This window comes from Schistocerca nitens, chromosome 5 (assembly GCF_023898315.1).
Source record: "Schistocerca nitens isolate TAMUIC-IGC-003100 chromosome 5, iqSchNite1.1, whole genome shotgun sequence".
Taxonomy (NCBI): Eukaryota; Metazoa; Arthropoda; class Insecta; order Orthoptera; family Acrididae; genus Schistocerca; species Schistocerca nitens.
In genome coordinates, this window is record NC_064618.1 from 470322658 (window position 1) to 470394746 (window position 72089).

Genomic DNA, 72089 nt, shown 5'->3' on the forward strand with positions numbered 1-72089 from the left:
TGCAGAGGATCAATTTAGGTGTAGATATTGTCTGTGTGTTCCAGACACTATGTCCTTAGAAAGGATTTGTGCTTCAAACTTACATGTTTGAAACCTTCAGTTAAAAGGATATTGTATGACATCATGCATTCAGATCATGGAAGTATCTCCTGTTGTATAATTTCCAACAGTACACCAAATATCAGAAAGAAACATTTACAAGTTGCCTTTCTTCCTTTAAGGTTCTTAATTCTTCAAACTTTCTTTGTATAAATTGAGACTTTCGCCTCTGTTGCCCTGTCTCAACTGAGTGTTTCATTCAGTCCAGCACATTTTTCTGTAGAAATCATACAAGTTAAGAAGCATTTCTTCTGTACAAATAATTTTATTTAGTATCCATCTTTAACCGTATAAACACAACTGATGTCTTTTGTGTTGTTAACACGTACAGTATACATTATTCGTTTTTATTCACAATTGACTATTTATGAAACAGAATGGGCTTCATATCTTTTACATAATTACAGACACATGTAGTTATCAATATACAAAACTACTCATACATACACAATCAGACACTTAGTCATACATTTTGAATTTTAAACATATGTTCTATTATAACATTGGTTTTCAGCCAACCAGCTATACAATTTTCTTTGGAATGTAAGGGGCGTTCAAAAAGAAACGAGCTGGATGCATAATTACAGAAACCAGTACCTGTATGTTAGAAGTATTGACCCTTCCTGTTGAGGCACTTGTCCCACTGTGACACAAGGTGGTGAATGGCTGTCTCATAAAATTCTCGGGGCTGCGATGTTAACCAGTTCCTCATGTACAGCTGGACGTCGTCATCCAAGGTGAATCGTTTGCCCCTCAGAGCCTTTTTAAGGGGACCAAAAATGGTGTAATCACAGGGACAACAATGAACACCCAGCATTACTCGCTAACCTTGACCACCTCCGCCAAGCAACCAGATCAAAACAACCAGGCAATCTCATCCTTGGGGCCATTCTGCTCCACAACAATGCAAAACCTCATACAGCCAACACAGTCATGGCACTCCTGCAGAAATTCAAATGGGAGGTTCTCAGCCACCCTCTATACAGTTCGGACCTTTCTCCTTAGTTGATTTTGATAGTTTGTAGCACCTGTTACATCAGGAGCACTCATTGTCAGTTTGGGATTACACAGTCTTGTGTAATAATTTTTCTGTCCTCTTGGTGGATGGTCATGTATGTCTTTTTAGGAGGTCTCTCTCTCTCTCTCTCTCTCTCTCTCTCTCCTGACTTGTAAATATTCTTTTTAAATAGCTATCTTGTGCCATTCACCATATACGAATTGAGCAGGACAGATGTGGGAACACAAGTCCATAGTACAATGTCCTGAGAACTTTATCATTCACAACTTTTTCTGTTTTGCACATGAGAAAAATCTGTGTGTTTATCTTTTTACCTTGTGCATCAATGTGCCCCCCCACCCCCCACCCACTATCAAATGCTTACCTATAACAGTTCCTAAAAATGTTGCGCTGCTTACTTCTTTAATTTCCTTACTGTGTTATTTAATATGTACATTATATGTCTCACTCTGCTGTGTTTGGAACACTACTGCATTGTTTTAGACTAATTTATAAAAAGATTGTTTTGTAATAGATATTTGTATGCAGTTTCAATATTTAGGATTGCTTTCTTTTCAAGTTCTCCTTTTTCTTACTGACACACATAATTATAGTATCATTGGCATATACTCTAAATTTCTGTTTTATGTACTCTGGGAAATCATAAACAGTACTGGCCCAAGCACAGAGTCTTGTGTCAGACAGTTTGTAATTCAGATGTGGAATTATTTAAATTTCCCCTATTAGTTTGTTTGATTTCTGTGCACTGTTTCCTATTCATAATGTGTGATTTCACTATGTCATAACATTTCCCTTGAATCTCATACTCATACAGTTTCTTCCTTAGCCATGAAGATCCTACATGTCTTTTGTCACATGAACTCAGAATATGTTAACTAAATCTGTCAAGGCTGTTATTGATTATTTCTCTTCCCTGAATGATATTGTGATGAACGTAATGTTTTAAATTTATTTATACACCTTACAATTCTATTCTTTATCATAATTTCATACATATTTTGGCAAAAGTGGAGATCAGTTATAACGGCCTGTAATTTCCTAATTCACCTCTGTTTCCTTTATTAAGGGTTTTTCTCCACATTCCTTTATGAGATGTGATGTAACACCATCTAAGCCAGATGAATGTTTGACTTTTAGTTTGTTTTTTAGGTTTGAAACTTCTATATCGGTTGCTGGCATGAAGGAAATGGTGTGGTTTACATATGGGATTTTTGGTAGTGTTCATGTTTTATTTTGTTTAAACAGTTCCTCTTCTACAGTTATATAGTATCTGTTAACAATGTTTGCCCTTTCTAGACGATTTACTTCATTTTTGTCATCTTTCAGTGGGCAGATGTCCTCTGTCAGTTTTGTTACTTTTCCTCTCTCTTGATTTATGAAGTATCATGCCTTTTGAGTAGTTCTCTCCTCTATCTGTATTAATAAATAATGGCTTTGTTTCTCTCAGGAAATTACAGTACCCTTTCTTTTTATGTTGTGCAAAGTATTATATGCCTCAGTGTTCTTATGGAGTACATCTCCCATCACTCAGCTTTTCTTTCTTTGACACTTACTTACTACCCCTTTTGCTGACAGGACTTGTAAGATTGTAATGATATTACAAGATGGCGGCTAGTGTAAAAATTCGTTGTGCATCTCCGAGAAAAAGTGTGAATTTCGCCGTGAAAAAGAAAAATTGTGACAGTTGTAAGGATGAAATTACAAAGCTCAGCGAACGGGTGTCTAGTTTACAATTTATTATCAATTCCTTGAAGATGGATATCAAGAAACTTAAAGAAGAAAAAAAGTGAACGGAACATGAAAAACTCGCGCCATGAAAGTACGAATATGTCAGAGAATTGGACGGAAGTGAAGTACAAAAGACGCAAACAGATAATACAAGATACTGAAAACAGCGAAAGAAACATAAATGTAGTGAACGAAAATTACTTTCAAGCTCTTTCGACTACGGATTGTGAAAGTGAAGTTAAAAGTGCGAGTGTACCATGTGGAAAACCAAACGACTTTGTGAATAAGGTAAAACATGGAATATTTCAGCAGCAGTTAAGTAAAAGATCATATGCGAAAGTGCTCACGAAAAATCATCCACCGCTAAGCTGCTCTCCTGAGACAATATCGACATGTGTTAGCAAAAAAGACATAATAAATAGTGCCAAACAAGACTTCGCTTACTGCAAAGGTAGGCAGAAAACAGGTAATCTCGGAACAGCAAATACCGGTAAAATTGAACTGTATGCCGACAGCCAAGGACGAAATATAGCCACCGAATTTTGGCTTACAAGTAGTCAGAATTTTAATTTTAACTGTACAATAAAACCAGGAGCAAAATTCAATGCTGCTACGTCAATGAGTCAAGAAAAAATTTCCTCATTGAGCAAAAAGGACTTTTCCATCTTCCTGGCAGGATCAAATGATATAGCTAGGAACTAAAAAAACGATCTCTTAATCTCGCTAAAAAGAAAACTGTATGAGCTGAGAGGAACAAATGTTATTGTTTTTCAGTGCCACACCGTTACAACTTGATAGAATGGTCCTGTGTAAATAAAGAAATTGAAACTGCAAATAAAGAGATGCAAAATATTTGCAAGCGGTTTGAAAATGTAACATCTGTGGACATCAGCAATTTAGGGAAAAGATTTCACACAACACATGGTTCTCATCTAAATGTACTTGGAAAAAACGTAATAGTAACAAAAATTTTAGAACTTGTAAATAAAATTTCAAATGTGCAGTGTGATGATAGAAAAGTCATACCTCTCATAGACAGGAAGTGTGTTACCTATAGACTCCTATGTGAAATCTGCTGTCAGTGAAGCTACACCTCTCCAAGACAAACGTGAAATTTTAATGCAAGTGAACACTTGAAATGGTAATAATTCACAGAAAGGCACAGCAGTTGTTGGACAACAAACACCAGAAATAAGTGAAACAGCAGCAGCCCCATCATTATCAGCAGAAGCAGCAACAGCAGCAGAACCAACAACGACTAGAGCAGCAACACAGCAATGCTTAAGGAGGAGCCAAAGGAAAAATACATCTGTGTCATTCAGTGATAATTTTTTATGGTTTCAAGCCAAGAAGAAAATAAAAATGTGAAAAACCAGCCTGCTAACTCACAGATAAGTCACAATAACATCCTATTTTTAAACATTCAGGGTCTTGAAAATAAAGTTGAAATTCTGGAGGAGTCATTGCCACAGAATAAGTATTCTTTCTTATGTCTATCAGAACATTGGCTTAAACCGTAACAAATACAATACTATGTACCAGAAGGTTATAAACATGGAAACAGTTTTTGCAGATCTCAGTACCGTAATGGTGGTACTGTTATCTATGTTTCAAATGAAATAGAGTGTAGAGAACTAGATCTTAGTAGGGCATGTGTAGAGAAACACTTTGAAATTACCGGGATCATATGTGATATAATGAAACTTATCATAGTAAGTATCTACCATTCCCCTGACTCAGATGAGAAAACTTTTTTAGATAATTTAGACAGTGTACTCTGCTACATAACGAAATGGAAACAGTATGTAACTGTAATTGGGGGAGACTTTAATTCAAGCTTTGATGTAACATGTAACAAACCCAGTGTAAATAAGTTACTGAATATGCTAAGGCAGCACAACTTCCATCATGTAAATTCAGAACCAACAAGACTACAAGCGTGCTTGGATAATGCTTTTGTCAACTGTGCTCGTGATATGTACTCCACCAAGGTAAAGGAATTTGTTTTCTCAGACCACTCCACGTTATCAGTAGAGTTAAGACATTTTATAAAAGGGGATGAGAGCAAGGCTGCACAAAAGTTAACAAAATCTAATACCTTAATATTAACAAAACACAATCTCATAAAACTAACACACCAGCTGAGCATAACAAACTGGGACGAATTATTTCAAAACTGTGATTCCAGTGCCCAAACAGTTTATGAAACATTCCACAATTACTTAACAGGTATTTTAAAAGCCCATCTTGTTCAAAAGAAATACCATAAAACAAGAAAGGGTAAATTTTGGTACACAAAAGAACTGGAGAATCTAAAAAATAAGCTACTGCTGCTGAAGCGCCTTGCCAAAGTAAACAATTCTAATGAAATTAAGGATCTCCAAAAAAATCACTAAGAAACTGTATAAGAAAGAGTTGCAATTGGCGAAACAAAGGTACAACACAAATTTCATAAAAAATAGTAAAAACCAATGCAAAACAGCCTGGTCAGTAATTAATACTGTTAAAGGTGAAGTCAGAAACTTCGACAAGACAGTCCCAATACCAGCAGATACATTCAATAAATATTTTGTAAGCTGTGCTGATGATATCAAAAAGTTGATCAGTAAACCCAATGTAACATGTATAGATTATCTTAAGAGAGCAAACCTAAATCATAATAGGGCCAGATCATCATTGAAACACTTCAAAGAGGTACACCAACATGAAGTTCTTAAAATAGTCAAAGAAATGAAAAATTCATACAGTACAGATATTTTTAATATGTCAAACAATCTATTGAAAGAAATCACACATTACATTGCAGCATCATTAACATATTCTATAAACCTGTGTCTCATAGAAGGGTTTTTTCCTGATCCTCTCAAACTATCCAAGGTAACTCCAGTCTTTAAGAAGGGTGTCAAATCGGATCCTGCAAACTACAGACCAATTTCACTAATTCCAGTTTTAGGAAAAGTCTTTGAAGGCATAATATATAAGCAGATGTATGAGTACCTGGAACTAAATGGTATGTTAAATGCACCACAGTTTGGTTACAGAAAAGGAAGGTCAGCTATACATGCCATAGAGCTCTTAGTCAGAGACATTCTAGCAGCATTTGAGGACCATGTGCACACACAGGTAATCTTATGTGATCTGAGCAAAGCCTTTGACTGTGTTGACCACTCACTTCTGCTCTCTAAACTTGAGTACTATGGAATATGTGATAAAAGTTTAAAACTCATCAAATCATACCTCAATAAAAGGAAACAGGTGGTGAGTTCAGGAAGTCATCTCTCAAACATACTCGAGGTTCAACACGGAGTGCACAGGGGTCTAAATTGGGACCACTTCTTTTCCTTGTACACATAAATGACTTACCAGGAAATATAGATGTAAAGACATATATGTATGCAGATGACACAACTTCTCTATCTGTAAACCATGTACTTCATAACCTTGTAAGTGATATGAAATTGGCAAAAGAAAATGCAACATCATGGTTTAATGCCAATGGTCTGCTATTAAATGAGGAAAAGACCCAGAATATGTGGTTCAGTCTATCAAAGACTACAAAAATAGAAAAACAAAATGCAAAGTTTTTAGGTATTGTACTTGACAACAGTCTAACGTGGAACTCTCACGTTGATCACATAGTGGTTAGGTTGTCAAGAGTTATATATTTGTTGAAGAGACTGATGTGTTGTGTGACATTTGAGTACGCAAGGAAAGCGTACTTTGCCTTTTTTCAATCGGTTTAAAGTATGGGTGAATACTCTGGGGAAACAGCAGAAAAATAAATGAAATTATGGTGATCCAGAAGAAAGCAATCAGAGTAATGGCTAAGGTAGATAATAGAACAAATGGCTCTGAGCACTATGGGACTCAACATCTTAGGTCATAAGTCAGATAATAGAACACATTGTAAACCATTGTTCATTAAATATAGAATTTTAACATTAATTAATTTATATATTCTTGACAGTGTTAACTACATACTTGCTGAACTACCTAATTTAAGTGTATCAAATGAAAGGCATGACTACTATACAAGAATTTGTACTTGTCTGCTGTTCCCACAAAATAGATAAGCTAAAACTAACAATAGTCATAAGTATATGGCAATTAAAATATATAACAAATTGTCTAAAAATGGGTCAGTCAAGCCTGACAAATTATTTAAAGACAATGTTCATAACTTCTTGTTAGCTAATCCATTCTATTCATTAGAAGAATTTTTAGAAATGCCCAATATCAACTTAAATATGTAAAAATTCATTTTGTAAAATTAATAGGTTAAGTGAACTGACGAAGTCTATTGCATGTAATAATGCTGAATGACCAATAAAGAATCTGAATCAAAGTTAAAAACTGGTCACATTTAGTATTTGCATCATTGTCTGCATACACTGCTTCCCATTTTTATCCCTTAACATATTTTTAATTGAATTAAGTTTTGCAAGTTTATCTGCCATTTTTGCTTCAATATCATCTGCTCACTTGCAGAAATCTTTATATTAACACTTTCGCTGCTGCTGACGCTGATAAGCGTCAAAACAAGCCACGAGCCAGTGCACTGACGCTTATAAGCGTCTGCACTCAGTGTCAGATTACTCAGTCTAGTTGCAGCATCTAAGATAGTATCAAAGCGTGTAAATTTTTGTTTTGTGTGGTCAGTTATCGAATGTATATTGTTCGTAATGGCGGCTAATGAACCGACACCTGGACCTTCCGATGTGAAAAGGAGCAGGAAATGTGTTAAATTGACAGAGCAGCAGTTACTTAGTGTAATAGATGACAGTGATTTTCCGTGTAGTGAGGACGAGGCATATCACACAGATTGTCATTAAGAGGCTGCAGAACAATTGCAGAGTGATGATAGCGTGGAAGCACAGCTTTCGAATCTGTTTCGTGGCAGTTCCGAATCTGGCGATGTGGAATACGACAATTGTGTGGAAATCGACGACGAAAAAGAGCTCGACCTGTCACATGGAGATAATCCAGGTGAGTCCTGGCATATAGAACCACATAATATGTAGTATCGCCCATTTACGAAGGAAGAAGTTTTTCAAATTCATTCTGCTGGCAATTCTCCTATGGACTTCTTCAGATTATTGGTAACAGATGAATTGATGCAACTTGTAGTTGACGAAACGAACGACAACGCAATCAACATATTGCTGAGCGAAAACACAAAAGAGGGATCTAGGATGGGTAAATGGAAAACTCTAAGTATAGGCGAATTACTAGTTTTCCTGGGTGTTTCGTTACATATGGGTAACGTTAAATATCTGCGATTATAAGACTACTGGAAGAAAGAACCGCTTCCAGGAAACCCGAAACCAGATGATCGTTTATATAAGATACAACCTATATTGGATTATTTTAACACAAGAATGTCTCACGTGTATTACCCGGGAAGAGATTTATCAATAGATGAATCAATGATTCTTTGGAGGGGAAAATTGTCATTTAGACAATATATAAAAAGCAAACATAAGAAATATGGCATTAAGATGTACATGCTCAACAATCCAGGCGGTTTCATAAATAAGTGCGCTGTGTACACAGGAATTAGTGGAGATATGGGGGGAAAAGGTCACGCTGAAAAGGTCGTTTTGCATTTGATGGCATGAAAGCTGCATGTTGGTCATCACATTTACTTGGACAATTATTATAACAATGCTGAACCTAAAAACACTTTCCACACGTACTCTGAAATTAAATAGGAAATATACCCCCGAAGACATTGTATTCGCAAAACTTGAGAGAGGAGAGACAATTGTGCGGTATTCTAATGGAGTTATGATTGGAAAATGGAAGGATCGATGAGAGGTTTCCTACATTTCCACAGAACATCTAAATGTTATGGAGCAAGTGATGAGTGCGTGCCAGCAAATAGTCACGAAACCTTTGCCTATTATTAGGTACAATGTGTGTACGTCTGGGACTGATAAACAAGATCAGATGTTATCGTATTATTTATGTGAACGAAATACTATCTGCTGGCTGAAAAAACTAGTCTTTCATGTCATTGACATTCTAGTTTTCAATTCTCTATATCTGTAGAACAAATACTCAGGAAATAAAATCACATTGTACGATTACAGAATGGGCATTATAAAGGGCTTCCTTCCACCAATGGACGTTCCACAAAATGTGAGCTAGAAACATCAAACACAAACACAAGTCATGCAAAAGCGGAAAGCTACTGCAGGGAAGTAGCAAGTTATGAGGAAGCGGTGTAAGAAGTTCGCGGAACAAGACAAGCGCACTGATACACCATATGAGTGTACAACCTGCCCAGACAAACCTGGATACTGCTTGAACTGCTGTATAATTTCCCATAAGTACCAAAAACGCGATAATATCGGGGAAATTCTGATTATCAAAAACAACTTCTTTTATTTCTTTTGACATTGCATGGTTTCTTTTTATGACGTGAAAGGTTAGAATTTTTTTCACGAGTAGTCAGAAAATGGTTTTATTTTAAGTCGACATATTTTTTATTGCGTTGTAAAGCGTTCACTTCAGTTTTTTGCAAAAGAATTTGTTGTGCTAAATTTGTTTTAATAGCACTGCAATTGAAGTGATGGGGGACATGAGAGAAGCCTCCACGAAAGGTGTGTTTCACTTACTAATTTCTACACATCCGAGCGTCTATGATAAATGTAGGGTCGGCACTTGGATAGGTGACCATTCAGGCAGCCATGCGCTGTTGCCATTTTTCGGGGTGCACTCAGCCTCGTGAAGCCTATTGAGGAGCTACTCGACCAAATAGTAGCAGCTCCAGACAAAGAAAACCATCATAACGATCGGGAGAACGGTGTGCTGACCACACGCCCCTCCTATCGGCATCCTCTGCTGAGGATGACACAGCGGTCCGATGGTCCCGATGGATGGATAATGTAGACGGCTAATTCTCTCATACCAGGAGCAAACATGCTACTAAATTGACGACCCCTATCAGAGTCAATCTTAAAACTGCGCATTTAAAGTAAATATAATTTCAAATGAATCCAGTTTCCTTTTTTTCCTTCTTAAGAATTTGCGTTTTGGAATCCAAATTTTTCCAGATTGCAGTAGATTTGTTGCTTGTTTGAATTGTATTTTTTGTTACATTGTCAACAAATCACAAACATTTGAATGACACCTGTGACCCCTATAGGTGTGAGACAGCAAACATACTTTAAAACTTGACCACTATACGGTCGAAGCTTATTTGAAGCAATGCATCTAAGGTGTCATCATTAAGTCAGTATAGAACATGATCCTTGAGATCTTAGATCTTGACATCAGCCTGTAGCTCAGATGTGCTTGGGAGCGTCGGCTCCGAGCGGTACCTGCCGTTTCACAATGTTACTGGTCCGCACTGGAGAGTTGCGCGCCTGTACCGATGCCGCAGCGAAAGTGTTAATTTCTGTCATGATGGCATAATGGTCTCCTAGTGTGGAGTTTATCACCTGGGTGTGAAGGAATATTTGTTGTTATGTGATCAATAGTAGTTTCACTATGCTTAATCACACTGGTTTGTTTATCTATTTTTATTTTTAGATTGAAAGTATGTAGTTAAGTCCAGTAGAGTCTTACTGTTTTCTGTATATTTCCTAGTGTCTATGTTCAAATTCCCAATAATTATTTAATAAGCATATTATTTTGAAAGCTCTTGGACTGTGTCTTCTAGTTGTTCAAAATATTTTTATTTCATGATTTGCTAATCAGTATAGGCCCAATACACAGCATGACTGTCCTACAATTTTTATTTCCACTGCTGTAGCTTCATAGCTCATTTCTCTAGCATATTTTATGGTATTTCTTATAGCTTTAGTTGATTTATAGCTAGAGAAAATGGCAAGCATAGCACCTTTACGTAGTGTTTTGCAAAAACTGTTTACATTTGAATAATTTTTCAAGTTTTAACCCTCCATCTGATTTTGTTTCAGGCCCACTTCTGTGACTACTGGAATGTTTGGCTTCTATACCCGCAATATTACCTGTAATTCATCTGCTTTATTGTTTATGAACTGTGCATTCTGGTGATGTATTCTTACGGTTGTTTTTAATTTTAAGGATTCCCTTCTTGTGCGGCACTGCTCATTTCACTAACTTCCCATGCTTCAGTTACACTGCACTGATTTTTTTTACTAAAACTTTTACTAAAACTTTTCATTGCATTTGACTTCCTAGCAACATCTTTACACTGGTAACTGAGATGAGTATTAGCACTCACATATTTTTCCGGGGCCTTTTCTCTCCTTACACAATGGCATAAAAATCCTTACTAGGTTTCAGGCACCTACCTGACAGGATGCTTCCAATGCTGCTGCTGCAGATCATCTATGTTTCATTGACACTGGTGCTGTAGAACAATCCTTTTGTTGGACTTGTTTCTGTTGGTGATGAGGCTGTTGGTGTTGATTCCATTAATGCTGGTCCTGCTCATGTACATTCTGATGTTGCTTCTACCGATTCTGACATTGCTGCTGTTCCTGTTGTTGCTGATGACACTGCTGTTGTTGACAATGAAACTGATGTTACTGTTTCTGGTTTTAGATATGATACAACTGATGCAGATGTTTGCTGCACAGGTGGATTCCTCACAGCTGTCTGTGTGTATGTGTACGTAAAGACACACTTTTCTCCATGACCACACATCCATAGTTGTAATGGTAGACAGTCCTTGGTTTCCTGCTGTAAGTAAGGGAGTTTGGTCATGATCGATGGCAGTAAGGAAAAGTGGCAAAAATGTTTCCTCAGATACTGTGTTTATGAATAGCGGCTGCATTTATGAATGGAGGATGAACATATTGTGTGTTAAAATTACCTTTTTAAACACTAAATTCCAGTACGTGACAAAACAAAATCATCAGCACATGGAAAAATACTGAAACAGTGCAAGTCCATCACATGGGACAATAGCACAATGGCTGACAGAAGATCGCTGGAAGCACCGAATAAAATACTCCAGGACTTACACGATAACATGAGTTTATTGGAGGGTGTATTACTAATACCGTCAGGAGATTTTTGTCAAACACTTCCAGTCATTCGAAAATTAATGCCAGTATATGAAATATATGCCTGCTTGAAAAAGTCATTCACATGGCTGCACATAAAAATTGTCAAGTTAACAACAAATCTAAGGATGCACATCTCCGAAGATGAAATAGCACAAGAATCTGCTGAAAACCCTTTATAAATAGGAGAAGGCATCTATGCAATAGAGAGGTGTAGTGGTTAGCAACTGGACTCACATTTGGGAGGGCAATGGTTGAAACCCGCGTCCAGCCAACCGGATTTCGGTTTTCCATGACTTCCCTTAATTGCTCCAGTCAATGCTGGGATGGTTTCTTTGAAAGGGCACAGCCGATTTTCCTTCCTCATCCTTGACAAAATCTGAAATTGTGCTCCGACTCTTAATGACTTCGATGTCAGTGAAATATTAAACCCAATCTTCCTTACTTTACCTATCCAACAGACAAAAATTCTGGCTGAATCATGCTGAGAAATGAATTGTACAATATGGGCAAAACTCCTGAGGAACTCATGAATGAAATTCACCTGAATATCATCAAAATTTATACCAATCCAGAACGGTTACACACGGGAGCTATTCTAGTGACAAAAAATGAAATTGTCAGTAACATCAAGAAGACTGTTCAAGAAATGATGCCATGGGCAGAAAAAATTTCCGTGTCAGTTGCTACAACAGATGGGAGAAAAAACCCTATAAATTTTCCTACTTAATTTTTAAATTCATTGAATGTTCCAGGAATGCCGTTACACTGCCTCAAATTGAAGGGTGTCCTGCCCCCCCCCCCCCCCCCCCATCCCCTTTCCCAGTATTTGAAGAAACTGTGTAGTGGTGCAAGACTCTGCATCAAACAAGTAAACAAGTGCAAGATATCATTGTCAGAGCCAGTATAATGAGTGGCAAAGAAACAGGGCAGATGATTTTTATACCACAAATACCTTTAATATCATATGGATTGCTCTAAAGTTTAAGCCGATTGCAGTTTCCAGTAAAGTTGGCTAATAGCATGACCATCAACAAAGCACAGTACCAAACACACTGATATTGTGGTGAGAATTTAAAGGAATCATGCTTTTCACTTAGCGTATTGTATGCTGCGTGCTCAAGAAGTTGATTACCCCACAATCTGTTCACTTATAGTCCAAACAATAGAACTACAAATGTAGTGTGTAAGTAACTGTTAAGAAAAAATGAAAATTTAAATATGTATATACAATAAAAATTAAATTTCATACTAAATTCAGATACTTTTGATTCTGACCTGTTATATTTAAATAATAATATTTTATCACATCATTGATTAATTTATTTAGTATACACTATATAAACCACTCATTTAAAGGAATATATGTCTATATATTTGATACGGAGAATGGTCATCTTGCCATCAACTGTGCAATATATTCTGACTTGAGCAACACCAGGCATTGCAAGTGGTGTGGCTACATTTAAACAGTTTGCTCTTCCTCTTTCTGTTTAAATTTAAACCATTCTATGTGTAGTATATTCTGTGGAATAGAGCATTTACATCCATGGCACTTAGATGGAAGTATACACCTGCTATACACATTATTATACTGTTTTAGTAAATGCAGGAGGGTATGGGTCTATGAGTCATCAGCAGTTCAAACATACAGCAAATGATGGTACCCATCTGGGAAATGTCAGCAACGGAAAGGAAAGGACACCAAGTGCACTCAGTGTGTATGCCTGGGGGCCTCATTCAACATGTTGAAGAAGCTATTCTGGCAGCCTTTGAGGGAACAGGGCACAGTGACTTCAGTTCATGGTGCATGTTGAAGCAAACCATGTCTGTCATGTGGGCTCTCAGATCATTCCAGCAGCTGGCAGAGAAGATTTGAGAACAGCCTTGCACATGTTCCTACAAAGCTCACAATTCGCAGCATTGTTTCCAGGAATAATAGTGGCCCTCTAGTTCCGAGTTGAGTGGATGGACTAAACCAGATACTTCTAGAGTTCTGTGACAAGCTAGGGTGCGACTTTCTGGACTTGTGCCATGGGGGTTGAGAACTCTGGAGACCCCCTAAACAGGTTAGGTATGAACTACACATCAGAGGCTGCTTCCCAGATAGCTGACTGCACCCAAGTTTTTTTTATTGTTAGGTTATTAACCATACAATCCATATAACAACAGGTGTAGGAAACCTAGAAATATCAACGTAAGATTGAAAGAAAAGCCCATCACAGGTGAGTGTATTAAAATTCTAGTTGTTAACTGCTAAATGAAGTGCCAGAGTTCAAAGTGCTCATGAAAAACACTGAAGCATGCATATTAATAGGTACAGAAAGCTGATTGAAACCTGAAATTGATAGCAGTGAGATTTTTGGGAAAAACTGAAGTGTGTATTGAAAGGATAGGCTAATGGTAAATGGAGGTGGTGTATTTTTCACAGTACGCAAGCAACTCAAATCCACAGAGATAGAAATTGAAGTTGCATGTGGGATTGTCCAGGCAAGACTCACAAGGGGAGGCCGCCAATTGTGAAATTCAGATTCGATTCATACTGCGCATAATAAAAGCTCATGGCCAGAGGTGTAATGTGGCAAAGAACCAAAATGCACTTCTCAGCCGTTGTCGAGAAAATCAACAGTTAAAATAAATCGTTGCGGTGAAATACTCTCTACGATTAATAGTTTTCTACAGCGTCGTGGCGCAACGGTAAGTGCTCGGGTTCGTAATCCGAAGGTCGCCGGATCGAATCTCGCACCATACAATTTTTTTTATTATTAGTTTTTTGTAATTCATATATATATATATATATATATATATATATATATATATATATATATATATGGTTATAATAGAGGGAAACATTCCACGTAGGAAAAATATATCTAAAAACAAAGATGATGTGACTTACCAAATGAGAGTGCTGGCAGGTCGACAGACACACAAACAAACACAAACATACACACAAAATTCAAGCTTTCGCAACAAACTGTTGCCTCATCAGGAAAGAGGGAAGGAGAGGGAAAGACGAAAGGATGTGGGTTTTAAGGGAGAGGGTAAGGAGTCATACCAATCCCGGGAGCGGAAAGACTTACCTAAGGGGAAAAAAGGACAGGTATACATTCGCACACACACACATATCCATCCACCCATATACAGACACAAGCAGACATATTTCGTCTGCTTGTGTCTGTATATATAATTATAACAAATGAAAAGCACTAGTTTGCTTTTTTTTCTTCAGTATTACTTTTATTGTGCTAACCAGTTTTTGACGTACAAGGCCATCTTCAGACATTTACAAATATTGTCACCAAAGAAGTTAAATGTTTGAAACAACACTGGAAAAGAAGTACACATCTAGATTGAAGCAGCAACGTAGGATGAATAACATTTTTGACAGTGTGGTCATAATGCAATGTAAAAAGTGGAACAGAAAGTAAATATAAAGGGAATAAACAGGACTTTTTTTTAACACAGAACTGAATTGTGAGCCTACATAATAGTTTGTTTATAAATAAAACCTATAAAATAAATTGAGTACCTGATAAGGCTACTTCAGGAGGTATAAAACATGGAGAGTGATACACAAACCAATTAAAACAAAGAATTATTGATGTAACTACAGATATATGAGGATCTTAAGCAATATCCATAAGATGAATAAATACAGGAAAATGGATGAGCGTGCGGGAACATACAGTAAATGCCACCTTTCAGAGTGTGATGATACTGCATTTTAAAAAGTAAAAAGTGGAACAATATACAAATGTAAAAGGTACAACCAGGAAAAACAATAATATTGTACTCAAACTGTGCATATGTAACAGTTTGCTTTAAATAAATGAACCAAGTAAAATAAAAAACAGTACTTGATGAGACAACTTTAAGAAATATTAAACAGGGAAAGAAATATAAGTTCCAATTTCAAAAAAGTCTTCACAATTATAACTACAGTCTATACAGATTAAATACACAATTTTAATAAAATAAAAGAATACAGGAAACAGAGAACAGACAGTGTGGGAAGTAATGAAAAACAGAGGATTGTGTGAAGTTTAGGGAAGGGAAGTATTCAGCTTCACCTGGTCATTTAAGATTAGATTAGATCTAGACTGTGAACTAAATGATCGTTAGTTTCCAGGAGGTTGAGTTTTTGGCTCTTGTTTACTAAGTGAAGGACATGGGACTCTGGCTGGTAGTTGTGGCACTCGGTACACCCTCAGGAAGCATGGAGTCAGAATTCTGCAACCTCCCAGCTATGTTCATGTTCAGCCAGCTTACCTCTCTGCCTGACCAACCAATGTAAACCAAGTCACAATGACAACAGGTAATTTTGTATATTCCACTGTTGGCTAACAAATGGAACTTTTCTTTTTTATTGAAAATATACTGGGCTGCAGTGTTCTTAACATTGTAGGAAAGCTATATTTCCAAGATTTCAGCTTTTTGCTGCAATCTGTAATGCTTCTCCTGCATATGGTAATGTACACTACTTCTTGCAGACAGTGGAAATGGCAGTAGATGGGGCACAGAGGACGGTGTAATTATCAGTTTTTGCTTGCTATGCAGAATGTGGTCAGTCAGAACTGGATTGTTGCCATTGGTTGAGGCAATAAATTTTACTATATCTAGCTCTGATTTAAAGTCATCTGTGGACATGCGAATAGATATGAGACGGTGAACCACTGAGTGGAAAACTGCATGTTTGTGAGCTATGGGGTGTTGTGAGCAATGGATTTGTTGCCAGTCTCCATTGTGAACTGAATATTTTTATGTTGATTGTTTAGGTTTTGCGAAAATGTGATGGGCAGTCTTTGTGGTGCCAGTCCACATACACAGGATATCATCTACATATCTAAACAATATGTAATATTTATACTCAAAGGTTCTTTTTTCAGAAAGTGTTGGACAATTCCATAGTTACGGGTGTTACATGTACACCCCTTAAAATCAGGAAAAGTAATGTAAGGAAAAATATTTATTGAATTTAATATTGAAAACTTTTAAGGTTTACATTATATTTCATGTTAGAAATGTTGATACTGGAATTGTTTTATTGTTCTCCTGGTTATTAATTAAAAAAGTAGTGTTACGGGTGTTACCAAAAGTAGACCTGGCCCCTGTTATGAGTTATGGAATTCTCTGTGTGTGTCTAAGGTGATGTGACTTACCAAATGAAAGTGCTGGCAGGTCGACAGACACACAAACAAACACAAACATACACACAAAATTCAAGCTTTCGCAACAAACTGTTGCCTCATCAGGAAAGAGGGAAGGAGAGGGAAAGACGAAAGGATGTGGGTTTTAAGGGAGAGGGTAAGGAGTCATTCCAATCCTGGGAGCGGAAAGACTTACCTTAGGGGGAAAAAAGGATGGGTATACACTCGCACACACACACATATCCATCCACACATATACAGACACAAGCAGACATATTTAAAGACAAAGAGTTTGGGCAGAGATGTCAGTCAAGGCAGAAGTGCAGAGGCAAAGATGTTGTTGAATGACAGGTGAGGTATGAGTGGCGGCAACTTGAAATTAGTGGAGATTGAGGCCTGGTGGATAACGGGAAGAGAGGATATATTGAAGAGCAAGTTCCCATCTCCGGAGTTCGGATAAGTTGGTGTTAGTGGGAAGTATCCAGATAACCCGGACGGTGTAACACTGTGCCAAGATGTGCTGGCCGTGCACCAAGGCATGTTTAGCCACAGGGTGATCCTCATTACCAACAAACACTGTCTGCCTGTGTCCATTCATGCGAATGGACAGTTTGTTGCTGGTCATTCCCACATAGAATGCGTCACAGTGTAGGCAGGTCAGTTGGTAGATCACATGGGTGCTTTCACACGTGGCTCTGCCTTTGATCGTGTACACCTTCCGGGTTACAGGACTGGAGTAGGTGGTGGTGGGAGGGTGCATGGGACAGGTTTTACACCGGGGGCGGTTACAAGGGTAGGAGCCAGAGGGTAGGGAAGGTGGTTTGGGAATTTCATAGGGATGAACTAAGAGGTTACGAAGGTTAGGTGGACGGCGGAAAGACACTCTTGGTGGAGTGGGGAGGATTTCATGAAGGATGGATCTCATTTCAGGGCAGGATTTGAGGAAGTCGTATCCCTGCTGGAGAGCCACATTCAGAATCTGATCCAGTCCCGGAAAGTATCCTGTCACAAGTGGGGCACTTTTGTGGTTCTTCTGTGGGAGGTTCTGGGTTTCAGAGGATGAGGAAGTGGCTCTGGTTATTTGCTTCTGTACCAGGTCGGGAGGGTAGTTGCGGGATGCGAAAGCTGTTGTCAGGTTGTTGGTGTAATGCTTCAGGGATTCTGGACTGGAGCAGATTCGTTTGCCACGAAGACCTAGGCTGTAGGGAAGGGACCGTTTGATGTGGAATGGGTGGCAGCTGTCGTAATGGAGGTACTGTTGCTTGTTGGTGGGTTTGATGTGGACGGACGTGTGAAGCTGGCCATTGGACAGGTGGAGGTCAACATCAAGGAAAGTGGCATGGGATTTGGAGTAGGACCAGGTGAATCTGATGGAACCAAAGGAGTTGAGGTTGGAGAGGAAATTCTGGAGTTCTTCTTCACTGTGAGTCCAGATCATGAAGATGTCATCAATAAATCTGTACCAAACTTTGGGTTGGCAGGCCTGGGTAACCAAGAAGGCTTCCTCTAAGCGACCCATGAATAGGTTGGCATACAAAGAGGCCATCCTGGTACCTGTGGCTGTTCCCTTCAATTGTTGGTATGTCTGGTCTTCAAAAGTGAAGAAGTTGTGGGTCAGGATGAAGCTGGCTAAGGTAATGAGGAAAGAGGTTTTAGGTAGGGTGGCAGGTGATCGGCGTGAAAGGAAGTGCTCCATCGCAGCGAGGCCCTGGACGTGCGGGATATTTGTGTATAAGGAAGTGGCATCAATGGTTACAAGGATGGTTTCTGGGGGTAACGGATTGGGTAAGGATTCCAGGCATTCGAGAAAGTGGTTGGTGTCTTTGATGAAGGATGGGAGACTGCATGTAATGGGTTGAAGGTGTTGATCTACATAGGCAGAGATACGTTCTGTGGGGGCTTGGTAACCAGCTACAATGGGGCGGCCGGGATGATTGGGTTTGTGAATTTTAGGAAGAAGGTATAAGGTAGGGGTGCGGGGTGTCGGTGGGGTCAGGAGGTTGATGGAGTCAGGTGAAAGGTTTTGTAGGGGGCCTAAGGTTCTGAGGATTCCTTGAAGCTCCGCCTGGACATCAGGAATGGGATTACCTTGGCAAACTTTGTATGTGGTGTTGTCTGAAAGCTGACGCAGTCCCTCATCCACATACTCCCGATGATCAAGTACCACGGTCGTGGAACCCTTGTCTGCCGGAAGAATGACGATGGACCGATCAGCCTTCAGATCACGGATAGCCTGGGCTTCAGCAGTGGTTATGTTGGGAGTAGGATTAAGGTTTTTTAAGAAGGATTGAGAGGCAAGGCTGGAAGTCAGAAATTCCTGGAAGGTTTGGAGAGGGTGATTTTGAGGAAGAGGAGGTGGGTCCCACTGTGACGGAGGACGGAACTGTTCCAGGCAGGGTTCAATTTGGATAGTGTCTTGGGGAGTTGGATCATTAGGAGTAGGATTAGGATAATTTTTCTTCGTGGCAAAGTGATACTTCCAGCAGAGAGTACGAGTATAGGACAGTAAATCTTTGACGAAGGCTGTTTGGTTGAATCTGGGAGTGGGGCTGAAGGTGAGGCCTTTTGGATAGGACAGAGGTTTCGGATTGGGAGAGAGGTTTGGAGGAAAGGTTAACTACTGAATTAGGGTGTTGTGGTTCCAGATTGAGTTGATTGGAATTTTGAGGTTTTGGAGGGAGTGGAGCTGGAAGTGGGAGATTGAGTAGATGGGAGAGACTGGGTTTGTGTGCAATGAGGGGAGGTTGAGGTTTGCTGGAAAGGTTGTGAAGGGTGAGTGAGTTGCCTTTCCGGAGGTGGGAAACCAGGAGATTGGATAGTTTTTTGAGGTGGAGGGTGGCATGCTGTTCTAATTTGCAGTTGGCCTGTAGGAGGATGCACTGAACAGCCGTAAAAGTCCTCAATCTTTCCTCTCCCACATTCACACCATTGGTCTTTAAATATGTCTGCTTGTGTCTGTGTATGTGTGGATGGATATGTGTGTGTGTTCGAGTGTATACCCATCTTTTTTTCCCCCTAAGGTAAGTCTTTCCGCTCCCGGGATTGGAATGACTCCTTACCCTCTCCCTTAAAACCCACATCCTTTCGTCTTTCCCTCTCCTTCCCTCTTTCCTGATGAGGCAACAGTTTGTTGCGAAAGCTTGAATTTTGTGTGTATGTTTGTGTTTGTTTGTGTGTCTGTCGACCTGCCAGCACTTTCATTTGGTAAGTCACATCATCTTTGTTTTTAGATATATACACTCCTGGAAATGGAAAAAAGAACACATTGACACCGGTGTGTCAGACCCACCATACTTGCTCCGGACACTGCGAGAGGGCTGTACAAGCAATGATCACACGCACGGCACAGCGGACACACCACGAACCGCGGTGTTGGCCGTCGAATGGCGCTAGCTGCGCAGCATTTGTGCACCGCCGCCGTCAGTGTCAGCCAGTTTGCCGTGGCATACGGAGCTCCATCACAGTCTTTAACACTGGTAGCATGCCGCGACAGCGTGGACGTGAACCGTATGTGCAGTTGACGGACTTTGAGCGAGGGCGTATAGTGGGCATGCGGGAGGCCGGGTGGACGTACCGCCGAATTGCTCAACACGTGGGGCGTGAGGTCTCCACAGTACATCGATGTTGTCGCCAGTGGTCGGCGGAAGGTGCACGTGCCCGTCTACCTGGGACCGGACCGCAGCGACGCACGGATGCACGCCAAGACCGTAGGATCCTACGCAGTGCCGTAGGGGACCGCACCGCCACTTCCCAGCAAATTAGGGACACTGTTGCTCCTGGGGTATCGGCGAGGACCATTCGCAACCGTCTCCATGAAGCTGGGCTACGGTCCCGCACACCGTTAGGCCGTCTTCCGCTCACGCCCCAACATCGTGCAGCCCGCCTCCAGTGGTGTCGCGACAGGCGTGAATGGAGGGACGAATGGAGACGTGTCGTCTTCAGCGATGAGAGTCGCTTCTGCCTTGGTGCCAATGATGGTCGTATGCGTGTTTGGCACTGTGCAGGTGAGCGCCACAATCAGGACTGCATACGACCGAGGCACACAGGGCCAATACCCGGCATCATGGTGTGGGGAGCGATCTCCTACACTGGCCGTACACCACTGGTGATCGTCGAGGGGACACTGAATAGTGCACGGTACATCCAAACCGTCATCGAACCCATCGTTCTACCATTCCTAGACCGGCAAGGGAACTTGCTGTTCCAACAGGACAATGCACGTCCGCATGTATCCCGTGCCACCCAACGTGCTCTAGAAGGTGTAAGTCAACTACCCTGGCCAGCAAGATCTCCGGATCTGTCCCCCATTGAGCATGTTTGGGACTGGATGAAGCGTCGTCTCACGCGGTCTGCACGTCCAGCACGAACGCTGGTCCAACTGAGGCGCCAGGTGGAAATGGCATGGCAAGCCGTTCCACAGGACTACATCCAGCATCTCTACGATCGTCTCCATGGGAGAATAGCAGCCTGCATTGCTGCGAAAGGTGGATATACAGTGTACTAGTGCCGACATTGTGAATGCTCTGTTGCCTGTGTCTATGTGCCTGTGGTTCTGTCAGTGTGATCATGTGATGTATCTGACCCCAGGAATGTGTCAATAAAGTTTCCCCTTCCTGGGACAATGAATTCACGGTGTTCTTATTTCAATTTCCAGTAATATATATATATAAAGAAAGATGATGAGACTTACCAAACAAAAGCGCTGGCAGGTCGATAGACACACAAACAAACACAAATATACACACAAAATTCAAGCTTTCGCAACAAACTGTTGCCTCATCAGGAATGAGGGAAGGAGAGGGAAAGACAAAAGGATGTGGGTTTTAAGGGAGAGGGTAAGGAGTCATTCCAATCCCGGGAGCGGAAAGACTTACCTTAGGGGGAAAAAAGGACAGGTATACGCTCACACACACACACATATCCATCCACACATACAGACACAAGCAGACATATTTAACGACAAAGAGTTTGGGCAGAGATGTCAGTCGAGGTGGAAGAGTAGAGGCAAAGAAGTTGTTGAGAGACAGGTTAGGTATGAGTGGCAGCAACTTGAAATTAGCGGAGATTGAGGCCTGGCGGATAACGAGAAGAGAGGATATACTGAAGGGCAAGTTCCCATCTCCGGAGTTCGGATAGGTTGGTGTTGGTGGGAAGTATCCAGATAACCCGGACGGTGTAACACTGTGCCAAGATGTGCTGGCTGTGCACCAAGGCATGTTTAGCCACAGGGTGATCCTCATTACCAACAAACACTGTCTGCCTGTGTCCATTCATGCGAATGGACAGTTTGTTGCTGGTCATTCCCACAGAGAATGCATCACAGTGTAGGCAGGTCAGTTGGTAAATCACGTGGGTGCTTTCACACGTGGCTCTGCCTTTGATCGTGTACACCTTCCGGGTTACAGGACTGGAGTAGGTGGTGGTGGGAGGGTGCATGGGACAGGTTTTGCACTGGGGGCGGTTACAAGGATAGGAGCCAGAGGGAATGTTTCCCTCTGTTATATATATATATATATATATATATATATATATATATATATATATATATATATATATATATATATATACTCTGTTATGAGTTATGGAATTCTCTCTCTCTCTCTCTATATATATATATATATATATATATATATATATATATATATATATATATATATATATATATATCTAAAAAGAAAGATGATGAGACTTACCAAACAAAAGCGCTGGCAGGTCGATAGACACACAAACAAACACAAATATACACACAAAATTCAAGCTTTCGCAACAAACTGTTGCCTCATCAGGAAAGAGGGAAGGAGAGGGAAAGACGAAAGGATGTGGCTTTTAAGGGAGAGGGTAAGGAGTCATTCCAATCCCGGGAGCGGAAAGACTTACCTTAGGGGGAAAAAAGGACAGGTATACACTCGCACACACACACATATCCATCCACACATACAGACACAAGCAGACATATTTAAATATGTCATTTTAAATATGTCTGCTTGTGTCTGTATGTGTGGATGGATATGTGTGTGTGTGCGAGTGTATACCTGTCCTTTTTTCCCCCTAAGGTAAGTCTTTCCGCTCCCGGGATTGGAATGACTCCTTACCCTCTCCCTTAAAACCCACATACTTTCGTCTTTCCCTCTCCTTCCCTCTTTCCTGATGAGGCAACAGTTTGTTGCGAAAGCTTGAATTTTGTGTGTATATTTGTGTTTGTTTGTGTGTCTATCGACCTGCCAGCGCTTTTGTTTGGTAAGTCTCATCATCTTTCTTTTTAGATATATTTTTTCCACGTGGAATGTTTCCCTCTGTTATATATATATATATATATATATATATATATATATATATATATATATATATATATATATATATATACACAGAGTATTCCATAACTCATAACAGGGGCCAGGTCTACTTTTGGTAACACCCGTAACACTACTTTTTTAATTAATAAACAGGAGAACAATAAAACAATTCCAGTATCAACATTTCTAACATGAAATATAATGTAAACCTTAAAAGTTTTCAATATTAAATTCAATAAATATTTTTCCTTACATTACTTTTCCTGATTTTAAGGTGTGTACATGTAACACCCGTAACTATGGAACTGTCCAACACTTTCTGAAAAAAGAACCTTTGAGTATAAATATTACATATTGAACGAAAGCGCTGGCAGGTCGATAGACACACAAACAAACACAACACACACACAAAATTCAAGCTTTCACAACAAACTGTTGCCTCATCAGGAAAGAGGGAAGGAGAGGGAAAGACGAAAGGAAAAGGGGTTTAGGGGAGAGGGTAAGGAGTCATTCCAATCCCGGGAGCGGAAAGACTTACCTTAGGGGGAAAAAAGGACGGGTATACACTCGCACACACACACACACATATCCATCCACACATATACAGACACAAGCAGACATCTCACAAGCAGACATATTTAAACATGTTTTCGCAAAACCTAAACATTCAACATAAAAATATTCAGTTCACAGTGGAGACTGGCAACAAATCCATTGCTCACAACACCCCATAGCTCACAAACATGCAGTTTTCCACTCAGTGGTTCACTGTCTCATATCTATTCACATGTCCACAGATGACTTCAAATCAGAGCTAGATATAGTAAAATTTATTGCCTCAACCAATGGCAACAATCCAGTTATATATATATATATATATATATATATATATATATATATATATATATATATATATATATATATATATATAGGGAAACATTCCACGTAGGAAAAATATATCTAAAAACAAAGATGATGTGACTTACCAAATGAAAGTGCTGGCAGGTCGACACACACACAAACAAACACAAACATACACACAAAATTCAAGCTTTCGCAACAAACTGTTGCCTCATCAGGAAAGAGGGAAGGAGAGGGAAAGAGGGAATGACTCCTTACCCTCTCCCTTAAAACCCACATCCTTTCGTCTTTCCCTCTCCTTCCCTCTTTCCTGATGAGGCAACAGTTTGTTGCGAAAGCTCCCTTAAAACCCACATCCTTTCGTCTTTCCCTCTCCTTCCCTCTTTCCTGATGAGGCAACAGTTTGTTGCGAAAGCTTATATATATATATATATATATATATATATATATATATATATATATATATATATATATATATATATATATACTCCTGGAAATTGAAATAAGAACACCGTGAATTCATTGTCCCAGGAAGGGGAAACTTTATTGACACATTCCTGGGGTCAGATACATCACATGATCACACTGACAGAACCACAGGCACATAGACACAGGCAACAGAGCATGCACAATGTCGGCACTAGTACAGTGTATATCCACCTTTCGCAGCAATGCAGGCTGCTATTCTCCCATGGAGACGATCGTAGAGATGCTGGATGTAGTCCTGTGGAACGGCTTGCCATGCCATTTCCACCTGGCGCCTCAGTTGGACCAGCGTTCGTGCTGGACGTGCAGACCGCGTGAGACGACGCTTCATCCAGTCCCAAACATGCTCAATGGGGGACAGATCCGGAGATCTTGCTGGCCAGGGTAGTTGACTTACACCTTCTAGAGCACGTTGGGTGGCACGGGATACATGCGGATGTGCATTGTCCTGTTGGAACAGCAAGTTCCCTTGCCGGTCTAGGAATGGTAGAACGATGGGTTCGATGACGGTTTGGATGTACCGTGCACTATTCAGTGTCCCCTCGATGATCACCAGTGGTGTACGGCCAGTGTAGGAGATCGCTCCCCACACCATGATGCCGGGTGTTGGCCCTGTGTGCCTCGGTCGTATGCAGTCCTGATTGTGGCGCTCACCTGCACGGCGCCAAACACGCATACGACCATCATTGGCACCAAGGCAGAAGCGACTCTCATCGCTGAAGACGACACGTCTCCATTCGTCCCTCCATTCACGCCTGTCGCGACACCACTGGAGGCGGGCTGCACGATGTTGGGGCGTGAGCGGAAGATGGCCTAACGGTGTGCGGGACCGTAGCCCAGCTTCATGGAGACGGTTGCGAATGGTCCTCGCCGATACCCCAGGAGCAACAGTGTCCCTAATTTGCTGGGAAGTGGCGGTGCGGTCCCCTACGGCACTGCGTAGGATCCTACAGTCTTGGCGTGCATCCGTGCATTGCTGCGGTCCAGTCCCAGGTCGACGGGCACGTGCACCTTCCGCCGACCACTGGCGACAACATCGATGTACTGTGGAGACCTCACGCCCCACGTGTTGAGCAATTCGGCGGTACGTCCACCCGGCCTCCCGCATGCCCACTATATGTCCTCACTCAAAGTCCGTCAACTGCACATACGGTTCACGTCCACGCTGTCGCGGCATGCTACCAGTGTTAAAGACTGCGATGGAGCTCCGTATGCCACGGCAAACTGGCTGACACTGACGGCGGCGGTGCACAAATGCTGCGCAGCTAGCGCCATTCGACGGCCAACACCGCGGTTCCTGGTGTGTCCGCTGTGCCGTGCGTGTGATCATTGCTTGTACAGCCCTCTCGCAGTGTCCGGAGCAAGTATGGTGGGTCTGACTCACCGGTGTCATTGTGTTCTTTTTTCCATTTCCAGGAGTGTATATATATATTGCTGTTAAGGGTGTTACATAGATGCGTCAGATTTGATTCTTGAAGGAATAAATCTACCTCTTACAATTGCATAAAAAGAAAAGAAGTATTGTAGTTTATTTGGAATAAAAGTATGTACTTAAGAAAACAAATTTGAAGGATAAAGCTATTTGTTACACAAAAAATTTTGTTACAATTTTATAGTACAACTAGGCCAATATATCGTTACTTACTTAACATTTACCTCATTTTGTAGGCCTAATAAATTTATGACAAAAATGTTTCCTTATTATTGATAGGTTTAAAAACTTCATTTAATAATCTTTTTCAGCAACATCCAACTCAAAATTGAACTCATAGTACAAATGGTTACCTTGTTGTTTGATTTCTGATGTTTTTACCTTAGATAGTACTTGACTGTATTTCACAAAACAAACATCAGTTTCATCTAGTTTAAAAAGTGTTTTAGTTTTTCCTACTGACTTCAGAAACATTATTTTCACATCCTCCTCTTCATCAACCTCACTCTGGCAGATTCTCAAGTAACGGTATTGAATTTTGGATAGGGTTGGCTTCTTTTTGTCATTTGGAATGTCAACCAAGACAAATAACCCAAATTTTAAATCAGACTTTTCAATTTTATTAGTTAGGCTTAACTCACAAGCACTTCCAATATTGTCTTGTGATTCAGATAGTGAAACAGTCTCCTGATCAGAATCATCAGAACTGCACACTTCATAGAAGTTTATGCATCTTTTTGCATGTAATGTTTTGACTTTGGCCTCCTCAGTAATAAATACTGACACCCTTGTCATTAATGACTCTGCTGTTTTTGAAACCAGCAAATCAGTTGTGTTATAAGGCCGAAAGTGATGGCAGCCCTGGATTTGAGGAATCACTTGTAAATTTTTGCACCTTTCATCCAAAATAGGAATGTTATGCTCCACTATTATCTTATCAACCTGTAGTACCTTAATTTTAGAAAAATTCTTCAGAGTGTAGTCATAAAAGTCAACTGCATTGTTAATAATAACTTTCCTAGATCTAATGGCTGTCCACACACTCCTCTTCAGTGCACCTCCAATGCCATCGATGGCTCCTTTACCGTGTGAACTGGCAAAAAAATTCCACTCAACTGTCAATCCAAAGTCTCTCTCAAAATAACATAGATTGGACAAAGTATATTTATTTTCGAACTGCCCAGCACAGTTGTCAGAAAATATAAACTCTTTTAACTTTAGGAAACCTTTTTTTTAAATCTCCATTATAACAGTTTTAAGAAAAGTCCACATGGAATATTGTGTATGTGAAAGGTCGTTACTGATGACTGCATAGGACCTGACTTCATGGTTTGCAAACCAAATGCAGAAAGTGCAAATAGGTACTTGTGAATGGGCCCAGTGTGCACTCTGTACCCCATCTTGTGAAATTAGAGCATAATTCTGTGCAAAGTCCATTTGAAGAACACATTCTTCAACGTCAAGGCTGTTTTTCTTTCCTTGGAAGAAATCATTCTGCTTTATCTTCACGTAGCAATGTTTTTTAAACTGACGCAATTTGTAAACCAGTGATGCTAAAGCGTCATCGCAGCTCCCTGAATGTTCACTAAGACAAGGACGATGTCTCGCATCATTTTCCCATTGCCTCCAGACAATCTTTTTAGTTAAGTCAAAGCCTTCTGGGATAAATTTGTTCAATTTAATTTGACATTCCTGGCATGACCCAAAAACACAGTCTTTGTTCTGTGAATTACAACTTAATTCGTTCAATAATTCCTTGTGATTGCTTGGAAGAGATGAAACAGCTTTGCTCAAAGACTCAAGTATGCTTATGAAATTGTAGTGGTACTTACACACACATACATTATGTGGTGTATATGATAATAGGAGAACAAAAGGTGGTCGCAGTGAATAAAACGTGGACTTTCCTACAGAAATATCTGGAAAGAGGTTTTTGAATTCCTCATAAACCTCTCCTACAGTCAGAAGTAAGTGACGCTTTTGGAATTTCTGTTTACATTCTCCGTTTTTTCCATACGGTTACAACATCTTTACGCCCAGGAGCTTGGCGGCTAATGTCTTCCCTAGTGTTGAACTCTTGAATTTTTAGTTTTTCCTCTTCACTTAAGACTGGAGTTCTGGTATGTTTTGTATCACATATGAAAGTTTCAGAGCCAATTATATCGGAAACTATCTTTTTAATAACAGCAGATTTTTTACTGGGGCTTTCTGGAAATACCTTCAACACTTTCTTCACAGCTTTACCAAATGTCTGTTTACACTTATAAGTCCCAATAGGAGAAGATTCATTTGGAAATATTGATATTGCGAGTTCTAGTTTTTTCTTTTCTCTGAATGCTCTCTCTCTCTCTCATTTTTCTTCGATTCTTATCTCTAAGACGTTGATTATTTTTCAATTTTTCTTTAACCTGCAATCTTCTTAATTTGTCTTTTTCTCGTTCTTTCAATTAGCTTCTCTCTTTTCTAGGTTTTCTTTCATGTTTTCTCGATGCTTCTTCACTCTTTCCCTTGCTGGTACTGGTGCCATTGTCTGCGAAGACAGAAATCCTGAAAATGTAGGCCTATTTATGTATAAACATAACTCTGTGCAGAGAGATAAAAGTAAAAGACATTGTTAAACATAGACTCTTATGAATGACTATAATTTGCCTCAATAAGCAGTTTACTGGGCCTATATAAAATTTAAAACTGAGGTTAGTAATATTGTTGTTCTTGGAAAAGTTGGAATGGAAAACATAAACTATATGTAATCTAAAGAATTTTGGGCTTAGTTAATTTTTTAGGAGAATGTCAGTTGAGTCAGGTTAATGCCCTAATAAACTTTTATAATGTAGGTGTAGTGCTTAAACAAATGTATGCAGAGGAATAAAAATGTTAGTTTTCGTGCTTAAAACTGTTTTCATATGTAATAAACATAGTTTAAAAAAGTTTTTTCATTCATAATAATACCCTTTGGTTATAATTTAAATGTAGGGCCTAGGCCTACTAAAGATGAAGGTGGCATTAAACCCTCCAATTCAAATTACGGGTGTTACGCATGTGTTAAGTAACACCCGAAACAAAAATTAGTAACACCCGTAACAGCTCTAAGAGTGTTAAATAAGATTTCAAAATGCCATGTAATGGTATGATATTGTAAAACATGTGCATAACCTCACTTTTACAGAAAGGTATTGTACAGAACAAATTTACTAGATTACAAATTAAACTTTTGTAATGTTTTTGTTACGGGTGTTACAAGCTGCATATATATTATAAAACTAACAAAATAAGGAAATGCAATTAGCTTACCTCAACACAATGAATTATTATGAGCTATAACATTGTTGAATTCAATATTCTTTGCAACAACAGAACAATCAGCCATAGATAACACAACTAACACTCATCTGGAAATAGCATAAAACATACCTCTCTGTGGTGCCATAGAGTAGAGCACTTTTAAACACTTAGTGAAGGTAGAAATTTAATTTTTTCATATTCATAATTTTTTGCAATGAACAAATGTACTTTTAACTTTGCATTTTTAAGGTTATATTTGCAATATTGACATTTTAATTTTTTTGTCACAAAGTCTCTTGAACATGGAATGATCCTGTTGTTCAAAATGGTCCATGAATATTTCACCCAACAGCAGATAAAGAGGAGAACCCATTGCTAAGACATCTAATTTTTATATAGAGATTCTTGAAACTGGAAGTAGTTTTGTGCTAAGTTTATCTGAATAGCAGTCTCAAGTTATTCCAGAGGACTGACTTTAGACTTGTACATCACCTCTAGGAGAATATCGATGCATTCAGCTACTAGTGTGTTTGAAAATGAACTGCAGACATCAAACGATGTTGATTTAGCACTGTGTGAGACAGATACAACATTGATCTTATTTACAAGGTCCACAGAGTTTGAAATGCCATGCTTTGGTTTAAATTTAGTCTTGCTCTTAATTATGTCATTCAGTTTACTAGCTAGTTTGTGAGATGGATCAGTGAATGACTATACAACAGGGAGATTCCATGGTAACTCATTTTACATTTCGAAATCTGTGTTTTATTATGTTGACTTGTTATCAATCTATAAACCCATATTTTCTTTTGTAAATCATCACTATAAATCATGTTATTCAGGCAAAGATCTTGAAGTGTTATTTACACAGGGATGAGCATTAAAATTAAAGAACAAGAAGGTAATTTATGTTGTGACTCATGTTACAAATTTGGGACATCCCATTCCTAATGTGCAATTTCGGTCAAAAGTGTCCTCAAACTATTAGGAGTATGAATTTGGTTTTTATCACAGATAATGCATATTAGGTTGGCATTCAAATGACAGAGTTACAGACTTCTAAAAATATTTATACCATGTGAAATAATGTAATATATTGAAAAAGGCGCATGACTCAATGTTACGTGACTCTAGTTACTTGCTACTTCTTGTTGAAAAAACTTTTTTCCTGCAAGCAGAGAAGTGAAAACATGACACGATGTGCCAAATAAGATAAACTTAACATTAATGTTTCATTTTTCAAACACTATGAAAAATGATAAGAGCATACCATATGGGAAAATGGACTGAAAATTCAATTAAAAGTCAAAGAACTGAAAATATCCTCCTGCACTGACATCATCAAGGGGATTAATTTTCTTCATAATTTCATCACATTTTACAGGTCATCTCACCAGCACACTCAATTGCACTGATTAAGTAAGAATTTCCAAAAACTGAACGTACTTCTCCAGCATTGAAAATTTACTGTCATATTCTACTTTGTACCAGACTCCAATATTCACACTTTCTGTAGTTTCTTCAGTATGATAATCTGCAGCAACAAAATTCTTTTGAGACAACAGATATGCTTGAAGTCTCCTTTCTCATACTGAAAGCAGTGAATGTTTTTTGTGTTTGGTACTGATAGTGTTGAAGAAAATATTTGAGCCAGATTAAGTTTCACATAGAGCCCTCGAATTTCATCAATACACATATGAAAAACCTGCATAGTTGTGATACTGGCAGCTACCTGAGTGAAAGTTGATGCATCACCTACTATGAATTTTCGCTTTCTTACTGCATTCCCCACTAACCAATCCGCAACTGCACCAATTCCATCTACGGCTCCTTTACCATGGGATGCAGCAAGTAAGTTCCAATAGATTTCCACATTATTAAATGATTGAAATTGAGGTACAGCAGCAGTAATATATTTGTTTTTAAATTGTGCGGCAGGTCCGTCTGACCAGATTTAAACTACCTTCTCATTTTCAGGTGTAATTGACAGTACCTTGCTTACGTTGCCTATGTTTTCTAACACTCTCCCAATTTTTAGCTCTTCATCTAATAACAGTCCTTGCTTATGTTGACTCAACTGTAGAAACTTTTGTTTCTGCTTCTGCTGGTTTTATCGAGCTTCTTCCAAATGCTGCTTCTTAAATTCTTCATATTTTCCTTCACTCTTTTTCCTTCCCCTAGTCTTTCTGCTGCCCCTAAGGGCATCTGCCTCTTATAGTCTTAAAATAATACAACTGTGACTCAGATTACGTGACTCATGTTACACATTTAATTTTCTGTTTTTACGATATTGGTTGAAATTGGGAAATTTTTAGTAGTGATATTAATTACACATTCACACTAATAAGTAAATTAGTGAACAAGATAAGGTTATCTCTAATATCTCTCTAGGTATAAAAGTTAATTACATGTGAGTGACTCATGTTACATGAAAGTTCATGATGTATTATATTGTTTCCCATACCTATAATTTACCTATATGTTTTACACCCTTTTTACAACACATTATGGTATGTAACACCTATAAAATAATGATATGCTAAATCTTAACTGCCAATTAGTTGAAATGAAGGTCCAAAATCTCCAATAATTCACACACTCATCATGAGAAAAACATGTGGCATTATAAAAATGGCTACAAATTATGGGGGGAAAACAATAATGGGCCACAAATCATTGTTACCATACAGTAAAAAGTCCTGCATTTTCAAAAATTTTATAAAAAGTACTTCTAAATATCGTAAGTGTGTCCTACTTTCCATGGAAAATCCCAACAGGACAAATAGGAACGCCTTGTTTAAGAAGTCTAGGCGCCACTGAGTTGATGTTATTTAACAGTTTTGCTTCAAAATCTGAGAACATGCTTTGCACGAATTGATTGCACGGTTACCATCAACTTTCAACAATTTAGTAGTGTATTTAGGAAGGACTTGGAAGCACATGATACTCCACTCAAATCTGGTTTCTCTATTTAGTGCATTAGCCACTAAATACACGTATTTTGTATCTTTCATTAGAGCATAGTCAATACCTACATTCATTATAACCAGTTGTTTTCCTGGAGGAAGGGAAGGGCCATATTTAGAACCTTTCTCAAGCACTTTTTGTTCATATGGCGACAGAACATAAAGTTCCATAGGTTAATAACACGTTGGGAAAGCTTCTGTTTGCAATTTGGCGATAGAGGTGGTCACATTACAAATCGTAGATAACTTCTTGCTCTGGCGCAAAAATATTTCATGAATAGAACAACACACACTTTGACGAACTTAACGACCAAAAACATCAAACTCACATGGGTGTAACTTCGCGTACAACTTTTGGATGAGTACAGTTTGTCAAGAGGTTGAAGTCTATGATGTGCACATTTGAAGCTGAGTCAAAAAGTTGCGGCTATTCCTGATACACGGAGCGGTGGCGATCATTAAATAACATACCAAAATACATGAAGACAACTTTATTACGCGTTAACATTTACAAAGTCATACACAGTCGGCGGCACAAAACACTAAAACAGAATGAAAAGCAACATGTTGGCGCACATCGCCAATGTACTCTCTCCGAATTTGAATCCTGTACTGTTTATCAAATTTTGTCAAGAACAATGGGAAATAGGATTCCTATAGCAATGTCTCCAGCTATGCTGTCATCTTCTTGTGGTATCAAATTCAAATGATTTAAGTGTAGATTGTGTCCAAAATGAGTCAACACAAAATTAACAAGGCACTTTTCTTCCATAGAAAGGACTTTCATCTCTGCAGTCCGCCCCAGAGCATAGCAGTAGCATTACCGTGTACCATGCAAGGGGGCCTGGGCTCAATTCCCGGCAGGGGACTGGGTGTTGTACGTCATTCATCATCAGTTTCATCGTCATTGACACGCAAGTCGCCAAAGTGGCGTCAGCTAAAAAGACTTGCAATATGGCGGTCGAATCCTGAAGGGGATATCCGAGCCAATAAATGCCATATGATCATTTCATTTTTTTTCATCTCTGCAGGGCACTTTCCATCAGTTTTGTTACTAGCTGCCATTTTAAGGTGTCTCATACCTTCACCTTTGGAAAGAAACTGACATGAATGATGGCAAAGAAACTTACAGATTGAGCAATCATCAACAAACTTAATGCTACGGTGTTTCACGAATCTGGATTGTGTAGTATGTTCAATTTCTTCTTTCCACTAGAGAACTCTAGAACTTCAGATTTCACATGTATTTGATGAGTGGCATAAAAATGATCAATCCAACACTATTTCTCCACTGCTTCAAATGTGCACATCATACACTTCAACCTCTCTGCTGCTTCATTATGCCATGAACGTCTTGTTGATGGCGTTTTAAACTTCTTTTCCAAATAAAACTCTTCTCGCATATGTAGCACTGACAGGAACATGAAAGTTCATAATTTGTAGCATGAAGTACGATTTCGTTCAACTGCTGTTGGTGCACTCTGGAAATATGCTGTCTCAGAGTCTTCTGATAATTGTATTTGTTTCCACAAATTTCACACTTAAAAGCACTCATTGTAAATGTTTTAATTACACAGACTGCTAACAAGTACAAGGAGGCAGTCGCTCTATTTCCAAGTGGAACAGGAAAGTAAATGACAAGTGGTGGAGCAAGGTACCCTCTGTCATGGACCGTGCGGTGGTTTGTGGAGTACCTACGTAGATGTAGAATGACATTTTACCAGGAAAAACACAGGGAATTTCAGGAAAGTTATAAAATCCCAAGGAATTCTGCATTTTAATGTAGAGTTTAAATTGAATTTTATTAAGTTTTATAAATCGCAAATATTAAAATATCTAATATTTGAAAGTGTGTTACTTATATGAATATTATTCCATATAAATTAGTGATGTTTAAAAATTAGCTAAACTACTGCTTATGGCTGGTATATAGTACAGCTGAGAGAAAGGAAAAGTCGTTATTGTGGTATTCTGCCCCAGCCCCCCCCCTACCCCACCTTTCCTTCTTGCCATTACTTTGTCAGCAGCATATTGACGTATTCATCCTCCTTAAACCTGGAACTCTCAGGAAATTTTTTTCCATGTTTCAGTAGCCACACTGGAAATGGCTTAGCCTTATTGTTAGGCAAAAGACTTGAAATTGTAAATAGCACCAAATTTCTGAGCGTTTGGATTCAAGATGACCTAAGATGGCAGAATCAAACACAACACCAACGTAGTAAATTAAATACCATTTGTTATAGTATAAAAATTCTTGCTGGATGCACATAATTGCCAGTCATAAAAAATGTGTACTATGCCCAAGCCAAATCGCTACTAAGATATCGTTTAATTTGCTGGGGAAATTCCTCACACAGCAAAAGCTGTTTTATTGCACAAAAAAGAATTATAATAGCCATGAAAGGCACAGCACCTCGATCTTCATTTAAAAAGCTTCAAATTCTTCCATTACCATGCCTATATATCCTAGAAACAATAACGTTTATAATGAAAATCGTAGATGAAAATAGCAAGATTGCTCCAAAACACGAAAATGTCCCAGAATGAGATTTTCACTCTGCAGTGGAGTGTGCACTGATATGAAACTTCCTGGCAGATTAAAACTGTGTTCTGGACAGAGAGTCGAACTCGGGACCTTCGCCTTTCGTGGGGAAATGTTCAACAAACTGAGCTACCCAAGTACGACTCACGCCCCGTCCTCACAGCTTTACTTCTGCCAGTACCTCGTTTCCTACCTTCCAAACTTTACAGAAGCTCTCCTGCAAACCATGCAGAACTAGCACTCCCGAAAGAAAGGATATTGTAGAGACATGGCTTAGCCACAGCCTGGGGGATGTTTCCAGAATGAGATTTTCACTCTGCAGCGGAGTGTGCGCTGATATGAAACTTCCTGCAAGATTAAAACTGTGTGCCCGACCGAGACTCGAACTCGGGACCTTTGCCTTTTGCGTGCAAGTGCTCTACCAACTGAGCTACCCAAGCACAACTCACACCCGTCCTCACAGCTTTACTTCTGCCAGTACCTCCTTTCCTACCTTCCAAACTTTACACAATCTCTCCTGCGAACCAGTTCTGCATGTATGATTGACAGGACCAATAAATATACCATAGAATATTAAATTATTAACATTGCTGTTGTGTGTTATTTTCTTTGCAGTGAAGAAGTGATACTGTTACACCGAAGTACATTTGCAGGAGTTGCACTATTTCTCAATGTTATTCAAAATACAGCATGTGGAATAATGTTCTCCTTCAGATTTATTGAGGCAGTTGTCACTGTCCAAAAGAAATCATCTATGTATTTGTACTCTGCAGTAGTCTACATCTGTGAGGTTCTCCTCACTATATATGTATATATATGGAACTAAAACTATGTATCTACTCTGATCCTTGTGAGAGCTTAGAGTTTGTAATGTATGCGATTCAGTGCAAATAAATGAATTTTAATGTAATAACTTGCATATCATGTTTTAATCAAGGGTTTTTGCAGATCCTATTCCCAATTTACTATATTTTTGTTGTTCAGTATTTTGATTTGATTTACATAATGCCCATGTGATACCATAGCCCTATTCTAATTTATTACATTTTGACACCCAATGTAGGGCCTAATTTAATGTACAGAGTACATTCTTTTTTTATTTTTGTGTTTACCTGATACTATGTTGTTTTGTGTGACCTTTACGAAGCTAAGCAAATACTGCTTTTCAGTTTTAGATCATTTTAGCCATGAGTGTTGTAATATGTTTCAACCACACTATTATATTTGTTTCACCAACTAAATTACTTGGCTCCCTGAAACAGTAATCATACAGAATTGTCTTATTTGTTTTAAAGCTTTTGAGAAAGATTTAAATGTTGGATGCAATGGGGAAAAGTTTCTGTTTTCATGAAGTGTTTAGAGTTTAATATTTCATTTAGTAAGCACTGAAAGCCAGTTGATTGACTATTTTGAACTACAGATATCTCACAGCAGCTGACTTACAACTAATTCTCACATTTGTTTTATTCAGGTGTCTGTAATAGTTATAAGAATTTTACTGAGTCAATAAAAGGATATCCTTACAGAATTCGTTTCATATTGATTACCTTGCCCATTTTACATAATTAAAATTACTCATTGGTACCATTGAAAGCTCATCACTTGATAAGTATTTGTTAATGAAATGGTCATCCTCGCAATGTTATTTAGTGATATATACCTTACAAATGGTGCTGTTTTGCTTCTCAGTAAAAGTACACAATGCATGGTTCCAGCTCTCACCCATCACAAAAATCCGACTGTTTTGTAATGTGCTACCGATATTGTTCTCAGTACCTGTGGCTGCCTGAGTCATGAACTAGTGTTGACAACTGTCAGTGCTATCTTGTCATGTCTATGCTGTACATAGTTCTACACTGAACACCCAAGATGACTTCATCACAAGGGCTGACTCATGAACTACTGTTGACAACTGTCAGTGCTATCTCTTGATGTCTATGCTGTACATAGTTCTACACTGAACACCCAAGATGACTTCATCACAAGGACTCTTTCTGGCTAATCAAAAATGCACTACAGTGTGAAAGGACTCTCAAAATTGAAATTGAACAACAGATAATTCAGGATGGAAAACAGTTATATTAAGAAAAGGATAGATTGATACCATATAGATGAGTTGTTGAGTTCCAGACAGGCATAACAAAAATACTGCTATATATGTGAGTTTTCGGCCAAAGGGCCTTCTTCTGATGTAGAAAATACACACACACATTCATGCAACCACAACTCTCTCACAAATGAGCACTGTGTCTGACCATGAACAAGGCCTTTTGGACAAAAGCGCTCACATGTATAGCAATCTTTTTGTTGTACCTGTGTGCAATTCAGTATCTCCTCCATGTGGCGAGTTGAAATCTAGCCTTTTCAAAATTAAAATATTGGACCTCATGCAGCTAACGGTTTATAATATTTGAAAGTCTCATGGAGATATGTGAAAACTCATAGAATAATTTCCATCTTCACATGTCTTCAGCTTATATGTTCACACAAGATTTGGGATCTTTAAACTGTTATAGTGAACTTGATTTTTAATTACTATTAAACTGTTAGGAAACAAAACTAAAAGATTCTTTGCATGAGAGGGGTACCTTGCATTAATGAGATGGGTAAAGAGTCTGCCTGTTAGTATTTATTTTGCATAAAATTTCATTTAGAATCTGTGGAGATTTTATTGACATCTAGTGTGAACTTCTGCATCTGGCTTGTGGAAAGCCTTACAGCATACTGTTATTAAATAATCTTTTATACATGCTAAAGTCATCATACACACGCATTTGTAAAGCAGCTGAGACCTTAACATGGTTAAGTAAACAGTTTTCTCAAGATACATTGTGTATCCTAGTGCAGCCCTATGCCACTCCCATCATTTTGTAATGATGTGGGATGTGTCACTTTAAACTAAGTTTCCTTTACATAAAATAATTAATTTTTTTCAGTTACTACTTCATGTTTAAGAATTCATCTATTGAGTAGGAGTTGTCATTCAGAATTTTCTAAAATTTGCTTTTAAATGTTGATTGGCTATGTGTCAGACTTTTAATACTATTTGGAAAATGACCAAAGATTTTTGTGGCAGCATAATTCACCCTTTTCTGTGCCAAATTGAGATTTAATCCAGAATAGTGAAGATCACCCTTTCTTCTAGTGTTGTAGCTATGCCTTTCGCTGCTATTTTTGAATTGGGGTGGGTTATTAATGACAAATTTCATAAGTGAATATATGTATTGCGAAGGTACTGTGAATATCCCAAGTTGCTTAAATAAATGTCTGCAAATCACTTGCACTATCAGTTCTGCAGTATTGTCCTTGTGTTCGAATTACATACCAAGAAGGTACTGGAAAAAGAGAAATGATCGTAGAACATACACACCCAATCCTAAGGCTACACAGTTCTTCAATTAAAAATGGTGCAATGTTAAAGAACTATGGTTTCCAATATGTTAGTCACATGGAATGCAACACTATTAATACACCAATCCAGGAAACATTTTTCCACCACCTGATACTCATCCACCCTGCAGGTTTTTTATCCCACAGACTATAGTGGAAACCTTTTAGATGAGAAAACTACTACCTTCTACACCAAAGGAAAAATAAAACATAGATTCTTTGTGATACATGCACAGTATAGCTTTCCAGAGGTGTATAGCATTCACTGTTGATGTTCAATTACATTTCGAAAATTATGCTATGCTTGCATGAGTCCCATAAAATGATCGTCAGCAATGGAAAATGAATGAAACAACCATATCCTGTAAGAAAATAGGCAAATGTATAGCAGTGGTGTTTGACATGTGGAATTACACACTATGCTGCGCTAACTCCATGAACAGAACAAGTTCTCTTCCACACACAACATCTGTGAAGCAAATGTATACACAGGGATTGCAGTATCTCACAAGCCCCTGTAACTAGTTAGAATTGCTGCAGGTATGAAATTGAAGACTCGATTTATGTCCAAGATATGGTGGAGAAATGGAATACCTCATAGAAATCTACGTTCGTCTAGAGGAGGGTGTTGAAATAGGTTGTCCATCAGTTTGATGGACATGATTCATCACACATGCTGTTGCGGGTTGATATTTGTAATTATAGACACTCTGGAAATATTGATTATCCTTGAATTAATGTTTTATATTCCATGTTGTACGTTCCTTGGAGAGAAATAAATTAATGTTGTATTGGAATAAGGGTGTTGTGTGTCCATAATATTTTGGTGCCTAAATCCGGGATCAAACCAGGGACCCACAACACATGCGTTGGTAGTCCTCTGCTGACTGTGGTATGGGGAGGTTTGCTGTTAACGAGTGCACACAGTTAGCACTCTAAGTTTCACATAGAACTCGCAGCTGTATATGAATCGAAAGCAGGTTATACCACACAACAGATATAGGCCAAGAGAACAAAGGGAAAAAATGGTTAAATGTGCGATAAATCATCTGTCTCTATCTAGAATGCATCATCAGTCTACCTAATTACAACCTCTCTCCACTTATTACTCCACATACTTGCTATCATCCTTTAATGCAGATCCATGTCAATTTGGAGGCAGATACTTCTCTTTTCTAGAAAAGTATCCAAGAGGCCAGTCAACTTGTATGTATTCCTATGATCTCAATAGACATATGGCAGAATGATGTTAAAATCCGAGCAGCAACTGTTCCATAAAACACATGTTAGGTGGCACTGCATGGTTGTGATTGCTTTAGGGTACAGAGAAGTACATCGTAAATACTGCTTGTTAGAGTGTAACACACTTAAACAGTCTTGCACAGGGTGAAACATGTGATCCGTTCAGTAGTCGTATATGGCAGTCCCCAAGCTGGTAATACAATGTTCTTTAGTGAAGTGGGACGTAAAGTTTATTGTAACCACATGTATGGACACTTTAACACTGTTTGTTAGAGTTTAAAACACTTTTGACAATATTGTACAGGGTCAAAAATGCAATCTGTTCTGTAGCTGTATATTGCAGTCCTCAAAAGATGGTAATACAATGTTCTTTAGCTAAGAAGGACACTTTATAAAAATCTAAAAAATTGTTGCCAATAACTTTGGGTCACATCTGGGCTTTTGATCTGATGTATATAAATTTATTCCTCTACATTTGACGGCCATCCACAGTAAACAACCTATTCAGTCTCTCACCTACTCTTGGAGAGATGACCATTGTAACAAAATCAACTACATTATCAAATATGTAAAGTGATATGTAGTAAAAATCTCATACTTACAACTCCTCTCTGCTGCTACATTAAGAGACTTTGTAGCTGACGAGACATCTGGCTGCTTTGAGAGAATTCTAAAGTGAGGAGGCATCCTGTGACACAGGTAGAGCATTCCATCATGAACTAAAAATGAGTTTACTGTTGTAGTCCTCTGAAGCAGCACATAACTGATGTTAATCTAATAAGAACCAGTCTTTTTTACCTGATGAGAGAATACTTAGAGGAAAACAACCTATGTCATACTGTTGTACAGGATTTTTACAAGTAATGATACTTTAGTGATATGAAAATGCATGTGTGCTCAGATTTCTTCTGTCTTCGAAAGTAACTCGTATAAGAGGAAGGAATCTGCATTTCGCTTGAGAAATTCGATGTGTATAACAACATCACCATTTTGTGTTGGGTAAAGTGAATTTTTAAACTGTGGAGTTAGAACCATATGTCCAAGCTGAGTGTCTGTGACCAGTGGCAGACTGGATGCTGCAGCTTAGCCTCACATGCCGTGAGGTGCAAAGAACACTCCGACCTGTCGGATCTTGCCCATAGCTGCGAGCCTTAGTCCTTGATCCAGTACTGTCTGGGTGGCTGAATAGCGAAGTAACCAATATGTTGGCTGACTGGCGGCAGATGTGGACTTTGTGTAGTGTGAGAAGATTCAATATGGCGAGTGTTTGTACTGTATGATTATTCCCCCATGTAAATTTGATGGTTGACTGGTCAGTAGTCACAGTGCACTCTCTTGGGTCTCTGAGCATCTGGTACAGCTGACGATGTGTGTGTCCATGGCTGCCCAGCAGTCGGCAGACAGCATACACTTCATGACCATGAGTATCTGTGATCGGAAGTTTTTTTTTTTCGCCAGATATATTTAGGGTGAAGTGGAAAACTTGTGTTGCAGGAGGGTGTTTGTATTTTCAAACTTTGGTGCATACAAGTCCTCATACAGTATATATTTAGCGCTACAATCTATTTGTGGTGGAATTTTAATTACTTTATCTGCAAAATGTTTGTGTGTGATTCTCAAATGCAGAAAATATGTTTTATTATGAAGAAGCCTCATCATAAGGTGATGCTGAGTGTTGACACCAGTAAATTGCTAAACAATTAATTTTGTAGAGTAGTGTAAATGGGTTATTTCCCGCTAATTTTGATACTGGAATTGCCCCAACTCTCCCTTTGTCCCCAGTATTAGCCAATAGGAACACAGCATTCTGAGGAGGGACGGAAACCTCTGTCTGTGTGCTTGAACACTTTGGTTCATAGATTTGTTCACACAAACAGGAAGTAACCACTCGAGAGAGTGGGAGACAGGAAGCGAGTCTGGGATTTCCTGATCAAGCCATGGGAACAAATGGAGGTCCCTTAGTTGGGTATGCACCTCATCTTTGTCTACAGGTTTGCAGTCCATATGTAGCAACAAGAAGTAGCCAGCTGAGAGAGAGCGGAGGTGTTTTTCCCAGTATTAAATATCAAATATCAAATGACGCCCACTTCCGGTCCACGGTCGGCGGTATTTAGTATCGTTATCCGTAATTAGGACAGTGGTCAGTTTTCAACCTATGTGGTGGCTAATTATCACACTTCATTCCATTTCTCCTTGCTCACAGTTATTATGTCATAGAAAATTGGGAGAAGGGTGAGGATCACAATCTCTTGCAAACTGATTAACTAAAGTATATTGAAATTGAACTGAACAATGTTTTATACATTTATCCTCTTGTCAAAAATTAACATAGATGCACAGTTAACATGTAATATAGCTTTTGACTGAAACTTGGCCACTTCCAGTTCATTTTCTGTCAATTGATGGATGTCTTCTGCAGCACAGGAGGGTGGACACAGTAAACAATGAAGCAGTGCTGGACAGTCTGGACTTCTCCACAACCACACTTAAGATTGTTTTCTGTACTGTAGCCCCATCTTGCTAGATTAAACCTTAATCTACCCACTCCTGATCTCAACCTATTCAAAGATTTACAGCTCATCCATTCCTGGTCATGTCCTGTGGGGTGGGGTTCAGAAACTCTTTTCCAACCAGAGGGAAGGGAAGTCTTATCCCTCCAAAGTTGCATCCTGGCATTTTCAGCAGTGGTAGTACATACATTTGATGTTCTAAGGAAGCTTTTCGTTGTCTCCAGTCGCTGCGAATGCGGTTTATGCCCATACAGGGGATAGGATTGTCCTTGTTCCCCTTTCTTTCATTCCTTACTCGCCGCAGTTTCTCTTTGTATGGGAGGTCGTGTTATTCCTGCAAGGTACTAAATTCAATCGACAGGGGTAGAGTTCAAACACGTTGTTATAATTGTGCAGGTGTCGTTGAGAGCTACATCTACCTGTTTGGCATGTGATTAATTATACCAAACAGAACGAAAATATTCTGCTGCAGAATAGACTAATCCAAGTACAGGGCTTCGGATGGCTTGGAACTGCCTGCCCCAATGTGATGCAGTCAATTTTCTTAACAGATTGCTGCTGGTGCTAACTTTCAACTTGCAATTCATGCAGTGTGTCTTGAAAGTAATAGATCTGTTCAGCATCACTCCTAGGTATTTTGGAGTGCAGCAGAGTTGTAACTCAACTCCTCATCACACTATCATCAATTTAAGAAAAGTTTCCATATTTCTCAAATGAAAAGCACACGCTTGAGTCTTTGAGCTATAGTATTTTGATAGATCTTCAAGAGCATTCGTGAGGTGTTCTTTACTGATTCAAATTCTGAGCTCTGAGTAGCAAGAGTAATGTCATCAGCATACAAGAAACTCTTGGTGTTGGGATCTGTAGCTTGGTCGTTTTTCTATAGTCTCTCTAGCCTGCACTGCCCTTGAGAGTCAACGAAGAACCTGAGTTTTTGCAGAATTGCTGTGATGATTCTAGTGAGGCTAAAATCCTTGGTCATGCTGTATACCTCGATTAGTAGTAGCTGGTGATCGATAGTGTCCTAGGCCGCTGATAAGTCGACAAATACCATCCATGTGACCTTACAAGCTTCAGACCCATCTTCTAGGAAGTGTGTAAGATTAATGAGTTGTCAATGCAGCCTTTACCAGGACGAAATCCAGCTTGTTAGGTATTAGCTGGGGGTCAAATACAGGTAGAAGGCGATTTAAGATCATTCTTTTCAGCAGTTTGTATAGACGACCAAATAACGAAACTGGTCTAAAATTCTTTGGACTGTTTCCTTCTTTACCAGGTTTCAGCAAAGCAATTACTCAGCTCTTCCACCATATCTTTGGGATTTGATATATGCTCACACAGTTATTAATGTTTCAAAATCAATTTCTTTGTTGTTATGACAAAGTGCTTAATTTGCTCTGTTTGTATATCATCTAAGCCAGCTAATTTTCCATTCTTACTTTGTTTAATAGCCTTATCTAATTCTCCAATGCTTAATGAAGTTATAAGCAGATTGTTACCCTCTCACTCTTGTCTTTGCAATTTTGGCTTTTGGGGTCTGTGGGTTGCCTTCCCATTCAGCAGTAACTGATGTGCTGTTTTATTGGCTGCAGTGTTATGGTATAAAGTGGTCGTAGATGGATCATTGCTTAGATGTCTCAGGAGCCTATAAACTTCATGACTGTCTCTTTTTAGATCCAAGTTTTCTGTGCTTTTAATCTATTAATCACTTTTCATCTTTCTTATAGAAATAATGAGTTTGTTCCCTGTTTCCACAGTTGCTTCACTGAAAAGGTTTTCTTCAAATAAGGTCCTGTCTTCTGTGAGTAGGGTAGTATAGCCCTGGAATGTAAGATGTTTGAAAACTACATGGAATTGACATTCTGGAACAGAAGTGGTGAAGGTATCATGACATGCAGACTATAGAAGTCACTTCGACCCTGAGTAATTCTGCAAATCTCGACAGGTACTTCGAGATCTAACAGCAGAAAATATTTAACAGATTATTAGTCGATGCTGTGAGGTAGGCATTGGGCGACCAACAGATTTAACAGTGTTGCCCGTTACTGTTGCTGCTAGATATGAGGTCAGTATTATAGTCCCACCTCCACCTGCCGCTGTTGAATGATGCTGGTAATTTTACATCGGGAATTAAATGCAGCTGATTTGATTCTGGCCATTCTTCTACTGCTACCCCATTCTCATCTTCATGACCAGAGCCTCAAACATTAGTATGGCTGTTGAAATCACCGATCACAATCTGCACTCTTTTTTTTTATGGTTGGCTCTGAGCACTATGGGACTTCAATAATAAATAGTAAATAAGAAAGTTGTTGGAAAAATGAAAGATGAATCTACTGGAAAAATAATGGAAGAATTTGGTGGCTTAAGAGCAAAGATGATGCTTATAAAGTTGGTGACAAAATAGAAAAGAAATCTAAAGGAATTAAGAAATGTGTTGTTAAAAACAAAATAAGTTTAGAAGATTATAAAGATTGTTTATTTAACAATGTAGAACAATATAGAAAATTTAATTTAATTAAAAGTGAATAACATGAAATATATACAATTCAAGTAAACAAAAAAGCACTAAGTCCTCATGATAGTAAAAGATATGTTTTAGAAAATAGAATAGATACATTACCATATGGTCATTACTCATTATTGAAAATCTAATAAATAATTTTTATACATAAATCTAATAAAATTTTTTCTATGTAAATGGACACTTTAATCAAGAAGCTAAATAATTTAAGTATTCCTAAAGAAATTAGAAAAGCAAATGAGCTAGAGATAAATGTATTCTATAATATTACAGACTGTGAATATTTAAATACTAGATTTGGAGAACAACTTTGTCTAGAACTTAATAATGATTTTAAAGTTATTTTACCAAATAGATTTTCAAAATTAAAAGACGATTTTTATTTTGATATAATTAAAAGAGGACAAATGAAATTAAAATATAAAGGAATGAAGAAACTTAAAAATAGAAATAATGAATTTCAAGATATAGAGTTCACAATGTGAAATTAAAAAAAAATATTTTTCTAATTAACATTATTTTATCTGCTAAAGCAGACTTTAGGCTGTGCCAAGCCACAATTAAGACAGTGTAGTGAATGTATGATTTAAAAAAGTATTGACGAATTTTATGAAGATAAATATCGAACAGGTGGACATTCTTATGTATGTAAAGAATGCTGGAAAGAACGTCAGAAAATTAAAGTTACTTGTGAATGTAATAGAACTGTAAATAAGTCTTCCTTAAAAAAACATATACAAACAACAACTCATAATAATCTTATGGCTGCTAAAGCAGAAAGTAAATAATTTTATATACTTATTCTTAATATAATTTTTAAAAACACGTTTTTCACAAAGGTCGAAAATAGGACATTTTTTAGGGTTAAGAAAATGATCTAAAATGCTTTTTTAAAAATCGTTTTTCAAAATCATTCACCAATATATTTAATTACATTACATTCACCTATGGGAAATGTATATAAAATAAAAGATTTTTATTATAGTTGTTATTATTATATTATATTATATTATTATTAGGTAAAAGGGATAGTAGATTAATTTTGTATGTTCTGGATCATTAGATCAATCTTATAGAAAATAAAAAATTGCTAGTGTTAACGAGTTGATTTACAAGATGGATACTTTTGAATGATTTCCGCAGCAGACAAAGGGATAGACATGCAAGCATCACTAATATCACACCAGAAGCTTGTCATTGGCGGAAAACGTGAGAGTGACATTCATTATACTTACTACTATATAAGATTGTAATGTTTTATTTCACACAGAAAATAATAGCTAATTTTTGTGATATTCTGAACAATGAAAGAAACTAAATTATTAATGTAACATGCAGGGTCAAAGACAATGAATCAAAGCCTTTCTAGGTGGCGATTCAGAGTGGTGGAAGAGATAAGAAAGTGGTATCGTTGTGACACAAGCAGGCAGACTGTTACCAGAGGTGGAAGAATTTCACTGTGTGTGAATAAGCTATGTGACTGCAGCAGCTGCTAGTACAGAGTTTGCACCGTGGTCTGGCAAAGAAGGACGTGGCTCACAGTCCCACTTGACACTGCCATTGTTGTGTGATACATGTGCTGCTGTTTTACAGAGTCCATCCAGAACAATGGGCTAACTTAGCTTGTAACTCCTAGGCTGCAAAGATTAGATGGGTAATGGGCCCAGAAGAAAAGATGGCCGGCCGCTGTGGCCGAGCGGTTCTAGGAGCTTCAGTCCAGAACCGCACTGCTGCTACGGTCGCAGATTCGAATCCTGCCTCAGGTATGGATGTGTGTGATGCCCTTAGGTTAGTTAGGTTTAAGTAGTTCTAAGTCTAGGGGACTGATGACCTCAGATGGTAAGTTCCATAGTGCTTAGAGCCATTTGAACCATTTTTTGAGAAAAGATGGCTTTCATTTATTGTCCCACATAAAGAAAGCGAATACCATCATCTTGTAAAATGCCCTCTGTTGCTCCCAAGAAATGATGGTAGGACATTCTTTTAAATGATCTTAAGACTTTAAAGATCGTTCAGAACTTCATTTATATAAGTTACTATGTTTGTTGAGAATACATCCAACATAACAAATATTTGAACCTGTGATTTTTTATCTCCCTAAGTAATTGTGAATTACTGACCCTGTTTGCAGTTCAAAGTTCCTACCAGAAAATTTAGCGGGGAATAACATCAGAGCAGATAAGGAACTGCCTGTTAGCATGTCATTGAACACTGTGCCTGGAATGGGATCTGTCTGTAAACACTTATTCTGCCCTCATTGTCTCATTGAAGAGAGTTTGTCGAATTGCTGTAGCACTGGTATTATGAAAAAACTTCCAATAATGTTTATCACACTACTTTTAGTTAATGTGACTTTTCCCACAGACATTATCACTACAAGTAGTTCCAGTTTTCACATGAAATAGCTGTTTAGGGATAGACACTTTCAAAGTCCTAAGAAACAGTTTGACACAGGCAAGCCAATAATAGTTCAGTTTTACATATCAAAAGTTAGTGGGCACACTAAAATCCACTACAGCTGATAATACTGCACATAAAGGAACATGGGTGACACTGAAATGTTTGTACCATGTAAGCAGATGTTACTTTGAAGTACCGAAAGATCGTTGAATTTTTTTCCCAAGAGCTTTTACTAAAACAGAGCATATGAGGTTACATGACTTTTTTCAGTTCAACACACAGCTGTTAAATGTATGCTAAGTTGTGCAAGACTCCTTACACATAGACATGTGCTGTGTGTTGGCTAATGCGGTCTCTTTACGTAGGTATTACGATTCTTGAGTTCAGATTTTAATACATGATGTTAATAACTGTGATACAAAGGTGTTAAATGTATGCTAGCTCACACATGACTTTTTACACATAGATGTTTATTGTGTGTTAGCTAACTGTTTTGGGGAGTGGGTTGGTTCAACACACAGCTGTTAAATGTATGCTAAGTTGTGCAAGACTCCTTACACATAGACATGTGCTGTGTGTTGGCTGAATGCGGTCTCTTTACGTAGGTATTACGATTCTTGAGTTCAGATTTTAATACATGATGTTAATAACTGTGATACAAAGGTGTTAAATGTATGCTAGCTCACACATGACTTTTTACACATAGATGTTTATTGTGTGTTAGCTAACTGTTTTGGGGAGTGGGTTGGCCTTATAAAGACTAGTTTGCAGACATACTGTGATTTTGGATACTACATTTCAGTTTGAAAAAGACTGTGTTAGGTTTTGCTAATTTGAATGGGCTATATGTTATGAAAGGAACTTGATTTACAAAATGTATAGTAGTTTAGGAATATGCAAAAGTTCATAGAATCATTTCATACATCCATCTTAGGGGAATAGCCCATTAATGGGAGCAGTGACATTTTTAGATTTATAATCATTGATGCAAATTTATTCAAATTTTTAAGCAATGGCTTAATTATTCAGTTCATAAAAATTTGGGCTACAAATGAACAGTGGTAAAACATGTAATGCAGCAAGTATAATGGCTTACTCTGCAATGAAAAATCTCGGTGCTATCGAACTTAAACATTAATTATGTGTTAAGTTAATTAGTTTCGCAGAAATTGAAATAGATTGTTCCAAAGTCGAAACGCCAGAGTTTCTAATGAATGGTGTCAACAGGCTCGCCTCGACTGATTAATTCAGTCAAAGTTCTTGTGCTGTAGTAAAATTTTCAGTTGTTAACATTTTGCAATTAACACAGTTTTCAACAAAACTAATTACAGTAGTGAAATTAGTGTACTGAAAAGGCTGAATAATGATTTTAAGTGAGGCAAAGCCTGATTAAAGTTTTGACAGATTCAGCTACATATTACTCGTGTACTTTGTATATAATTAAATGAATGTATATAATTGAATGAAAAGTGAAAAATGAGGAAAAAAGTTAACAACAGGGCTGCAACCAGTTATTATTTTTTCATTAATTTGTAAGTAGTAAAATTAGTAAGAAAGTTATATTTTATATCCCATTCATATACGCCAGGTATCTCTTTTATATGTAGTCAGGCACTTCTCTGGTTTTTGGCAATACTTGCAATTTTGTTTTTGCAACGTGTAGCTGGAGATAGCCCAAACCAATCCTATACATCACACATTTCATGCGACGCCCAGCAGTGATGGCAAGGGCTGGTTTGTTTCCCACTACAAATAAAATGATTTCTAAAGTGGACTTTCATGTGCCCATTCGATAGAGAAATCCCAAATTATTGTACTGAGTTAATCGTTTTATCGGTATATATTACCAGAAATAGCAAAACCCGAAGAATAATCAGTGCTATACCCTGTCAGTGACTGAGCAGTGCCTTCTGAACGTGGTAGCAGTCAGTGTAGGCCAGGGTGGTGCTGTCGCTGCTGGAGTACTGGTCACTCTTCGTGTTTTGCTGTCCCTGTTGATACACATCTATAAAAGGAATATTGCAGTAGACTAATCTGGACCCACTCTCTCGAATGGGAAGGTAAAATTTCAATTTAAAAACTTATTTTGTTGCAACGGGAAACAAACCGACGCTTTTCATCGACACTAGGTGTCACATGGAAGAAGCGATGCGCAGTATTTGCTCGGAATGACTCCAGCTTCTCGTTGAAATTGAAAAAAACTTCTGGAACACCAAGAAAATGCGCCTGGCGACTCTTTAAAGAGACACGTTGTTTCTTCGTCCGTGAAGCTGAGAGTCGCCTTTTGCACTGTTGGCCAGAGCTCATGTTAATGTGAAGTAGTGGAATGAATGCGGCAAGTTTTACTTTGCGATGAGTCGGTTTGACAAAATGTGAGGAAGAGAGTGAACCTGACGGTGATTGTTGGCTGGTATGCTGCAAGGGGTGAAGGGCTTTCTGTATGAGCGTTTGTGACTCTGACATAGCTGAAACTGAGAGTGCCAGTTCTCTACATAGAACACATATTTCTATTGTCAAATAGCTGCTGCTTTTGACCATGTAGATATTACATTATTCAGTCTGACTCAATACTGTGGCCAGATCAGAGTCAGATAGTCGAAAAATTGTTGCGGCCTGAATAAAAAGGCAGATTTAATGACAAATAGCGTTTTCTGTGTTATAGGATCAGTATTTAAGTATCCCAAGTATTAGCTAATGGTACAACCTAAAAATAAAATTAAACTTTGAACCATATTACACAACATTAGTGACATGCTACATGAGTCAATTTTTCAGTGTTTCCTCATTAATGTTATAATGAAATGGATCTTGCTTTCACTCTCCCCCTAATGAATTGTCATGGATAAAATAACTTAGAACACTGAATTATGTGTACAGAAGCGACATTTGCTCTATCTGTCCATACAGTAATGACTGCTGTTGAGTACACAGAATGAACAAAGAGCAAAAATGACTCACACTGTTGGAGCAGCAAAAAAATTCCAAATTCATTCAGACGTTTTCGACCACACATGAGGAGAACGAACCATGCAAATTGTCAATGACTATCAGAGATTCGCTTCAGAAACAAACCGTAATCACTTCCCCTCACTCTGTGAAACACAACAGAGGGGTTTGTAATTAATCTATGAGATCTACACAAAGTCTGGCGGTCAGGAACTTTACAGCACTGCATTTCCTGCCTTTGCTAGCCAGATTCTAATAGTGATACTTGCTGCCACGACGAGATTTTGAATTGGCTATGTACGAGTTCAATGCTGCTGCACATGTGTGTGTTATTCACCTCCACCAAGGAGGGGGCTGCTCACTGAAAAGCTGCACTGTGAGTAGCAGTGCCATGTGAGTAGTGTGTGCTATCCATCTTTCTTATGACATCATCCCCTTCTCGATGATGCCATTACCATTCTCAGTGACATCTTCATCATCGTCATCATCATCACTTGACAAGCCGCAGCCTCCCTCCATTTCCTCCCTTTCCAGCCAATCACAGTGTAGTAAAATGAGGCAGCCAATAACTTGAATTGCTTAAATACAACATTTCTGTATTGAAAAATTACATAACCTTCACTTGAATTGCCTAAAAGGATGCAATATTCAGACAAATTATGTAAGATTCAGCTGAATTGAGTAAAAAATTATGTAAGCATCTTCACCTGAATTTCACACATGCCTCTGGATTTCATCTCTCTCTCTCTCTCTCTCTCTCTCTCTCTCCCTCTCTCTCTGTAATTGTTACTGAATGAAATATCATTAATATAATGCATTACAGAGGGAAAGAAAAAAAATAAACAAAATACTCTAGATGTAGATGTATTATAAAAACTATTTTTAAAGTTTCATACAATATAGTAAATCAGAAAAAATCCAATTCACCTTTGTCTTCCAGCACGACTCGTTTGTTACATAGTGGAAACATGAATTATAAAACATTGTTATTCATCTTCAATACTTTTTTGATTATTACATACTGTTAACAGTAGGTTGTTACAATCTGAGTAAATACGTGAAATATCTCCTGCATCTAACCAAGTTTGCACAGGTGTCTCTGCCTTAATGCAATCAAAAGGTTACTGCAATACACTTTCCATAACTTTTATACATCAGAGTGGGTCAATTTGCAATAATTTTGATGTAAAATTGGTCAGTTTGTAACAATTTTGATGTAATGTGCAGGGCAATTTGTTACAGTTTTGCAGTAACATGGAGATCAATTTGTTGATCGAAACTAAACTGTACATACACACCTACATAGTGCGTAATAGACCATTAGATGTCATGAGAGGCAGACTCACCAGTATAAAAAGAGGTGAGGAGTATTGTGTTCTCGGTGGAGAATCAAATAGCAGCAGAATGGCTTTGTCAGGAGAGCTCTGTCGCTTTGAATGTGCATTTATCATTGGAAGTCACCTGAGTTACAGATTCGGAAGGCACATTTCAATCCTTATGAAGCCATATGAGTAAAGTGTTGGTGATGTGATTGTGAAGCGAAAACATAAAGGAACAACCACAGCTAAACAAGGACCAGGGAGACCATATGCACTGACAGACACGGACAGTCGCGTATTGCAGAGGGTGTTTGCACAGAGACACATGAAATCTGCAGCATGAACCACTCATGTGTTCGAAAATCTGCTGACAGTACAGCTAGCATAATAACTGTGTGTTGGGAATTAAGTAACATTGGACACACTGGTCGAGCAGCTCTTCGTATGCCACACAGTTCTGTAGCCAATCCTAAGTGACGCTTGAAATGATATATAGAGTGACGTCATTGGACAATGGACAACTGGAAACGAGTGATTTGGAGTCAAAATCACGTAGTGCTCTGTGGCAACCTAATTGAGAATATCACCTGCCATCATGTGTAGTGCCAACACTTAAGTACAGGGGAGGTGGAGATGTTACAGTATGGGGGCGTTTTTCATGCTCAGGGATTCTCCCCTTAAGGTGTGTTTACACCTATCCAACTTTCTGTGTGCACTAGAAGCACACAGCCATTGCACAAACGGACAAGGAGACATATGCACCAGTGTGCATGAGCCACCGTTCGCAGATAACAGAAGACTCTCCATCCCATACAGCAGACATGTGTAACTGTCGTCAATTGCCTATGGTCCTCGACCTTTGGAACTTTGTTTTACTGAATTCCACTGTTAAGAGATACAGATTTTTGCATGCATTCGAACTCGCCCTTCCTTAAACACTTTGGCCATGTTGAGAAATACATAGAATTTGAACAGTGTTATCATGTATTTCCTTCTTTTCTGTCTGGTTTATTCCTTGGATTATAAAGACACAATGAAGTTAGTTAACTGTCTGAAGTTCCTCACAAACAAGAAAAACCTGAAAACAATAAAGGCAAACCAGAACAAAATGTAAAGACTTTGTTTGTACTTCCGATGAAAATATGTTGAAGAAGAAGAGTGATCCTGGGACTCTTGATGTACCAAAGCCATCCTAGTTGCTTTTGAGTTACTTTCATTCATAAATAGTTTGCATCGAAGAGAGCAAATAAAATAACATAAAATCTCACAGAAATGTGCGTCCATAAAATCGTTTTTTTATTTGAAAATGGAATCAGAAAACCAATATCTAATGTCTCATACTTCTTCATTAGTCACCAGCCAGTACTTGTATGCAGATCCATATACCGCAAGAACTGCTCCCCCATATGCTCCACAATTTTCAACTCCTATCGTATCTGGCTCAGCCAGCGAATTGAATTCATCACAGCAACAATAAAATGCCCAGATATTTCAGATACTTTCTAATGCCTCAGTCTATGAACTCTCCAAGTGATGTAAAAATATGTGTTCCTATTATAAACTGAAAGACTTTACTAGTATGATCGTTTAGTGGTTGTTGCTTTTTTCTTAACATAAAGTTTTCTCCTGTTCAGAATTCATCATCATTACATGTATTATGACATAAATAAAATACATGTATTGGAATATTCTTGACATATTCATTGCAAACGTCAAGAGTATAGTAAGTGTTTTCTTCTTCACTGTAAACCTTCTATGTTAGGTGCCTGTAGGTAGAGTTTGCACAGGCAGGTAGGTCATTTCTTGTCAGCAATACTCACAATCTTTAGTACTGCCAGCATGAGCCCATTGAGCAACGCTTTACTTTCCAGAGTACACATATCAGACATATTTTGTCGGTATTTATCAAAAGTGTTACTGCAGACATTCATTTTTTGTTAAAGATAGAAATTCGTTCATATTTCACAGTTTATGGGGAAAAACTGCAAGTATTGTGATGTTAAATATAAAGATTTTTCAACAGATTTGTTAGTAAAATAGACATTTACTTCGTTGATCAATTTTTTGAGTTTTTTAGCGATAGGGAACTAAAGAGCCATATTTTCTTACTTCTTTAAGTATTATTTCAGTTAAATGATAAAATCGAAATGTAAGCACCTCAGAGAGAGTTGCACAAAATAACTTACAGAGAAACTTAGCAAAGTGAGCTTAGGTGATCCAAGCAAACTATGTTTAAATTATTAAAAGATGTGTGGTTCATGGTGTGGGTTCCTGTAGTCATGTCCTAGTTCATGAACCACGGGCAACGTATGAGTGGCCAAGTAAGTGGTCCTGACAGTCAGGGTACCAGTTACTGTGGAATAAGGCAGGGCATCTCGGACATATTCTGAGTCGTGGTCACCTTTGTGCTCATATGGCAAAGACTACCAAATCCACCGGTTAGTCCCTCAACCGTTAGGGGTAAAACTCAATGAGACTCGGGGCAAGTAAGGCTAGCAACCTGCTACCCTGGTACTTTAAATATGATGCTGGCAACAATCAGAGCAAAATGCCTCGGACCTGTGGAGGTGACGGAGTCCCACCATTAACTGACAAACCAGGGACTCCTAAGATACGACTTAGCAAACAAATGGTAATGAGATGGGGAGCTATTAATATCAATGGGGGCTACTCTGGGAAGAAAGTAGAGCTGGCAGAGGCTGCAAGTAAGATGGGGCTGGACGTTTTAGCTGTTAGTGACATTCGGGTAAGGGGTGAGAAAGAAGAGGAAGTGGGAGAATACAAGGTCTACCTGTCAGGAGTCAAAGCAGGAATAGCATAATGGGGTGTAGGGCTTTACATCAGGAAAGAAATGGAACCCAGCGTAGTTGCAGTAAGGTATGTAAACGAACGACTGATGTGGATAGATTTGACAGTGTCTAGCAAGGACATTAGGATTGTGTCAGTATATTCGCACTGTGAAGGGACAGATCAAGATAAGATGGATAGTTTTTATGAGGCACTCAGTGATGTAGTTGTTAGAGTAAAGGACAAGGACAGTGTTCTGCTCGTGGGTGATTTTAATGCCAGGATTGGAAATCGAACAGAAGAGTATGAAAAGGTTATGGGTAAATTTGGAGAGGATATGGAGGCCAACAAGAATGGGAAACAACTCTTGGATTTCTGTGCCAGTATGGGCTTAGTAATCACAAACTCCTTTTTTAAACATAAGAACATTCACCGGTATACTTGGGAAGGCATGGGAACCAGATCTGTCATTGACTATATAATAACAGATCAGGAATTCAGGAAGGCTGTGAGGAACACACGTGTATTCAGGGGATTCTTTGATGACACTGATCATTATTTAATCTGCAGTGAAATTGGGACTGTGAGGCCGAAAGTGCAGGAGGTCAGGTCCATATGTAGGAGGATAAGAGTGGAGAAACTTCAAGATAAGGAAATCAGGCACAAGTACATAGCAGCGATCTCAGAAAGGTACCAGTCAGTTGAATGTAGTCAATTACAGTCATTGGAAAAGGAATGGACAAGGTACAGGGACACAGTACTGTAAGTGGCTAAGGAATGTCTTGGAACAGTAGTGTGTAAAAGTAGGATGAAGCAAACAGCTTGGTGGAATGACACAGTCAAGGCAGCCTGTAAAAGGAACAAGAAGGCGTATCAAAAATGGCTACATACTAGAACTCAGGTAGACAGAGAAAGTTATGTTGAAGAAAGAAACAAAGCCAAACAGATCATTGCAGCACCCAAGAAGAAATCTTGGGAAGACTTTGGAAACAGGTTGGAGACTATGGGTCAAGCTGCTGGAAAACCATTCTGGAGTGTAATTAGCAGTCTTCAAAAGGGAGGTAAAAGGAAATGACAAGTATTTTGGACAGGTCAGGAAAACTGCTGGTGAATCCTGTGGATGCCTTGGGCAGATGGAGGGAATATTTTGAAGAGTTGCTCAATGTAGGTGAAAATATGATCAGCAATGTTTCAGATTTCGAGGTAGAATGGGAAAGGAATGATGATGGAAATAGGATCACATTTGAGGAAGTGGAGAAAATGGTCAATAGATTGCAGTGCAATAAAGCAGCTGGGGTGGATGAAATTAAGTCAGAACTCATCAAATACAGTGGAATGTCAGGTCTTAAATGACTACACAGGATAACTGAAATGGCCTGGGAGTCGGGACAGGTTCCATCTGACTGGACAAAAGCAGTAATCACACCAATCGTTAAACATGGAAACAAAAAAGATTGTAACAACTACAGAGGTATCTCTTTAATCAGCGTTGTGGGTAAAATCTACCCAGGTATTGTTGAAAGGAAAGTGCGAGTATTAGTTGAGGACCAATTGGATGGAAATCAGTGTGGGTTTAGGCCTCTTAGAGGTTGTCAGGACCAGATCTTTAGCTTACGGCAAATAATGGAGAAGTGTTATGAGTGGAACAGGGAATTGTATCTATGCTTTATAGATCTAGAAAAGGCATATGACTGGGTTCCTAGGAGGAAGTTATTGTCTGTTCTACGAGATTATGGAATAGAAGGCAAACTTTTGCAAGCAATTAAAGGTCTTTACATGGATAGTCAGGCAGCAGTTAGAGTTGACGGTAAATTGAGTTCATGGTTCAGAGTAGTTTCAGGGGTAAGACAAGGCTGCAACCTGTCTCCACTGTTGTTCATATTATTTATGGATCATATGTTGAAAGCAGTAGGCTGGCTGTGTGAGATCAAGATATGTGAACACAAAATAAGCAGTCTTGCATATGCGGATGACTTAGTTGTGATGGCAGATTCGATTGAAAGTTTGCAAAGTAATATTTCAGAGCTAGATCAGAAATGTAAGGACTATGGTATGAAGATTAGCATCTCCAAAACGAAAGTAATGTCAGTGGGAAAGAAATATAAACGGATTGAGTGCCAAATAGGAGGAACAAAGTTAGAACATGTGGACGGTTTCAAGTACTTAGGATGCATATTCTCACAGGATGGCAACATAGTGAAAGAACTGGAAGCGAGGTGTAGCAAAGCTAATGCAGTGATCGCTCAGCTACGATCTACTCTCTTCTGCAAGAAGGAAGTCAGTACCAAGACTAAGCTATCTGCGCACCGTTCAATCTTTCGACCAACTTTGTTGTATGGGAGTGAACGCTGGGTGGATTCAGGTTACCTTATCAACAAGGTTGAGGTTACGGATATGAAAGTAGCTAGGATGATTGCAGGTACTAGTAGATGGGAACAATGGCAGGAGGGTGTCCACAATGAGGAAATCAAAGAAAATCTGGGAATGAACTCTATAGATGTAGCTTAGATGGTGGGGTCATGTTACATGCATGGGAGAAGCAAGGTTACCCAAGAGACTCATGGGTTCAGCAGTAGAGGGTACGAGGAGTCGGGGCAGACCAAAGAGAAGGTACCTGGATTCGGTTAAGAATGATTTTGAAGTAATAGGTTTAACATCAGAAGAGGCACCAATGTTAGCACTGAATAGGGGATCATGGAGGAATTTTATAAGGGGGCTATGCTCCAGACTGAACGCTGAAAGGCATAATCAGTCTTAAATGATGATGATGATGATGTATTAAAAGATATTTAATTGCAAGACCAATGTATAGTTACTTGTCAATGGAAACAGAGCCAGTGAGCCAAATGGATTTGTCTCAAGGATTTTCACTTCTCAATCTGCCTAGGTCACAAGCTGAAGATCACTCTGACAGGATGTTATTAGGTCCAGTCGATAAACCGTTATCATTGACAAGTACCAAATCATAAATAAAAAAGAAGAAAATAACTGACAAAGAATTTTAGCAGCTGAAGAAGGGAAAATTAGTATTGATGAAGGCACAGTAAGATGCCACCCAAGAATATGACACTTGTTACTTCCTTAAGAGTCTCAGGAGTGCAATAAACCCTCTTCTTCTTCAAAGGCAAATATTTGGAAACCTTACAACACAAGACCTCCTGTATAATGAATGTGACGTAGTGAGTTAGCTCTGTGCAAAGTTTTCCTGCAAAATAACGTCTTGTACTAAATCATCTTACTTTATTTGTCATGCATTATTTTTCCTCTGGCCTTATACTCCAATAAAAATTTGAGTTTTGAAATTTTTCTTGAATGTCCAGCAGCAGATATTGATGTGCATTATGGTTTATTACACAATATGAATAACCTTTTCCAGAAAAGTTTTTTAGTCCTTCATATAAGGAAAGAAAACTCCTGAATGTTTGTCAATATTCATAGGAAGTGTCTATAACTTCCTATACCTTCTATGCTCTGGAACTCGGCGAGTAACTACATTGTCAAAACAATGCCAATAAAACAATGAAGTCATTTTTCTGTAAGGTGGCTCAGACTGACTGGCAGTGAACAACTTGTGGCTGTACCTGTGGATGCACGATCTTGTATGTCAGATGTTGAAGAATGGGAATTCTTTCATTGGTCCTTGTATGCCACCTGTCAAAGAGTGGGAATACTTTTACCAGTGTGGATCAGTCAGACAATGAGATGAAAACAATATAGACCAAAAACAAAAACACACACTTCTCATGGACTAAACAGTATACATGCATCGATCGACAGCAATTCATTTACCTGACCTGCAGTGTTTGATGCTACACTGATTCCATCCGTTATTGCCTCTGTTTAAATAGGAAAATCAAAATGGAAGCACTATAGAGGCTAAGAAGAGAATTTAAAACTTTGGTAAGCTGAGATAAGGTTATCTAAGGAGAAATTCATTAAAGTGAAGTTCCACATGGCCTTAGTTTTCTCACATGAATTTTCTAAAAGAAATATTATTGATAAAAATTGTGCAGTGACCTTGGAAATTGAGATGAGGTAATTGTTTACAACTTGGGGTGCTATGCTCTCCCAGAAATACGAAAGCTAAAATGTCAGACAAGAACATTTTGTGAAGTGATCTCTTTGGATGCAGAAACATCTGTCAATGTACTGTACTATTTTTGCATCTGCTGATTTTCATCTCCAACTAGAAAGCAATTAAATAGAATGTCACAAACTTTTACTATATCCAATCTACAACAAAGTATTGTCTTACATTACTTTATTATCCTCTTCTAGTTTAATATACAAAATTTACATTCCATTTCATTGTGAGATATGGACAAGAATTATTTGCTTGTCTATTATGATGTAACATGTAGGATACTGTAAAACCATAGCAGATGACTGTCCAGCATAATCAGTCGTCATTAAAGGAAAAATTCTTATGTAGGAGTGGTATGAACATGGACGATGAAAACTACATGATAGTCGAGTACGTGGCCTATATTGTTCGACAGTAATTCCTTTTTCCATCCTGTAGTTTATGACACTGCACTACACCTATGCGAATTCCATCGGCTTGTGTTTGCGACATTGACACCATTCAACAGCTCGAATTTACCTGTAAAAGAAAGCAAAAATCAGTGTCATTACCGTTTCAAAATCTTTTTTGTACTTTTAGATGCATTTCACTGACAATAATGTATGGCCTAAAATGTAGCAAACAGTAAGGTAATTGCTATCATGCTTTTTTTCAACACAAGATTTGTGAATCGATTGTACATTCATTACAAATAACATCATTTTGCAACGACATTTACGACCTATGAAAAGGTAAATGATTTATTAGGAAGTTAGAGCTCCACTCTACAACATGTGAAAAAAATCAACTTTTAAAACCGAATGCTTTCGTTGGAATCTATTGAGAAATATTGTGGAAATAAAAAATCGCCCAAGTGTTTTTGTGCCTGAAAATCGGACGACCAGTTCTTTCCCCTTCTTCAAGCAGTCATGTATCATTGATCCCCATCTGGTGTGAACACTCAGGTTAAACAGGATCACTTGTGTGCACATGCATCTACAATTGTGCCTCTGCTTGACAGAGGGGCATGCATAGGCGCATGGCGACTAGGTGCAAGTTGCTCAAGTGTAAACGCCTATTTGTTGTGCTTAAGAAAACATTATGGAAAGTAATATACACAATTTACAGCATTTTGTACTTCATACAGTGGAGGAGCAGTTCAAAGATGATGAAGGTTTGTTATCAGCATGACAAACAACGCTGTCATAGAGGCAACTGTATGTGTACAATAACATTCCTGAAATGGACTGGTTTGTCCAGAAAGAACACCTTTGGGATGAATTACAATACTGACTTCGCTGCAGACCCCATCGTCCAATATCAGTACCTTCTCTTGTTTCAGCTCTTGAGGACCAATGGGCTGTTATTCCTCTGTAGCCATTCAGACACCTCACGGAAAGCAGAGGTCACCATTATAAAGGCAAAGGGTAAACAGACCTCATATTAATGTCCAGTTTCACAATGTCGCTGTTACATAGAGCATAATATGTTACAGTTTTAGTATAAGATGGCAACAATAGCGACATATGGGGAAATTTATGACAATCTCGTTTGATACTTATTTGTAACCAAATATTAAATGATTTCATATGGGTAGTTTATCACATTTAGTTATAATTCATTATGGCATAACAACCTAATTTTCCTTGTGAAGGTAATATGGAAAATTAGAAAAATAAAACAAATACATGTACAACACCAAAAGAACTATATAGTGAATCAACTAAAAAAGTAATAGCTGTTTTTTCAGTGAGAACATAGAGTAAATTACACAATGTGCAGTGATTCTTTCGAAAAATGAAAAATCACTCTACTGTTGAGAATAGTTATAGTTACACATAATTAATCAGCTAATAAAATATTACTTCTTATGAAATAATTGAACTGAAATAATTTTAAAGTGATTTAATTTTCAAATTTATTACTATCATCCACAACAAACACAATGAATCAGTACGTAAAAGATTGTTAAATATAATATTTATATAGTTTCTTACCGTCGTGTAATGGACATTTCAGTGAGATATTATATTATTCTCAATTTCAGACCGTAATCCAGTTGTGTCTGACATTGAATACAAGACTTCTTGCCACATTTTGTCAGAGAAAAGATCTGAAAGAAGACAGACCAGGACAAAGGAGACAGAGTCAAAGAAAATAATGGTTTTATGAAAGCAGAAGGTTTAGAAGAAGAAGCAGAAGAAGAAGATGATGATGATGATGATGAAAATGCTCATAAGCAAAGTTATCTCTCCCATAAAACTATTAAATTCAAACAGGGGACATAAATGCACCAGTAGAATGTTTCTGTAGGTTCTGGATCAGTTTTCCGAAATTGTCAAAAAGTATATAAATTCTCCAAATATAAACTCATTTTTCTCTTGGGAAAAATTACCCAGAACCTGCAGAAACAACCTACTACAGATACATCACGGCAGGTATATTTTTAGGTTTTTTAATTTTTTTCCTCCCCACCCCATTATTAAGAAGATTGAGTTTAAGAGAAAAGGAAACGAATGCTCTTATTATAAAAATAAATTTTATTTACCTAAAATTTTCCTAACTTTTTCTTCTTTATCAGGAATGGGATTTTATGAATTAATGATTTTTCATGTTGTCTGAGTGAATGCTTGGCTACATTCCTGATACATTCACATGTAACTTTAATTTTGTGGTGTATCAATACACATTCTTACATGTATTACAATACCTAACTTTTTGACAAGTATCTTCATGAAAGTCTTCAATATTTTTTATCCATATACTGTTTACACTCCTTTAGCTGTAGGTTGTTTTTCCTTTAAAGGATATAAATATTAATGGAAAAATAAAAATTATAATCCAGAAATTCTAGATCACGAAAATCATTTTTATTTTTAAGTATCTGTTTTCCTTAGTATCAGTTTAATCTGTCCATCTTCAATTAATTGAAATTTGCATTCTTGTATTGATTTTAAATTACTCTCTGGTAAAACAATCTGAAATTCATTATCAACCTTCTTACAAATTATCTCCCCATATCTATCAAGTATTCACGGGCAGTAATGTTCTAGATCACATTTCTTAAAGAATGTCACTCCACTTTACATTAGGTCATAATTTTTTTAAAAAAGTGCAAAGCAATCCTCACATGGCCCTCCACACAACTTGTGTCTTTTGGACCCCTCTGAGCCTATGTACTGCATGGAGACTAACTTTAGAATTAGTTGAAGTGCTCCATTTTATGGGTCGTTGTTAAGTACATAGCTGTGGGTGTTTGTTGTTTTAACCAAATGACAGCACTTTCTACTCATTGCATTATAGTGACCTCTGATGATATGTACTCCCTTTGGTTAAGGTATATAGTTGAACTTGGCTGAAGTAAAGAGTCCTGACATTTTTTACATACTTTATGACAGCAGTTTTAACTTCATTTTAAAATGTGGTGTGTAAACATATGATCCTCCTCACATTATTGTCTTTTATTTGTAGAGACAAAATGTAAACAACATGTAAAGTCAATTACAATACTCAAATTGACATCAAAAAAAGAATAGTTTGTGTTTAAAGTAAGGAATGTTACCATATTAATTTAATTGGACTTTGCAGGTTTTCACACTACAGCTCAGACAAAGATTCCACATATAAATCGTTTTGCCTACATTTAGGTGAATGAAATTTGTTTTATTTATGTATTTATTCGTTTGGGCCATCTAGGACCACATTAAGTGTTGTTGCACTTACCACTGAACCCCAATGGGGTTTGGGGGTTTATTACAGTTCAGTTGATCTCAAAAGTAGTCTGCTGGAATCTGACAATTTTCTTCATTGGTAGTTGCCAGTGTACCATACTTTCGTTGAAAGCGTAGTGACGGTGGTTTGTAACCAGTCAGTTTGCATTTGAAGGCTCTGTAGTACTCTCTGGTTTCATTCTTCCTAAAATTTTGTTCTGTCTTTTCAATGACTGATTTTTCGTGCTTATGTTTTTCAGTTCTGATTGCCCATGCTGTTTGGGCACGTTGGATTTGTAGGTTTCCTGGTCAGTTTCCACTTCAGTTGAGTAGTATTGTTTCCATGCACAGAACATTTCGTTGAGGACTGTCTCGCATTTGTCATTCCACCAGGCAGTTTTTGCTTCTTTTGATTTCTGCAACTTCTTTGGCAGTCTCTGTAAGGCGCTCTTTGGTGGTACTGAAGGTACAGTCGCTTGGTCTTGCCTTTTCTTGTAACTTCATGACCCTTTGTCGATGTTTATCATTGTCAAAGCATATAATTTTTTGGTGGTCTTTCTGATGTTTGTTGGTATAGGTTTGAATTTCATTATGGACATGTAATGATCTGAAGCCGTGTTTATGTTTTTTTTTTTTTTTTTTTTTTTTTTTTTTTTTTTTTTTTTTTTTTTTTTTTTTTTTTACTTTCATAATTGTTTGGGCGGTTCCTCCTGGAGATCGTGACATGGTCTATTTGGAACTCTCTGATGGTTTGAACAGGGGATAGGCAAGTGGTCTGCTTTCTAGGTAAGTGGCAAAAGTGGGTCAACATTACCTGCAGGTAGTGATTTTCACAGATGAATACAAATCTTTTGCTGTTTTGGTTGGTTTTCTTATAAGTAGAGTAGTTTCCTATAATTTTCTTGTATTTTCGTTTTTGGCCACATTGAGCATTGTAGTCACCTATAAGAAGTTTCACATGGTGTTTAGGAATTTTAGATAGTTTTTCATCCAGTACGTCCCAGACGATATCCACTTCTTCTGGGTCAGATCTGTTTTTATCATTTGTAGGGGCATGCACGTTTACTATGGTGTAGCTTTTGTTGGCACATTTGACTGTCACTGAGGATAATCAGTCATTCACTGGTTCAAAGGATTGGGGTTGTCATGGCAAACGCGGTTCCAAGCATTGCAATACCATTGAGGATCCCTGTTTGAGCTTCGGCCTTGAAAAAACGGTAACCATTGGATTTAAACATCTCTTCATCTGGGTACCTTGTTTCTTGTAGGGTAATTATGGATATCTGATTTTCGTGTAGGGCTTTGGTGAGTGTTTTCAGCTTGCCAGTTTGTGTGAGTGAGTTTATGTTGAAAGTTACTACAAAGGTTTTTTATTTAGTTCTGAGCCTTTTATTGTACGGAATACACCGAGATGCTCCAATTCGTCTCATGCATGATGCCAAGTCTACCCCAGAATACAAATGAGGCTGGTGTGCTGTGGCGTCTACAACAAGGGATTCATCTGAAGACTTAATCACTGAGGTAATTTTCTTGAAATGTTGTGCCATCATGCTTCTTGATTTGAATTTTTTTTGGGTGCATATGTGTAATGGTTTCAACTAGAGTTGTTAGCCTACTAGGTTGCCTCAAGATGTTTTCTGGATTCTGTGTGGTTATTTATTCTCAATGTTTTCTTCCTTTAGCCATTGATAAGCAAATATCACACTACAAGGCAGCAGCTGTTAGTTTTCTTCAACTCTGGGTATTTCATTTCCCCGGTACTCACCATATCTGGTGAGCATTCCCCTATCCACCACCTGTGGAGGTGCCCGATGGGAGACTAGCAACTCCATATGGGGAAACTTACTTTTGTTCTAACTTTTTTATTTTTTGAGATAATTGAATTCAAATTATATTTAGGGGAGGTCCAAGCACCTGAAACATCGCTAGCTGCAATACATGAAAGTAATTTGAGTTGCAAAACTCATAGCAGAAGAGAAAAAAAATTGTTTGTTTGTCATCCAAGTATTAACCAATTTTAAAAATTCAAAATGCTGTCTTAATCTATGTAAAAAGATCTATTCAGAAAGTGATAATGAATAATATCAGTTATCATTTAACAAGTAAGATTCTCAATTCTTCAGTTTAAGAATTCTCAGTTAATATCCTGTGTTGTGTGTCAAATGTGAGATTCTCCTGCAATACAGAATAACATATGCTAAAATGTTTGCAGGAATTTTTTCATTAAGATTTGCAACTAATTTTGTAATTGTTTTCTGTGATGTCACAATATTCTTTCTGCAGATCATATTAATAACATAGAAAGGACAGTTTGTTATGAAATTATACCTTTTTATATCTATACATCGTTTCAGCTGTGTAACTTGCAGATGTCATATGATTTCAAATAATTATTTGATGGATCAAAATTCCACGTGTCCACATGAAAAACTTCATTCCTTCCGATTTTCAAGTATAGAGTGACTAGCTTTACATGATCAAATAATGATGAACCAACCAACTGATAATTTTTTCGATTTGTCTGAAATGTAACAAATACAAAGTATGGCATATGAAATTATGCTGAGTTTTAGAAATTAGTGATACCTAACTCAAAATTCTTCTTCCCACTCAATCCAGTAACTTCCACAGTCTGCAGTTCACAAATGATTTTTGGGTTTTTCTGTATATTTTCTCGTTGCTCTGTCTCGCAATTTGGCTCATCTTTAATTTCTATAGATTCTACAACAATCTTCTTTTGGAAGAGTATCTTTTATTTGAGTTCCAGCATCATTGCAATCAGGTCATCTAAGAAGAATATCTCCAGCACTGGCACTCAAAGTAAAAATTATAGAAAGATCACCCTCCCATATAATTTCTTTAAAATCTTTAAGAATCCATCAAACGTGTGTAATGGATAAAGCAGCTCATTTTTCTTACTGTTTAGATTACCATTAATAAGTATGTGTCCTTCCACACTTATTTTATCATTAAGAGATGACGCCAAATACAACAAATTTAATGATGAAGGAAAAGGATGCTTTATTGTAGACATAACATTATTTCCTGTCTTTATAGTTATAAAATCAAATAGTTTTGCCACATAAGTATCCATTAATTTTTTTTTAGATTTTTCCATAATATCTTGGGCAATCTGATCCATCAATCGTAACAATCCTAAAGCTCATGTACAACTGAGCATGATTAGGATGAAGCAATACATCTCCTATATTTTTGTTAATTTCAGTGTCCTTATTAGCACCATATAGGTTACATTTACTTTCCTCATTCACAGGGAATGAGTAAAACTGATAGCTCTAGATCTTGTTCATTATTTAACAAAGATAAAATGTATTAAATCATTCCTAAAGTGACTGTTACAGTAGTACCATAGATGTCAATTGAATGATCATTTTCATAATTTATAGTTATTTCTAATACTGCATAGTACCAAAAATTGAAGTATATATGGGATAATGCAACTCATGTGTTGGAAACGATTCTGAACACAAAGCCCCTTTCTGTAAATCTACACAAATTTTTCAGCAGTAGCAAAATGCGACTACTCAAATATTGATGAAAAAACTAGCTACAGACGATATGAATCCATTGGCTGAAAATTATTTAAATATGAAAAGAAAATGTTGGTCACTAACAGCAATATTTTCAAAATATTTTTCCTATTAAGTTTTATTTCCTTATAAATGGAGCCAATTGCAAGCACCTCCAATGCTGCAGCATTTATGACGTATATTTTTGAATTATTGACATTCACTAAATGGATTTTCCTATTTATAATAATCAACAACTATATCTTCATGTATTTAATATGTTAAAACATCATATAATTGTTCAAAATTTAGATTTTTACACACAAAATGTATCATCTGAGTAAGTTGTTCTTCTTTAGCTTTTTTAGTACATTTCACTTATTTATTGTTATTAATCTTATTGTATACCCTGAAATTAAATTTGATGTAGTAACATATTACAATATTATATTCTATGACTATCCAGTCAGTACACCTTTTAGTTTTCTTAGCAGGTATGTAACACCAGAGAGCTTGGAACACACATACTCTGTGTGCTTGTTCACTGTCAGTTTGCTGTCAATCATGAAGCCAAGTAGTTCGACAGCCTCCATTTTATTCTGGCAGCCGACATTGCTGAGACTGTATATCATGTGTTGTTTTTCTTTTGGATTGATTTTCAATTTATTTTCGATGAACCACTCTTTAACGATTTCAAAGAGTACATCTACTGCCAACAGAGCTTGTTCAGCCGTTTTACCCTTGGCAAAGAGTGTGTTATCATCAGCAAACTGTAGAATGCCATAGATACAACCTACATTATTAAAATAGATAAGGCACAGGAAAGGTCCTATAACAGATCCCTGGGTTCACCATGCTCCAATTTTTTCTCTTGGGAGGTTGCTCCAAGGACTGATAATATTTGTCTTCGGTTTTGAAGATAGTATTGAAGAGTAGCTACGACTGTATCTTCAATTCCATAACACTTGAGCTTATTAATCAGTATGTTGTGTGGGATGCAATCAAACGCCTTGCCCAGGTCGCAGAGTGTCAATGCCACACTCTCTCTATCTTCAAACTGCTCCCTTATCTTCGTGATTAAGACCAGCACCACTGTAACTGTTGACTTTCCCTTGTGAAAACCATGCTGTGTGACCTGGAAGAGCCGCGCGGGATTAGCCGAGCGGTCTCAGGCGCTGCAGTCATTGACTGTGCGACTGGTCCCAGCGGAGATTAGAGTCCTCCCTCAGGCGTTGGTGTATGTTTGTCCTTAGGATACTTTAGGTTAAGTAGTGTGTAAGCTTAGGGACTGATGACCTTAGCAGTTAAGTCCCATAAGATTTCACACACATTTGAACATTTTTTTTGTCCTGGAAGAGTTTATTGTTTTCAAAGTAATTTTGTGTCTTATGTTTCATTATGGACTCCATGACTTTAGCAAGAATGGGTATTATTGAAATAGGTCTGAAGCTGGACACTTTGATGGGTCGCCTTTTTTGTAGACTGGTACTGTCCATACTGCCTTCAGAAAATCTGGTGAGACACCAGAAGATAAACACTTGTTAATTACCGTGGCTACTGGCTGACTTAAGCAAGATTGGGTATTACTGAAATAGGTCTGAAGCTGGACACTTTGCATGGGTCGCCTTTTTTGCAGACTGGTACTGTCCATACCGCCTTCAGAAAATCTGGGAAGACACCAGAAGATAAACACTTGTTAATTACTGTGGCTACTGGCTGAGCAAGCTCTGGTATTATTTTCTTCAGCACTGTGCAGGGCGTATCATAGATATCTGGATTCTTATAGGACTTCACTATTTATACAAGGTCCTCAGGGTGAATTTCCTTCCAGTTTTTAAATGTGCAGCTTACACTTTTTATATTGGCTGTGGGATCTAAGCCTGAAACGGAATTTCATTTACTGTAAGGGAACGGGTGAAGTAGGCCAGCGATCGTTCATCCTCCAGCGCGGTACACATATTTCCGTCACCGCTGATTACGCATTGCCGGGTCGCTGCCCGCGCGAGTCAGCCAGCAACGCAGAATAAAAGTTGGTCTTTCTGTCGGCCGGGCGGCTGTTGTCATCAGACTCCCTGCTGCGTCGTCAGACACCGGGCTTCCGCGTCGCGTTCGGGTCGGTAGGCTGCGAGGACACTGACCGCTTCTGAGTATGTATGTAAGGAGTTTTTAATAAAAGTTAAAGTAAATTATTCGACCGTGTTCAAATGCTGATCACCTGCTCGCTCTAAGACCCTCACGCCCACCCGCCACCATCCTGACCAGTCAAATACCTTATAAAATGGTGTCAAGAGTGGGATCCTCTAGAAATCCTTTCCTGGGGACAGAAGAAAACCTACAGTCTTCCAATAGGGTATAGCGGTGATTGGCATTGTTTGCGAAGTTCGTGTTTCGTATCCGCACGTGGAAGCAGCACAAGGCAGATACCATCCTCCGTCGGAGCACATCTCTGCAGACGATGGAACGGAACGAGACCCAGCACTGAAAGTAGGACTGCAGCAGATACTGGCTTTGCTTGGCGTGCATGCGAACGGCAATGATGGCAAATTTTTAAATAAATAGAGTGACTGGGTTATTCAGTATGGCAGAGGCACAACACGATTTGCAGACTGTTATAGCACAGTTACGAGAAGAAATGCAGCGATTGAAAACAGATGCAGAAAGTAGAAGGGATGTGGGACAATGTAGCCGGAATGTAGCCGATGAAAGCACAACAGATTCAGCAGTAGTTAAAAATTTTTCTTTGATCCCCACAGTTCCGGTCTTTCGTGGGAAGTCTGATGAGGATATTCACGTGTTTTTTTAGTAAACTGGAAAACGCAGCAAGTTTAGGATACTGGAGTGATTCAGATAAAGTAATCGTGGCGAAATTGCGAATTCAAGATGATGCACTCGATTTTGTTACGTGTGATACCATGTGCACTCGAGCAGCTACCTATGACGTTTTTAGGCAGACACTGGTGCAACAGTACAAAGGGAAGAAGACAGCAAAATTTTACAGGGAACAACTGCACAATATGCGTTTATTGGACGGATAATCTATTGAGCATTTTGCTGATCGCATTAGAAAAGTTAACGCTAATACGTATGAGCTCAGCGAGAACGATTCGCACAATCAGGAAAAATTGTTTGAAGCAGGACAAAGGACATTAGATACGTTTTTGAATGGGTTACAGGGTGAAGCCGGTCGTGCAGTAAGATTGGCACGTTGTGAGACATTTGAAGAAGCCATACAGACGTCAGTTCGATTTGTGAAAGAGCTGCGGAGACCTCAAATGGACCGCAAACTAGATCGGCGTGTGTTCGAAGCTTATTCAGGAACCAGTTATCGTGGGAACGGGCAACAGGCGGCCAATACTTGTGGGAAGAAGATTCGGTGTTTCGTTTGTGGAAGGGAAGGCCACATAGCGCGGAACGGTAGAGGAAGGAATGCAAGGACTACGTTAAACAACAGAGGGAACAGGAGGGCCACCACTACTTCCGCCCCCAAGAAGCAATAGTTACTGAGAGCTCCACGAATGACAGTTCTGAAGGCCTGCTTGTTAACGCAATTTACCGTGGACAGAATGTCCGTTTTCTACTTGATACAGGGACTCAAATTTCTCTAATGTGGTGCCATGTAGTTAAAGAGAGAAGCTGGAGGCAGCCGAGCTGTACCATTAAAGGGTTAAATGGCAACCTGGTGCACAATTACAGAGAAGTTGTGATTAACTTCGTGATAGGTCAAGATGAATATGAGGCCGGGATGCAAGTGATAAGAAGTAGAGAGAAACGCTACGAAAGTATACTAGGGTTGGGTTTCCTGTCAGCTAACCACGCTCAGATCGATGTAGCAAAGAGAGAAATCCGATTCGGTCATAATGATTATGGCTGCAATGGGAACTCTAAGAGTCAGACTCAAAAGAATGTTAGTGACGCTGAGGTAATGCGCAAACCGAGTAGCGGCACAACTATAGTATACCGTCCCGAGTCGACGTACATTTGACTGAAAGTGAGCGCATCCCCCCGGGAACAGGAAAAACGCTGTACATCGACGTGAAGATACCGACGCGCCAAGGAAGTAATTTGTTGTTAACAGAGCCATCAGTAAACGGTGATTTGCTAGACCAGAATCATTGTTACGTAGCAAGAACTGTCAGTGTTATTGAGGACGAACCAAATGGGAAACTGCGAGTTCCAGTGAACATTGCTAACAGGAATAATGCGGAAGCGGAATTAACACCCGGAACTACTGTGTATCGAACCTAGATCCACAAAACGTGATAGAAATCCCTACCAAGGATAAAGAAGTACAAGTAGCAACTAATGGTCCACCAAATGTCAATACCGGAGAGGCAACTGTCGAAGCACGTGGATAAGTCGAACAAGCTGGTTACTAAATTAAACCATTTATCGCCGGAGGATCGGGAAATAATTTTACCAGTGCTACTTAGCTACTCGGATCTCTTCCGTGAGAGGGATAATCTTCCAGCAACTCCATTAGTTCAACATAGAATACATACCGGAGGAGGAGCACCCATCGCTCAACGACCATACAGAATTCCTTATAGCCTTAGTAAAAAAAAAAAAAAAAAAAAAGGTTCAAATGGCTTTGAGCACTATGGGACTTAACATCTGTGGTCATCAGTCCCCTAGAACTTAGAACTACTTAAACCTAACTAACCTAAGGACATCACATACATCCATGCCCGAGGCAGGATTCGAACCTGCGACCGTAGCAGTCGCGCGGTTCCGGACTGAGCGCCTAGAACCGCTAGACCACCGCGGCCGGCCAAGCCTTAGTCGACGAGATGATTAAAGAACAACTGGAAGCCGGTTTTATTGAACATAGAGAGTCGTCTGATCCAGCCTGGGCCTCTCCCATCGTGCCGGCCGCGGTGGTCTAGCGGTTCTAGGCGCTCAGTCCGGAACCGCGCGACTGCTACGGTCGCAGGTTCGAATCCTGCCTCGGGCATGGATGTGTGTGATGTCCTTAGGTTAGTTAGGTTTAAGTAGTTCTAAGTTCTAGGGGACTGATGACCACAGATGTTAAGTCCCATAGTGCTCAGAGCCATTTGAACCATTTTTTCTCCCATCGTGATCGTAAAAAGGAAATCGCCTACAGGACAACAAATTTAAGTACCGATTCTGTGTTGATTACCGGAAGCCGAATGCTGTGACATTACCGGATATTCGTCCATTACCGGTTCTTGTACACTCGTTGGATTATCTTAGTTTGTGCAAAATCTTTTCTGTTTGTGACCTAACCAGCGGGTACGATCAACTGACTGTACATCCAGACGATCCCGCTAAAACATCGTTTATTACGCCTACAGGTGTGTACAAGTATTTCCGTCTTCCTTTCGGTCTACGGAATGCGCCAGCAGCATTTCAACGTCTGATGGATTCAGTCCTCAGAGGACTAACGCCCACACATTGTCTGGTTTACCTCGACGATGTTATTATCTTCAGTCAGGACATGCAACAACACGCTGAAGGACTGACAGCTGTTTTTGAGAGACTACGCAGAGCAAATCTTTCCTTGTCTATGTCAAAGTGTCATTTTGCTGTACCTGAAGTGGGGTATTTGGGACACAGGATAACCGCAGAAGGAGTAAAACCTAATTTTAAATTGGTGGAAGCTGTGAAGAACTATCCTGAACCACAGACGATTTACTAGAGGGTATGCTGACATAGCACGGCCAATGACTCAATTACTGAAAAAAGGAGCAGTTTTCAAGTAGAGTTCCGAATGTTCACAAGCGATGGAAGCACTGAAAACAGCTTTGACAACAGCTCCTGTATTAGCTCATCCAGATTTCTCGAAACCTTTCGTCCTAGCAACTGATGCTAGTAATTTCGCTGTCGTAGCGGTACTTTCGCAGGAAATTGACGGAGAAGAGCATCCAATTTCATTTGCTTCTCGTCTTTTAAACAAGGCAGAGTGCAATTATTCGACAACAGAACAGGAGTTGTGTGCACTTGTCTATGGCATAAACTACAACCGATGTTTTTGAGTGGGCCGGGAATTCACGGTAGTGACGGATCACGCAGCACTGAAGTGGCTACTCATCCTAAAAGACCCCAGCAGTCGATTAGCTCGATGGGCTTTACGGTTAAGTGAGTATCATTTCAAGGTAGTCCATCGCCCCAGGGAACTGCACAGCAATGCGGACGGATTGAGTAGGAAAGTCAGAACATGTTTCACCATCGGTCGGGAAGAGGAATTAATAAATGCGCAAGATGCTGACACGCAGTGTCAATCATGGAAACATGGTCCTAAATTAGAAGTTGTTGATGGGATACTGAACAAGATGACTGAAAAAGGAAACCGCATTGTCGTACCTGAAGCACTACGGGAACAAGTGTTAAAAGAATGTCATGACAGCCCATTGGCAGGACATAGTGGCAAAAGGGCAACTAACCTACGAATAACACAACTCTATTGGTGGCCAAATCGTAAAAATGATGCATACAGCTACGTTTCACGTTGTGACTCATGCAATAAATGGAATGATGTGGGCAAAACCAAAGCACCTCTGCAAGAACTTCCAGAAACGAGCACTCCTTTTGAACGAGTAGGGCTCGACATCGTAGGACCACTACCGAAAACAATGGATGGGAATCGCTATATTTTGACTATTTGGTATCATTTCTCGAGATATCTATTAATGACACCAATTCCGGGCCAAAGTGCTGAGACTGTGGCGCGAGTATTTGTTAAGGAGTGGATATTGAAATATGGCTCACCCTCATCCATAATAACTGATCAAGGTTCCAATTTTAATTCCGGTTTACTACAGCAAGTCTGCAAGTTACTGGCCGAGTGGAACGGG

At 38.6% G+C, this 72089-nt stretch overlaps 1 protein-coding gene across 1 annotated transcript; it reads left to right on the forward strand.

The window, feature by feature from the left end:
* The first annotated feature begins 7576 nt into the window (after nt 1-7576).
* LOC126260536 (uncharacterized) lies at nt 7577-60198 on the forward strand. The gene is made up of 2 exons (XM_049957870.1): nt 7577-7831; nt 60085-60198. The coding sequence occupies exons 1-2, from the start codon at nt 7622-7624 to the stop codon at nt 60196-60198; spliced, it is 324 nt and encodes a 107-aa protein (XP_049813827.1). The 5' UTR covers nt 7577-7621.
* The last annotated feature ends 11891 nt before the right edge of the window (nt 60199-72089 follow it).

What these genes read in the sequence shown, in the direction of transcription:
- LOC126260536 (XM_049957870.1), top strand. Translation starts at nt 7,622, where the DNA reads ATGACAGTGATTTTCCGTGTAGTGAGGACGAGGCATATCACACAGATT. An exon ending in GTCACATGGAGATAATCCAG is followed by an intron (nt 7,832 to 60,084) that starts GTGAGTCCTGGC and finishes TCTCAATTTCAG; the next exon opens with ACCGTAATCCAGTTGTGTCT.